This window comes from Chiroxiphia lanceolata, chromosome 2, assembly GCF_009829145.1.
Source record: "Chiroxiphia lanceolata isolate bChiLan1 chromosome 2, bChiLan1.pri, whole genome shotgun sequence".
In the NCBI taxonomy this organism is placed as follows: Eukaryota; Metazoa; Chordata; class Aves; order Passeriformes; family Pipridae; genus Chiroxiphia; species Chiroxiphia lanceolata.
In genome coordinates this window covers 50113774-50185862 of record NC_045638.1, presented here as the reverse complement: position 1 = coordinate 50185862, position 72089 = coordinate 50113774, and the positions used below count along the sequence as shown (strand labels likewise).

Here is a 72089-nt window from a genome sequence, read left to right as displayed (position 1 = left end):
TGCTTTGATTTATTTTTGTGAAAAAATCAATCTAGTCCCCTCTTTTTCCAGAACCACTTCTTGCATCTTCTTTATGAGGCAAGGAAAACCAATTATTCATCTTTCCAGGTAAAAATTTACATCTAGTTCATATTGTGATATTGAAAAGATTTGTCTGGCTGGTTTTCTTAATTCTTTTTCAATTCTTTTTCAATATGTTCTGTAAGCAAGTCGACATTTATTTTGCTTTTCTTTCTCTCACTGCCTAATGCCAGAAGTTTTCAACATCCAATAGGTCTTTTCTTGAGCAGGCATGGTTATTTCAGGTCCTGAGTCAGCAAGTTCAATAGATTTAATGCATATGCTCAGATTCACCCCATGCAGCAAAACCCTGAAACTTCCCAGGCCATCTGCTGTTGAATTAGAGCCACACATCTCCATGAGGCATATCAGAAGTTCAAATTATTCACATCAATGTACATAAGTTATATTTGTCAGCATAGAAACATACATGTTAAAAAAAAAATCAAAGAAAGAAATCCATTGTCTTTGTATCAAGATCCTAGAGACATTTGTTTAACAGAATAAATACTCCAATATTTCTCCTTTTGAAGTTGTATGGGAAAAATGAGGCATGAAAGGCATCTCTGCTGATACAAGTCTGCCCCTTCTTAAGTCCATGGTAAAATCTACACTGGCTTCAAGAGGAGTTACAGAAGCAATGCAAAATGTCTTTGAGAATTTTACCTGAAAGTACATATCTGCAAGGGATCTTAGTTAAATAGAGAGTCCTGAGTTATATGTCTGTTGCCTTACAGACTGTACAGAAAAGATGGAATCCACAAAGACATGCTAGGCAGGGAAGCACTTAGGAAATGTGGAGGTTAAGCATATGTCTTAAACCTTCTCTCTATTCTGCAGCTTACTTTTGAATTAGAGGAGCTGTTGTCTTCCACTTGGGATTCCATGATTCTAAAGTCCAGAGTTTTAGCATTTTACTCCCTAATGAAAGGGGTTTCCTCTTCTAGCTTTTGGATGATAAAGGGCCTAAGAAATGCACACTTAGTTTTCTTTGCCACATGGAACTACAATCTCCCAACTGCTAGAGGAGTGCTTGTTATCCCCAGCCATAGCTTTCCTGGATAATTAAGTAATCACTGCAATAGACAGAAAGTGAGTAGTGCTTGATAGTCAAACCCCCTCTCCATGAGAAAAAAGAAGCTGGGTTCCAGTTCATGAACCAGTGTATGTATTTAATACTAAGTAATCATTATAGCAGTGACTGGAATCCAGATCTCTCTTTTTCCCAGGTGACTGCCTTAAGTACCAGACTCTTTCTGTCTTCTGAGAAGCTTGTTCTTTCACTAGTGTAATGAATATTTAATAACTCTCTGTGAAGTGGAACATCACATCTTGCAAGGGGAGGCTGTGAGCAGCAAACCCCAGAAAATCTACCAGCCTGATACTTAGAACATTTTGGTGAGAGATGCAGTTTCAAATCTCTAGCAAAATAGAATGAATTGAATCAGAATTTTCTACCTTTAAGTGGAAACAAGTTCAGACTAAACTCAAAGCATATGCTCTATTCTACTTTTATGCAACAGCTCCTGAAGGGCTTGGCATTCACCATTCATCTACAGAGCCACATAACAGCAAGGTACATCAGGAGTTAAACCTATTCCTATCATATTGCATATACAATAAATGTGTTGGATAAAATAATGTAAAATCCAAAGATTGCATAGGCGTGTGTTACACATCTTGTGGATCAGGATTTAGGTGGTTATCAGATTGTCCAGAAGCAGATTTTCGACTCTTGGATAATTTTAATAATGAAATCCTGACTGCTTGAGCACAGATTCAAAGAGTTATGTCATCTCCTAATTCCCTTTTAGGAGATAGGAAAATTAAGAACATTAATTAGGCAGCCACAGACTGCCTAAATTGGGTGCTTAGGCTTCCTAATTGATTAGTGGAGAGAGCCAGGCACCAAAGAGCAGTCCAGAGAGTTTGCCTACTGGGAGCAGACTCACATAAAGATAGCTGTTATGAAACATTAGCCACAGAATTTGGCTATATCATTGCCTCCCTCTGAAGTTTAGACATTGGTATTAGGAGAGTCATTCAGTTGTCCATACACAGGCATCTAGAGTTGTACAGGTGTGTAAGGTAGCCCTCCAGCTTCCCTTTAGCTGACACTCCAGGTCTCAGTTCTTGTGTCATGTCCACCAGCTCTGCAGACAGATAAACCTAGGGTATTTGAAATAGCACTAGGGCCTTATTCATGGACAACAGAATCAAATCTCAGGTAAAAGATTCAACGCTAGGCTGTAGCAGTGCAAATGTGTGAATCTGTCTGTATGTGTGTACCAGTTAGGTGGCTGTGTAAGTGAATGGAGATTGTGGGTATGATCTCTATGTGAGACATGGGTGTAGCTCTGGATCTATGTCATATTCAAGACTCCCCATCTTGAATCAACTAGAGTATCTGAGATAGCACTTGGGGACAACAAGTGGAGAATTGAATCTAGCCTTCAGCCAATACAAACAGCAGAGTCCAGAGAACTAGTCATGTGACCAGTTAAGCAAGAATCCAGTGTGCTTAACTGAGGATAACTTCTTGAAAGAGCAGGCTTCATATGACAACTGCAATGAGCTACAATGGAGTAATACCTTACAACAAAGATTTGTTGGATCAGAGGATAGGCAGACCTAAGGAACTATGTATAGGTCAAGCCCAGTGGGTAGACTTCTCTACTGAAGGAAGGAGACTAAGAAAGCGAGCTAACCAATATTTTTTACAAAAATGTGTCTATTTTATTTTATATAATTATTAAGTACAATTTATGAATGCTGCCGAAAGAAGAGACCAGATTCTGAAACATTCCTGAAAGCAACCCACCTAGGCTAGCATTTTTTTGCACTCCTGGTGACTGTGACCAATGACTAATGAGTATCACACAGTTGTCCATTTCTAACAGGAGAGAACACAAGGCCTTTAATCCCTACTGACTTGACAGCGTAAAAATTGGATATGCCTTGAGATGTAGTAGGTGACATTCTGGTCATCTCAAGCTGCAACAAGTCCTGAGCCCAAATACTGAACAAGTATCCTAATGATAAGACTTTGTTAGAGAAAACAGCAGGATCAACTCCAATTGTGTTCAAATAGACATACCTAACATCTTTAAGCCATCAAGGTTCCTAGTTTAGAAGGTATGGCATTAATACCTTGTTGGCTTTGGAGCTGGAGATCTATTTATGGTCCTAAATACTAATTTAGTTACCCAGATTTTCTATGAAATTCAGAGGAAGAATAGGAGTTAGAAATGTAAATATTTAGTGGGCATCCCGAGATGAACTGGCAACTGAGCAGAAGACTGGAGCATTAGGTTTTCGACTTGGGTTTCAAAGGTAAAATAGAGCTCACCTAACTTTAGTTCTGCAGCGTAAATGCCTGTGATGAGTCACTCTAGATTCCCTTTATCATTGACAAAGACAACTTCAAGGGTGCTAGTTATCTGTCCATAAAATCGATGTCTGCTTAGGTGAGTGAGGAACTCCTTTTCCTAAATATAGCATCTAGTGCCATAAGATATCATGCTTGGCTTTGATGGGTCAAGTATGTAGGTCCTGGTTTGTATCTGCCAGTCCAACACAAAATATAGATATCTTGGTTACCTTATCACCTCTCCAATGGCACTTGGCACCTCAGTAAGAAACATAATCAAGCTCTTTGAGTCTTCTGATCCAATGAAAAGAATCACATGCTACTATTCTGTCTGAGATTTCCATATCATCACTTATGAAAGGCATTTGAAGGTCTGAAATAGAAGAATTTTTAGCAGTACCACTAAGTGTGACTGAGGAATAGACCATTTCTTTAAAAAATAAAGCCATCTGTATTTCATTGCAACCTGTTTTGCAGTTAAACATCTGAAATCTAAAATCTGCTTCTTTAGTAATTTTGAAATGTAACTATCCTAGAAAGCTCTTTTAAAAGGGAAACAAAATCATCTGTATACTCATTAAGTATTAATACTTAAATGTAAACCATAAAAACACACCTTAAGCCAACAATGTTGTACTTTTTTCATCTTTGTGTTAAATATACAACATTATTATGGATAAACAACTACTATAAATATTTTACCACAAACCAGTTATAAAACAATATCTTTTTAGGTGTATTATTTCTCATATCTTTAAAAACAGGTAGAAATAAAAATGTATTATACATAAAAGTGATACATAAAGGAACCTCAAGAATAACCAGCTCAAATTTAAGGTTTATATGTTGTATCTTTCTTGTTTAATATGAATGTTCATTATACAGGAAAAATAAAGAAAAATATTCCTTGTTACCCTTTTCCTTGTTTTTATGAGCATAGTGTTTGTGTGTGATGGGTAGGAACATGTTCTTGTTTTGAAACTTCAACTCCTTTTTAAAGTTTTTTTCTGAAGATATTTTCATTACTTTTGTTGTTAAAACTCTTTCTATTCATACATATTAAATATTTTTTTACAAATACTGTGATTCAACCAATAGCCATTATAACTCTTGTTTACAACAGTAGTCTGTCTGGGGTTAGTAAATACTCACCTATTACTACCACCCTCTCCAATCTGTCTGTTTTTCAGAAGTCTGAAAATGTAGTCTTCCCAGCTTCCAACAGGGCTAATGAACTGAAAATCTTCTCCAACAGAAGAGGCAGATTTTGCCTTTAAATTTTCTCCACTGAGGCTGTTTTGGTATTGTTACTCTCCCAAATTAACACATTTAAGACACTGTACTGCTTCCAGCTCCTAGAGCCATATGAATGCACATGTATGTGTATTGGTGTATGCATAAAACACGTTTGTGTTGTACAATATACCCTGGCCTACATTTTTTATGGCCAAATGACTATTGAAATCATATAAATATTTTACAGGAGGAAAAGGATTAATTCTGCCTAGTTGTAACCCTCTAAAAATGAAAAGAAATAGGTACCTCCAAGGAGTGATTCATCTATCAGACATGAGATGCTTCTTCGGAGGTGAACTGAATTCCCGTGAGGTGTTTATGTTTTTACACCGACTCCAAGAGACTTTGAACAAACAGTTCAGGTTCATTTTTTGAATGTCTAAAAGCTAGCTGAAGAGAACCTCACCCTAATTAATTGTTCTGTCCCAAAGGATGAAATCAATATAATTGCATCCACACAAAAACAATTGATGATATCCACGTAGATTGTATAGTGTAATGGAAGATTAACGGTGCTTTTACACCCACTCTCTGTTGTTGTTTCGTCACTACCTCTCTGTGGGAGCTATCTCAGCTACTCTTCCTTTCCTATATGTACCTGTGATAGGAAATCACCTCTAGCTCGCAGGCCCAATGGTACAGCACCATCCTCACCAGGACCAATGCCTTCACATTGGCAGCATGTGCACTGCCTTGCACTCCGACCTTCATCTTACCTAGGCCTTCTGCTGGCATCATGCAGCCTTAGGTCAAGTTCAGGGGTGAGAAGCAGGAGAGGAAAGGAAGGCAAACTGCATTTAAAATACCTGAAATAACATGAGGCATTCTTGCAGAAGTCATTTTTAAGAGTAGAAGTAAGTAAAAAAAATTAAAAAACCAACTAAAGATACATTAATACAAAATATATTTTGCTATTGACTTTATAGAATAGAGGTCGCTTCCTCTTTTTGTCCACTTTTTTCTCCTCTCCTCTTTGTCCTTCCCCTTAAAGCAAAGTAATCAAGCTGAATCTCTGAGAAGTCAATGAAAAATTCTAACTTAACCTACCAATCTGCTGTTGTTCCTTGCACGTGAATGACTATGAATCATTTTCATGTTCACACATCTGCAGCCAAAACTAATTCATGAATGCACAGATTCCCTATATTCCCATGCTCTTTAAGACACACCTGAAAGTCATGTAGACCTCAGCCACAAAGACTGAGGTAATGATGTACAGATCTCCAAGGCTGGTTAACCAGCTGAGGCTTTCTGTCTCTGCTAATGCCAGCGAAAAGGATAGGCACCTCTGGAGAGCTGTTCAGCTCAGCTATCTCAGTCAGTTGTCTTCAGGTGAAATAAATCTCCATTTGGAAATGCCTACCTCTCTATTCATGAACAGTAGCAGAAGTCTAACTGTTAGCTTAGGCAATTTGTCTCTTTTATGGTTAAAGTTAGGTGAGACGAATGTACAGCTCATTGTCCACGTTCTTTGGTCACAAGGTTCACTCTGCAATGACTGATAAATATAGAGCTGCCACCCAGCATGAGAGATGTGCATATGAAATCAAGTCAACACATGAATTCCAACAGATTCACATTTGGATCATTAATTGTAGCAGGTACCTTGGGGTCTGCCCCCTGCAGGTGCCTTAGTAGTGGTGGTAATCACATTTATTTGATAGTAAAAACCACTTTTTGAGTCATACAAAAAGTACAGTGCTGAGTAGTAGCAAACTGAAGGGACACACAACAAATTAAAGAAGAACAGTAAAAGATATAGATGATATCTGAGATGACAACAAACACAATGTTTCTTCTATAAAGAAGAGAGAAGTGGGATAGGAAGATTGAGTTATTGGGTTGATTATTGCCCATTAGAGATTGTGTGGAGACCATCACACTCATTTCACTTCAGATTATGGAATGAACTGAAAGGTGAAAAACTTGTTTTTCATCCACTATGCTAAAGAAGCAATATCTTTTTTTTTTTTTTACATTAAGCAACTGTGAAAGGAAAGATTGTACAACAACTAGAAGTATGATGTAAATATCAAGGTTACCAAAAGTCACAGAGCAACCTTTCCAATAATCTGAAGTGGTGATAGAAAGAGTAATACAGTAAATTTATATTGATGCAGCAACCATTAACCCTACACCCTTACTTTGATTTGCACTAAAGAAGCAGCTGACTGTATTTTTGTGTTCTGTTTTTTTATCCCACCAAAACTGTTTAGCAGGTTGGCAAGTTTACTGTCTATGAGTATATATGTGCATGTGTGTGTCCCCCTCTGTGTCTGCGAATGTGTTTGGGAACATATATAATACTCTAAGTTCCTTCTGTTACAAAATAGTGTGCATATATTATTCAAATATTTTAAACATGTACTATTAAAGACCACTTAGGGGGGCTCAATTACATGAATCCAGATTATGCTACTTTAGAAGGTGCTAAGGAACATTACTTTGGGCAGTGGTACCGAAATATTTAAGATTCTCAGGAAATGAGTTAGTCATGCAGAATCTGACCCGAACTGTTATTTCCACAGATCACTGTGAACAACTATTTATGTTCTTAGTTTTATACAGACTCTGTTGTCACTCCTGTCTCTCCTATATTCTGTGGCTTGTCTTATCCTTTGTAGAGGAGCCCTTGTAAAGCTAGAGATTGTTGGAATGCTTGAGTCACTTACCCACATGAACCAGTCACTACTCACATTATTTTTCAGTGACAAAGATTTGAAATCCTACAGTGGACAGGCAATTTTAACTGGAAAACCGGGAAAGGCTATTTAATACTGAAATAAGTAATCAGGAAGCAAGTATCAGTGAATCATTAGGGTGTTTAAGAAAAAATAAACAGAAAACAAGTAACTGAAAAAGCAAGGATAAAATTAAACAGTAATGATGATTTATAGTAAGATACTCTGAGACATGACAGAAGTCTCAGTACACCAAAAGGAAAATCTTGTTTGCTCAAATTATTTGTTTCTTCTGTCTAATGAATGTAATTCTAATATACAAGTGATAACACTGGCATTTCTTTGAAGTGTTGATTCAGTTTAATTATGAAAATCACCAAGGTATTTTCTGGCTGCTGCATCACTCCCTGTACTAAGATTAATCACATCAACATCATTCATTTAATCTTCAAAGAGTAAGCAGTTGTCCACAAAAGCCTTCAAATAGCTTCATTAGTGCAATTTTTCAGACTCAAACACTTATCTGGCAGCATATGATTGAGAGTAAGGAAGGTCATTATATTCATCTGTTTCCTAATCCAATTTATTTTTTTAATGTTTCTACATTTCGTTTGTGGATAATTTTAAGCTCCACATTCTTGCCCTTTATTATGGACAAACCATGTGCAGTTCAAACACAGATAAAATACTTGGTGGCTATCATGATTTACTCAGTTTGCAATGGGATGAATTTGAGCCAGAATGTGCTCCTCTTCAGAGCTCTGCACTGATTTAACATACAGATTGTTTCCGTCACCAGTCATGAGCACAAAAGACCTTAAGATGTATTTGCTCAAACATGCAGAGTTAAAAAGGTGAGACACAGAGCAATGTGCCTAATGTTTTCAATGCCAGACTGAGATCTATTAACAATGTTTTGAAATGAAAATAAATCTGGCCTCTCCCTATTACTAATATTTGATTGCATGCTAAAAGCATCATCCTCTTCAGCCTCCCATGGATGCTGAAAAGACCTTTCCTTGTTTTATATTACTTACAAACTTGTCTAGCACAACCCTGTGCATTGTCAAAGAATCATAATACCCAGTGACCAATTAGCTGAAATTGTGCCACAGTCTTTGATTAGTTTAATTTTTTTAAAAATATAGCATTGCAACCCAACATATTCACACTGAATGTGAGAGCTCACTAGCAAGATTGCAATGACAACCTGGTCAGACACAATTATCTTACCTGCATAGCAGTAAAATAGCCACTGATCAAGATGTACTTAGTTCTAGTATTGAGAACCAAAGCCTCCAAGTTTAGTTTTGAAGCTTTAAAAACCAAACACTTTATTAAAGTTTCTGCTAAGACATTTGCCTGCAGCTGTCAGTGGATTTTGTAAAAAATTTCATCAGTCAAAAAAGGGGAAGCCTTGAGATTTTGGGCAGTGAATGTATTTTTAAAAAAATATAGATTATTTAAATAATGATAAATTATAAAAAGAACTATTACAATGAATTAAAATTGTCCTCCTGTTTAATTTAAGGTTAGGGAAAAAAATCAATTTTACATTCAACAGAAAAACTTGGGCAGAAATTTACAAAAATGTATCTTAAGGCTCTGGTGAATTGCCACAGTTGCAAATATGCCAATCATTCAGAGGCTCCCCAAAAGGAGGCAAAGATGTGTTTGAACCACTAAGATATTTGTTTTATTTACTGGATATAGTTTAGAGAGAGGAGCTCAGGAAAGTTCTGTAGCTAGAAACCTGTGTATATGCTTCAGTTGTCCGTGTATCCCACATAGCTATTTTCATTCCTTTCCCTGGCGTATAAACACTCACGCCCCATCTTTGGTTTGCAGTGGTATCTAAAATCAATTGCTATATGAAGAAACAGCATAAAACACAGACTCCATGTGGCTCTCAATCTAACCACTCAAAGGTTAAATAGGTGAGGCTTTTGGAATCAAGGGTCCCCTGCACAAGCAAGGATTTTCTTTGTACTTAAAAAAAAAGAAAAAAAAAGAGAGAAAAATCAGTATTCTCAAAAGCAGATGGATAACCTAATACCTCACTTGCACCTTTTTGTAGATAAAACTGCTCCAGCTTCAGTGCAGAGTGGAAAATCATAATCTGGTGCAATATTTATTCATGGCGGAGAAGATTAAGGCATATCACAAGATGAGTTTACAATGCAGGCTTAAGTCCTTGAGCTGATTTATGAAATCCAGTAGACTGTTTTTCTCCTGGTGAGCTTTTTGGCTAGAGAAGAGTCATGCTGGGGGACTCCTCACTCCTGACAAGAGATTGAGTCATGGAAATCAATTTTGTTTAGAGGAGAGGTCAGGATGCAAGAAAGTCACGACAACTGTAATAGCTACCACAGCTGAAGTGACACAGAAGCCACAAGAGTGTGTCTCCATTTGTATTTATCAGGCATTTGTCATCTGGATATTTCAAGCTGTGTTGATATCCCATCCTTACTTTGAGGTGTTAGACTCCATATATATCTATTGCTGTTCCAATATATCAGAACTTTCCATGCAGGAACCAAGGGCCTATGTGGAGGATTTTTTTTTCTTTTGTTTTGTTTTGTTAAGAAAAACAGTAAGTTTGGGCTTGGAGAACTGTACTTTTTAAAACCTTTCCCTGAATTGCTTTCAGATCTTGTCCCAGGATCTTGGCAGTATGAGGCCACATCATTTCAAACTGTGAACAACAGAGGGAATGACCAGACTTATTCTGCAGTTTGTCCCACTTCACTGGAATACTTAGAAATTCTTATGCAAAGTAAGCTTATTTCTGCCTCTACTTTCCCTCTCCAGGATGTGGTGGAGTGAGGGCATAGCTACTCTATTGTGCACTTTTAAACAGGAATCTTTATGAAAAAGAGCTGCTGTATATCCCTGGAATCATTTCATCCAAAGAGTCATCTGCAGTCGTGGTTCAGTACTAAAATCAGTATGTTTCTAATAATTTAGCCTCAAAGGGCTATAATCCTTGGGTGACATTTAAGCTCTCCTTTTCACTTCTCCTTTTTATTCAGACAGTGTTATCCTCGGGAGTCCCAAAGCTTCTAGGTCTCAATCAGGCCTTAAAAGAAAGCAAATTCTTCAAACAGGTCTTGCTGTGACAAATGTAGGTATTATATGCTACTGTTCTTTATTGTTCTCCTCAAATCTCAGTTTCCCTAATTACACATTATGTCTCTGAAAACTACGAATTATATAAAGAGTCTAACCAAGACGTATGCTGCAAGTACTGCTTCAGTTATCAGGCAAAGATAGGAAAATAAAGCTAATCATTGGGAAAGCGTTTTCAATTAATCTGCCTCACTGTGTCCATTTACAAGGCATTCATTTATGGTGGTTGCTTTTAATTTTAACAGTAAATGAACTTTTGTTGCTAAAGTAGAAACAGATCCCTGAGTAAGTGCCAATACGCAGGACAAATAAACAATCAATTAAGGAAGTATTTATATCTGAAAAATAAGAGAGAAATAATCTGTAACCCTTGAAGATTACCATGAATACAAATGTATTTAGATCAGCCACTAAAAGTGAATTGGGATTCACCTCTCCAAGGGTCACGATCTGCCTTTTTTTTTTTGTATTATGGATACATGAGTTTTCAATCAAAACTGGTACCAAGTAAAAAACCTTCTTCATAGAGCATGAAGAAGTAGAGATTCACCTTTCTGACCACCTTCTTTCCTGTCTTCTATATATCCTCATAAAATATTTACTCTACTTCTGAATGACCACTCTGATTATCCTCAGACTCCTTTTCAGATTCCCTGATGATGTCATGGAAATGTTAAACCCATTATGCTAAGCTAGGACCTCCATCTACTGTGACCTCTTGGCACTAGCTTCTGAGGACAGCATGATACTTTTACATAAAAGTTAGTCTTCCTTTGGGTCATCAATAGATGGACTCAGCAGTTCAGTCAACACCAATAATACTTAAGCAAGGCCATTTAAAAAGTTCAAATCCATTCTGTGCTTACAATAAAGCAATTAAAATGTCTTTTAAAACATATAATTATTTTCTATTGGAAAATAAGCATTTATATTATTTCATGGATCCACTCCACAGGTAATACATGGCATTCCTTTTCATTAAGCTATAAAGGAAGTGATTACTGACTAGCACCCTGCTCTAATTATCTTTAATGTAATGTTTCAAACTGATCATGCATAATGCAATTAGAAATCATAATTAAATTAATTTATATTGATTTAAGCCTTTATAAGTTGTTAATAACCGTGACCCATTACATTAATTCCTACAAGCCAACATTAAAATTTCCAATATGCTGAAATATTTCCCTTTTCCCCCTTCCTTGTGTCGGGCACTGCTGCAGGAACTCACAGGGGATGCCGGTCGAGGCACGCTCCCGGGCAAGCGCTCCCGTGGCCGGCGGCTCTAGCCTGGCCCTTCGTGTTCCCGGCGCGAGAGGGTGCTGGGGAACGAATCGATGGCTGGCTTTAATGCGGGAATAATGACCGCTACCCGGGCTGACAGCCGCCCCTTAGATTTCCATGGAGACAGAAAGACCCCGGCAGCCGCCCAAGGGGAAAACTCGAGGGTTGGGAGTCAGAAAAGGGCGGGGGGGGGGGATGCCTGCTGAAGGAGAGAAGCCCTCTTCCCACCCCTTCCCAAAAGCCGCTAGTGCAGGAGCTCCCCTCTGACCGGGGCCTCTCCGCAGGGAGGGCCCCAGGGGTCTTTCCGAGGGGAGAGATGCAGCGGGACCCGCGGGGGGCCCGTGTGGGAACGCCCGGGCGGGGGGTGCAGGCAGAGCCGGCGGGGCGAGGGAACGCCGCGGCTCCCGGGGACATGTGCCCGTGGCTGGAGCCGGCCTCCGGTCCCACGGAAGGCTCCCAGACCTTCCCTCACCTGACACAGATCTTGTTCTGTCCCATCCTCCCGTCCCCGTTCCGCTCCCCCCAACCCAAAAGCTCTCGTGAAGGTTATTTCCCCCAACTCCAATTAAACTCGTACAACATGACCCCCTTTTCGGAAGAATTATGCATAAAACCAAGAAGTAAAACATCCAGCGTGGGATGTCACGGGCCAGGCAGTGCTCGCAAACGGGTGTACTTCCACCCTACCCCTGTCAGACACCTTTCATCAGACACGAACGCTCCAGGGTGAAAATAAGTTTTTCAGTGAAAAAGGTGCCCGGTTATAATAAAATCTTACAACGGGGGGTGTCACAAATCATTTAAGAAAACAATTTATGCTTAAATAATATTTCCTTTAAAATAAATTCGGGGTTTGCAAACCAGAATTTGATTTTAGAGGCATAAATTCTATTATATGTACAATTTAATCACGGGGTATTTAAAATAGACATTTCCATCTAAAATCCAATCAGAAATCAACACAGTACCTCGAGGCATTAAGATGATCATCTCCATTTTGCATTCGTAAACTGGTAGAAATAAATGTGACTTGTGGATACCAAGAGGTCAAGTACGGCTGCTCAAATATTTTTCTTACAAAATGACGGATTTATTAGACAAATAAGTGGCCCGGCTGATGCAAAACCCCCAGTGATTGAATTTTGACGTTAAGTCAACAACAACTCGAACTACATCAGTGCTCCAAGATTTAGTTATGATGGTAGAGATTACTGAACAAACAGGAGGCAGAAATGAATACAGATTTCCTAGGATCTGCCCCTGGCACCCTCTTCTTGACATTCGCCTCCATATGCTATCCCTATTCACAGTGTATTCTAATTAAAGGACTGGGCTATGTCTTCTAATTTTACAAGAACTTTTAAATAATTAGTCTGGTGTGTGTTAAAAGGGACAGCTTCAGACATAAGGGGATTTTAGTCCCTTTAGGATCTCTCCCCGGCTTTGCAGTTAACACAGTCCCTTCCATGAGGAAGGGTGGAAAACGCCTCTGATTTGATTGCAGAAAGATATGAACCCTGACCAAACTGCCGTATGCAAACACAGACGTCCTCGGTTCATTTCCATCCCATTCAAAGAGAATGGTTGGGGTGGGGGGGCGGACTGGCGGATGGGGAGGTGTGTTTGGGATTTTGGTGCAGGATTGGGGGTTTTTTTCCCCCTTCTCCATGTAAAAGATGTTGAGGATTCAGCATTCCTGCGAAAATCCCACGGATTCCAATCGCCTATGAAACAAGGTTGGACTGCAGCCTGCACAGCCTCGACAGCGGAACCTCTACCACGCTGAACCTGTTCCCTCCCTCCTTTTCCCCTCCTCTCTCCTTTCCCCCAGCCCCCCTCCCACCCTACAGGTGTGTGTATCTAAGCGAGTCCCCGGTCTGAGCGTTGTTAGCCGGCAGGGAGCAAGGCGTGTGCTGGAAAGCCTGCGTGAGCTGGGCGAAAGCGATGTTATCCTTGCTTCATTTCTTCAGCGCTTTGGAGCGTTACTTTTACTTGCTAATCACGAAGGGGCGCTTAAATAATTGAGAGTACGTTTAAGCATAAAGCAGTCAGTTTCTAATCTTTTCAGGGGAAAGGGACTAATCTGCACCTGCTGTGAGAGCCCTTTTTTTATTTATTCTGTATATTACTTCCACTCCAAGGTGGACCTGATGGCTCCAATTACAGTTGAGCCTTGCGGAATTCATACCCTCCCTTTTGCAGCCCCTTTCTCTGTTATAAACTTTTCCTTGGCAGAGGAAGCAGGGGGATCTTACCAGACACCATTTAGCTGAGATTATAATTTATTTATTTTTTTAAGAGAAGCTCTTCAGAATTCCCAAGATCTCCAAATTTGCCTTCTTTCTATTGCCTCCACTGTCTCATATGCATATTTGTAGAACAGAGAAGTATACACCGGCTGCCACAGCGATCTGGATTATTTTTTAATAGGACATAGTTCGAGAGGAGAGTTTTAATGTAGATTTTCTCCTATTTAGCATTTGGGAAGAAATTATATAGGAAGCCTTTCTTCTACTACCTATTTTCACTGCTGAGTTTTTACGTTGGATAGAGGCTTCCCAGAGTACTGCCACAGTTAATTCCAGATTTTTATTTCTGTAACCTATTTAGGATGCAAAAAGGAGAAAAAAAATCCCGTCAAATTAAAGTGAGTCCTCCTGTCTTGCCTGCTCCCAGCAAATAACTTGCAGCACCTAATAAATCCAGATGGAGTTCCTCATATAGCCCGGTGCAGAAATAATTATTGTCCTGGCTTGTTTCATGTCAGAGGCCTCTTTGGCTCATCTGTCATGAAACCAATTTCACTTTATTTACATCCATTTGCTAGTTTAATTACTGTGCTGATGAATAGCCTGAAGGAATTAAGTTACGAGTCTTTGGAAACCTAAAACGACAGATATATGGGTTACCTTTTAAATAGAGGAAGAAAATGATGGGTGGTGTGTGCACCAAAATTTAAAGGTAATAAGAGCCTTTCCCTAGCTAGGTGGAAATGCAGAATCAACTGTTACTCAGCCCGTGCATTTACCTCTGTCTTGATGTAAAGTATTGCTTAGGAAGGCATTCATATTTTTGCAGATTTAATGCAATCTGTACTAAAGCAAAGGTTCCAGAAGACGGGTGCCAGCTGTAGGTCTAAGCACAGATGCACTCATTATTTTTCCAGCCACCAAGAGGGGAAAAAAATGTTAAAAAGTAAGGCTGACTTCAACATAACCTATGCACTTTACCATATAATACATATCAATAGGGCTACTATCCTGTGTTTGCAATGACAGAAATTGTCTCAAGCTCTTCTTCCCTCTAACTTGCCTCTCTGTGATGTTCTGTACCAACAGAGGGAATTCCAACCAGCTACAGGATACTGTGCTTTTTGTGTAAGCCTGCCAAACCACAGTTTGTCCTCGTGTTAAGTGTCCCTGCTGTAGCCCATGTCCTTTTCCTTTCTTCGGGTGCTTTTTCACCATTTACAGCACATCCATGTGTGTCACTTGGCCTGGAGATCAGGCATAGGGACCAGCCCCATCCACTTCCACGATCTGCAGAATCCTAGCATACTGGAGTTAACCCATCCTCCCCTCCTCCACCGCTCAGTAACTTTCCTGAGCCGCTGTAGCATTTTATAGTAATCTAGTATTTCAAAACTTTATGTGGCGTGTACCTGAGCAAAAGGTCAGTCTATTTAATACTCTCCTTCATTCACTGTGAAAGATAAAATAATAATTAAAAAAAAAAATAAAAAATGGCAGCGGTCTCGGAATTGGGTTGGAAATGTCGATTGTATGAGTTGTGCCCCCGAGTGCCCCTGACGTGTCACCTACGGACTGGCCAAGAAGGTTCAGGAGGAGCCCATGTGAGCACGTTCATTCTAACCCTGAAGAGAAAGTCCCCTGAAAACCCTATCCTCCAAACAAAATTGAGAAACCAGACCTGAGAGCCCGTGCCTCTTCTTGGGCTCTGAGCCTTGACGTTAGATACATCAAGGCACCTTTATTTGCCTGAAACACAGTAGTTTAGGTGGTCCCGTTTTGAGGGCTGTATAAAAAATTTATGTACAAAAGGACTTTTACACCTCTCTCTTACGCAGGCTGCTTCTTCCCCTTCTCCCGGTAATATTGTGTATTCAATACTTTTGTGGATCTCACGTGGGACAAACCTTCCTTGAAGAAATGACGTGCAGCAATAGGTAATAGGGGAGATAAAAGTGGTGAGGACGGCCAGAGCTCTGGCTGTCTATAGGGGGGATGATGTTTGGCTCGCTAGAAAAAGGCTTCCCCTCAGAGACACCCTCCGCAAGGAGAAGGCTGAAGGGGCACACGGAGATCCGCTTTGTCACAGAAGTTGAGTAGCACTTTAAAACCAAATCCTTTGCCAGGCGAAACGTGACACATTTCCCCCTCCTGCCTCAAATCTCGCTACCGGCTGACCTGAGCTGGTTACACGAGGGTATAAAAGAGCAGATCAAAAGAGAATTACAGCTGCCTGTTCGAGGTACTCCGGGTCTTTATATCTGAGAGAAATGAAAGGAGAAAGTGTACAGCAACATACAGTGGGGTATGAAAAGCTCCCTTCCCCCCGCCGCCTCTCTCCTCTTCTCTCTCTCTCCCTTTGATTAATAGATCCATGTGGCTAACGGCCTGACATATGGTGTGCGAAGCAGCTTGAGATGGTACCTCAGGCATACCCTACGGCCATTAACATATTACAGGCTTCTGTGCAGCCACAGACGGACAGAGAGAGAGCCAGCCAGACAGACAGCCTTCCCTTGGACCGCGCCGCCCGCCGCGGCCCCGCCGGAGCTCTCCGCTGTGCTGAAGCGCCGCCGCTCCGCTCCGCCTGCGCGCAGCCCGCCCGCGGCGCCTCCGCCGTGACAGAGTTCAAAAAGCAGGCGTGCACGCACAGGCGGATTTGAAAGTCCTGCGCCGCTTTCAAAAGGAGAGGTGGAAAGCAACATCGACATTACCCCTTGTGCGTAATATAGGGATCTACCTCCCTCCGTTTTTTTATTAGTATTATTTTTTTTTTTTAATTCCAGGAAAAAAGGTATTGCTATATGTATAAATCCTTTACCACAGAGTACTCAAAAATTGCCTTGTGTAGAACTCGGTCGCATTTACAGTGCAGAAAAGACATTTTTGCAAATGACTCAAAAGTTTAGAAACTCGCATCCATTGCACCTGGCAGTGAGGAAGCGATCTGATATTTAGAGGGTGGAATTATATTAAACAAAAGAGTGGGTTTAGAATGCAGCAAAACCTAAGGTTTATTTAATCCATTTCAAGGATTCTGGTAGAAACATACATCACTCCCTGCATTTTGCCTTTTATTTTCCGGAAGATAACTGCCCCGACTCTTTGGAACTTTGTTCTGGCTGTTTTGTTGGGAAATAAATGCTAACACCAGATTAAACGTTTCAGGTAGCTTCATCTTCTGATTTCAGGAAAATAGTGTTAATAAGGAGCTTTGATGTTGTTTTACTTTCAGACTGTGTGCCTTAAGGCAGAAAAACGTATAAAGGTACCTGGGAAAGTAAATTGCCAGAAGCAAAGAGCACCTCCCTTTCAAAATAGTGTAAGTACTCCTCTCACCTACATCAAACCGATCCTATGCAGAGCAGCGCTAGCTGTTTTGAGGTTTGCTGGCTTTTGCAAATATCTCTCCTTTCAATGCACACACGACGACGTGTGCTCCTGAGTTTATGTGTGTGCACATTTCAGTATTATCAGTTGCTAATGAAACTGAAGATTTCAGGGGCAAATACGGAAGGCTCATTGCTGTAGCTACTTTTTTATTGTAATTCTTTTCTTTTTTCCTAATAAGACTATAAAACCCCGTGGGGAAAAGCCTCCTAGAGATGTGTGGTGAGGAGTAAAGCCGATGCAACGTAAGTAGAGAACTGTAGACCTCCACCACGCTGAAAAAACCCCAGAATAAAAGTTTCGCACGATGTATGTATATCTGGGGTTTTCCTAGCTATTCCGCCAGGAACCTCCTCTATTCTTTCGGGAGCCCAGAACATCAGCACCGCAGATTCCTCACACACAATCAATACATTTTGCATAACACGAGTCTCTCTCGCACGCTCTCTTCTTCTCTTCCTCCCTCTCTATTTTGCTTTGCCTTTCGTCGGTGGACGGGGTTTCTACACGGGGCTTTTCTTTTAAGAAATTAGCCCCGACGATAGAGTCTCATAAGTAAAACCTGCTTTCTCGCGTCAAAAATTTCACTGCAGCCCACCACAGCAACCTTTCAAGCATGCGGTTCGGTTTCAGACAGACACAGCTTGTCTTTCTCCAGTTTCTCCTCTCACCCCCTCCCTTTCTATTCCTCTTACAGCAGTGCTTTAATAAAGTCACATAAGTGATTGAAATTAACATAAATCATTATTAGTTATTAGGATTTGCTCTAAATTACTCTGTGAATATAACACCAAACCCCATCTGCCACTCCTGCTCTAGCAGCAATAGATTGCAGATAAAATAAATGTCCTTACCCCATTAGAATGTTCCTGTCTCTGTAGCCAAAAGCCAAACAAAAGCAATAAATACAGAGCTTTTTTCTCTCCACTATTCAGCTGTGACTGTTTTCATCAGCTCTTCCTCTAGAAAAGCTCAATAGCTGCCTGAAAATATTGCATTTTATATCACCAAAGGGCGATTAATATTGCATTAACTGTATTTAACATTTTTTAAGCGCGAGTAATCTGAAATGAGTAAGTTTCTGATACTAAATACAGGGGATGTCAGAGCTGGTGAAAACAGCTTAAAATATCTGTATAAACAGATTATTTGTTTCATACTTTGTATTTTTATAATGTTATGGTATAGTGTGCTCTGTTTGAAGTAGAAGAAGCCATGCTAATGGTCTGTTTAAAGTATTCTGACACTGTCTGGAGACATCCAAGTCTCTGCCTTCATTAAATGTTTATTGTCAACACTTCAGTGAAAAAAAAAGTCTTGTGTAAGTGAATTTCCACTGCTGGATGCTGTCAACACTTTGTTTTATTCTGATCCGCGTGTACAAAAGTTTGTATACATTATGCTGAAGTGAAGAGCGGTAGAGATTTAGTGAGCTATAATTAGTTACCAAACAAACTTTTGTTAGTAATTCCGTTAACATAATGACCATAATCAAGGGCTAAGTTATGTATATCGGCGCCTCGTCTTCTTTGTGCGCAGCCTGTAAGAAGATGTATTCATGTTAACATGCTGTCCTCTTGTCAAGGAACACCTTTTTTAAAATAGAGTAAAACAAACAAACAAACAAACAAACAAAAACAAAACCAAAAACGCCACACCCACAACTTTTACATCTTCTAGCTCTGGCTCACAATGTTAAATTGCTTTCTTCTACCCGGGCAAGGGATGAAAAACCGCCTCGGTCCTTCTCTGCACCCCGGTGTTTGCAGCACGAGCTGGTGTCTGCTCCCGCTGCTGGACCCGGGATTGGGGTGGTTTGTCCCCCCACCGAGGCGCGCCCCGTGCTAGAGCCCGTGCGAGCAGGAGGGACGGTTGGCATTCCTACCCAAGGAGGCATTCTGGAGACTTTTATGACTCACTTATGAAAATCAGTGGGAAGTTACAATTTGTCTTCAACGTACCAGGGCCGAATGTCTTTTTAAGAAAATATTAAATCAATTTTTATATAAAACCTTTTAAATACTTCAGTCTTTAGAGTGATTAACGTCTTACAACATATTTTTTTAATTCCCCCCACCCCCGACTTCCCGATAAATTTTAATTTTATATTAAAAAAAAAAAAAAAAGAGGTTTTTAAACACGCTTCCCCACAGAATTAGAGATGCTTTGGTATACTTCGGTAAGCAGGCTGAAGGAGTTAAAATGCAGTTCAAAGGAGGACTCCTGCTTTCCCAGAGGGGCTATGACTCCAATTTGGGAAGCAGATTTTGCATGCACAGCTGCCTCTGGACGACCAGCCACGGCGAGCTCCCGGGCAGGGCTTGGCTGGTGACACGGCCATAAATCCGCACCGGCGCAGGGACCGACATCCCTGGCCCCCTCTGCCCGCGGAAACATCGCGCTGAGCCCGCCTTAAAGTTGCATCTTAAACCAGCAGGCGGAGAGGGATCCCGCTGGGGAGGGCGAGCATCCCGCGGCGCTTCCGCTCCCCGCGGAGGCAGGAGGCGCGGTGGGGGCCCCGCACCGACTGCTGCTGCCATCGGTGGTGCGGAAGCAAAGCGGAAAGTGCGTTACTGTGCCCGCGGGCTCTCCCTGCCCCTGCCCACCCCCAGCCGCTGCCCGCCCTCCTGGCGGCGGTGCTGGGGCCCTTCGGTGCAGACAGGCTTTCTGGTACTGCTGCTTCTTCAAAGATTTATATGTGACATCTTAGTTTAAATTAACTTTTGAGCCCTGGGTTTCATTCATCCATCTACGCACCCACCCACTAGCCGCCTGTCTATCTATCTTTCTACTATACGAAGAGACTTGCTTGAAGTTTTACCACCTCGGTCTCATCTCTGGGACCTATATATTCAGCTGACCTATATATTCATCCACTGCTTTTATCCCAAACTGAGCCTCCTTCAGGTGCGAAGGGGTTGCAAAGGAGGAAAAAGAAAAATCTTTCCAAAAGGGGAAGGAGGGGAAGCGGCGGGGGGGGGGTGGGGGGGTGGGTGGCGGGGGTGTCGTGCAGCACGCCTCCCATCAAGCTGTCTTGACAACAATTACTAAAGTTTTTAATTAGCCTCTTGTTATAATTCATTTTATTAATTTTCTAAATCTCAGTCCATGAATTATTAACAGCGGCCCCGTAATTGTGTTTGCCGCGGCGCACGTGATGGCGGCGGCCCCGCCGCGCCGCTCTCCCCGCCTGGGTCCCCTCCGCGCCCCGGCTGGGGAAGGGGCCCGGGCGGCGCCGCGTCCCGCTATTTTATCAACTCTTAAATAACATAATTACCGATAATCACACCCTCGGCTGGCAGGTGGAAACAGGTTCCCAAGCGGATTAGAATTCTGCTGCTGATCTTTTAAAAATCAATTAGGCTTGTCTCCGCTTTGGAATCAGCAGGTAAATATAATAAAGCTTTAAAAAAAAAATAGCGCCGGCTGAAAAGCGAGATATAAATAACTGGAGGGATTTAAAATCGTTTGGGAAATGCCAGAATAACACAGGGCACCACTGGCGGTATCAAGCTTTATGTGCTCGAGTCCGTCAGAGTTAAAATAATTATCTTTCGACAAATCTATTTCTCTTCGGAGGAAAGGGGGAACACGGGGAGGTGGGGAGGGAGGCACATAAACCATAAAGTCAGTGCTGTAGGACACTTCATTCTCCTTCTGGGGAGCCTTTTTACTTGTTGAACCAGGACCGAATTAGTCTTAATATCACAGGAGAGTAAAAATCAATACGACCGTGGCGGTGGGTGTCTGTTACTCACTTATGATGGCCTAATCTAAGTTGAAAGCAAGCAGAGAGCAAGTGTTAGGCAGAAAATCCGGGAGCCAAACCGGGTCTCACGGATTTAGGACTGGAAAATCACACTAGGAAAGCGGCGAAATACCTCGGTTGGGGAGAAAAAGGCCATTTAAGGGCCGGCAGCACCGAGGTGTTCTCGGCAAGGGGAACAGGCTGGAGTGCAGGAGTCATTAGAGGCGTCGGCCCCTGGCACAAGGGGGATGGGGGCGGGGGGAATATCTGTATTTTTTTGGTCTCAAATTGCTCTTTTGTATGCAAGAGACTGCAAACTGTTGAGGAATAAATGCGAACGCATGTTCTGCCTCTTCGTCTTTTATCTTACTTTTTTCCTTGGATGCAAAAGTTTTAACAGTTCTTAGTTTAGACGTTATAAATACTCTTTTCTTTTCTTTTCTTTTCTTTTCTTTTCTTTTCTTTTCTTTTCTTTTCTTTTCTTTTCTTTTCTTTTCTTTTCTTTTCTTTTCTTTTCTTTTCTTTTCTTTTCTTTTCTTTTCTTTTCTTTTCTCTTTTCCTCTCTTCCTTTCACTATATTTTTTCTTTTGATATTTTTAATAAGGCATTTATTAAAAAGGCCTCACGACCATTTTGTGGTTTTATGAACTATTCAGATTCATCTGACAGAAAGCAGGACGTTCCGGTTTTGCACAGTTTCCTACCATGAAAAATAGGAAACCCTGCAAAGCTTTTATTTTCACCATCTGTTTTATTAACATATTATTTTTTTCTTTGTACTCGATAAGGATTGTACTTATTACAAAACAAACTCCTCAACTTTTCAATACATACATCGGTCATTACTGTATGATACAAATGTGGTATCGCTTGCAACATTTCAGTCGTTTGGGACTGATGAAAGAGAAAACCCAACATTTGTTATTATTTTTATTTGTTCATTCCTGACTCTCCAAAAAATGATACCCGGTAATACTTTTCTATAAAATAATATTTTTACAAATGCATTTATTAAAAATTCTGATGACATTTCAAGTCAATAACAACAGAAACAAGGTAATTTCCGGTGGATGAGATCTATGTTTTTTTAAAAATACCTTTAGTGCTTATTTTTTAACATCAACAGTTGTTTAAAATCACAGCTTTTTTGAACGTATTATTCTCTTCTGAACATCACGTGTCTTGATTCACAGATTTACCGGCAAAATTAAAAAAGATTTGGCTAAAATATGTCTACAGAAGAAATAATCCCAGCTATTAAGTAACTTTTTACATTTGGCATCTGATCTAGTCACAGGTCATCAGAAAATAGAAAGAGGTTCTTTGATCACTTGAAGCAGTAGGTGGCATCCTATACGTTCCTAATGAACAATTGCATTCACAACATAAGGAGAGATCAGTTTAGGATTTTCATATTTATTAACCCAAAACAAAAATAAAGTATCTTGTTACATAATTAAGTGCAATTAGGCCAGTCAGAATAACATATAAACCTGAAACCACCCAAGCTTTTCTTCTTTATACATATTTTGTAGGTGCATAATCCTTTCCAGCACACTGAAAAGAAATACTTCAGAAGTCCTTCTTAAAATTTTACTTTGATTTATATTCTGCAGTTATAGAATAAATTTCAAGAAACACACGCAGCTAATATATAGTTAATTTTATTCGGAGCACCGATTTTCACATAAGAGCTATCTCAAAGTAATGATTTCTGGATTTAAGCAGAAAAATACATCTCTCACTATTTTCTTTTTGGTAGAATTAGTCTTATCATCTAACGGCCATACCTTGAATTTACCAGCCGTGTCTCGGAAATATTTTTTTTTTTAAATGCACCCAATAATAATAGTAACTATTCTGTTTTCACGTTTGTTTTATTTGTAAGTATGCTGGGACGCATCTCCCTGTTGTATTTTGGCATACAGAAATATTTCTGATAGAAATAAAAGTAATAGAGTAAAGACACAACCAAGGAGAAAGCTCAGCAAACATACATGGACAGGTAGATTATTCAGTGAGACATTTTAGGATCCACACGTGGTTGCAGTTTGTAACCCTTTTATGTTGTTTTGTGCATTAAAGAAAATATTTACAATCGTCTTTCTTATCTTTTTTTTTTTCCCGTTTTTTTCTTCCTTTTTTTTTTCTTTCCTCTTTTAATTCTAAATACAAGAACGTGACAAGAACGTTTGTGTTTTCGGTGAAAACAGGCAGTTAAACTGTGAAATTACACCATCCACAAAAGATTCTACCAGAAGCTAGTCTATTTAGTGCTCAGTTTCAAAATGCATAGAATGTTTGCGCTGCAAACAATGATACACGAAATAATAATAATAATATTAATAATAAAATAAATAGATAAATAAATAAATAATATAGAGACTTTAACACGGATCTTTCTATGCCTTTTTTTCCTTTTTTCTTTTCCTTTTTCTTTTTTTTTTTTTATTTTAGGTCATGTCATGCATAATTTCAGTCTATTGTTTCTTTTGATTTAAACGGAATGGTATTTTCTTTGCAGAAATTCCTTGTTACTTGAAAGCCTTAGTAGTCTCTCTGCAAAAGCCAGAAGCAGCGATGGCTTCTGCACGTCGCTGCCCTTTTTACCTAACAAGCCCTGATACTTTTTTTGTTTGTTTTCAACTCGCGAGATATGTAACGCACTTTGATAGTTATTAGTACTACCAGCATCGTTTTTATGGTATAACATCATCGCTTCCAATCCAGGAGACTGTGATAGTGCAAATTGAACCCCACACACCCCTCCCAAAAGCCATCCTCTACATAACGTTTATTATTTACAATAAAAATCTTTAAGCCCAAATTTTTTTGTTGCGTATTTGTTCCCAACATGCAGACCCCTCAGAAACAAATGTTATTTCAAACCCATTTCAAACTGCTGATTTCTTTTGCCTACCGGGTGCAATAACCCTCAGCCCTCGGAAAAGACAAGGCAGGACCTTACCCTAAATCCTGCATATTTGGTGGGGATGCCGGGGGGTATAGGGTTGGGAGCAGCGGGGAGGGAGGGAGAGGAGAGGACATACTTAACCACGAGCATTAATGAGTGTGAACATAATCTTTTGCAGAGCATCCCCGCTCTGGCAGGTTTGGCATCTGCCTCCAGATGCATCTCTGCAGAAAGAGGGACCTGTCTTTGGACACAGCTGGAAACGCAAACCACGCAGGCGAGGGAGGAGGAACAAAGGGGCTGTGGAGTAACTTTTTTTTTTCTTGTTTTCCTTGAGCTAGCTAGGATTATTGAGGCAACAACGGAAAGAGACTGCTCCCGAGCTTTGGGAGGACCGGCTATCCCGTCGGGCTGCGGCGGCTCCCCCGGCTCCGGCCCCTGTCCCATTCGCACCGCTCCCCCGCTACAGACAAGACCCATCGCCAAAGCCTCGCGCAAAACCGCGTTTGAGGAAAAACAAACAAACAAACAAAAAAAACCAGAAAAAAATACCAAAGCAAACAAACAACAAAAAAAACCAAATCCAAGCCAACCAAAGAAAAAGTTTCCCACACCAAACCACCGCCGACCTCATTCATTATCAAGCCAAGGAAAAGAAAGAAAAGCATAAAGTAATGAAAAGAGACCCAAACCAAACGTAGCATCAGCATCACCGACAGTTTCGCCTTCCGGGTTTGTTGGTCGGTTTTGTTTTCCTTCGGAAAGTTGTGACTTAGGTTTCTCGGTTTGTGGTTGTTGCTGTCACGGTGTTTATTGGTGTGTGTCTGTGTGTGTTTACGCTTTAAGTTGCGCTTTCTCCCGCTTTCTGTCAGGGGGTGGGGGGTAGAGGGGGAATGGGCCCGCAGAAGTGACCCCCGTGGGTTTCCAGAGCGTTTTTACCTCCTCTCTCCTCTTTCTTCTCGTTGATGTCCCGGTGTCTTTTTTGTTTTAATAATTGATAGCGCACCCCCCTCACACACGCACACACACCCCCCCTCTCCCCGACTAGTTCGCCTTTAGTTTCTACATCGTCCCGTGGTCCCCAGGAGCCTCCCACGGCGTCTCAGGCGACGGTGGCGGTGCGTGGGCGTCCCCCGCGGCCCCGGCCCGGCCCCCCCCCCCCCGGTGCCCCCGATACTGGGGCCGCCCCTCCCGCCCGCCCCTAATAGGTGGCGGAAAATTTCATCCGTTTCTGCTTCTGTCTCTGGTTGCAAAACCAAACCCGCACCACGTTCTTTTTGAGGTCCAATTTCTCGGCGATGGCGGCGATCTTCTCGGAGGAGGGCCGGGGCTGGACGGCGAAGTACGCCTCCAGTGAGCGCTTCTCTGGGGCGGCGATGGAAGTCCGCTTGCGCTTCTTCTCGCCCCCGTTGAAGAGCTCGGGCTTGTTCATTTTTTCCCGCTGGGCGCCCTCGGCCTCCTCCAGCCAGGCCTGCAGGATGGGTTTGAGGGCGATCATATTGTTGTGGGAGAGGGTGAGGGACTCGAAGCGGCAGATGGTGCTCTGGCTGAGGGAGCCCACCCCCGGGATCTTCAGGTTGGCCAGAGCCGAGCCCACGTCGGCCTGGGTCACCCCCAGCTTGATGCGGCGCTGCTTGAAGCGCTCGGCGAAGGCCTCCAGCTCTCGTGGGTCCGTGTCCGAGTCGCAGATGGAGGCCAGGCCGGCTGCCCCCACCACCGCCGCCGCCGAGGCCACCTGCCCCGCGGCCCCGTGGTGCGCGGCCACCAGCCCGGGGTGCGGCAGCCCCGACGGCATGTTCATGGCGGCCGGGTGCGAGAGGTGGCCCAGACCGTGCATGTGCGAGTGCGGGTGGGCCGAGGTGGAGATGAGGCCGCCGCCGCCTCCGCCGCCGCCGCCGCCGCCCCCGCCGCTGCCGGCCCCGCCGCCGCCGCCGCCCGCCCCGTCGTGGCCGCCACCGCCGCCGCCTCCGCCGCCGCCGCCGCCGGGCATGAGAGCGAGGGACGGGGAGGTGATGTGGTCGAGGAGGTCGCCGGGCTCCAGCGCCTGGTGATGGTGGTGGTGGTGGTGATGGTGGTGTGCCAGGGGCACGGTGGAGGTGGAGGTGCAGGGCACACTGTTCATGGTGTGGTATGTGGCGTCGGGCTTGAACGGGTGGCTCTTGCCCTGCGAGACAGCGATGTCGACGGCGGCCAGAGCCTCGGCCCGCGCCAGCAGGGTCTCATCGAGGCTGGCGAAGATATTGCTCTGCAGCTGTAGGAGACACAAAACAGAGCGGGGTGCAGGGAGAGAAGGGCAAGGGGGCAGAGATGGGGCAAAGCACGGAGGGGGAAGGGGACGGGCGGGGGAGAGCGGGGGGTTGCGGGATCGCCGTGGGAAAGGAGGTGGAAAGTTGATGGAGGGGAGAGAGAGGTGGGCAAAGTTGGGGTGATCGTACGGACGGGGAGCCGACAGTAGGATGAGCGTGTAAAGGGGCACGGGGTGGTGGCGGTGGGGAGCCAAGAGGTTAGGGAAGCGTGGTATAGCAGGCGACAGCACGGGGAAGTGAGGAGAAACAGGGGATGGGGTACAACAATGGAGGGGGGAGTGCGGGGGGTGGGGGGAAAGCAGGGAGAGAGCAAAAGAGGAGAAGAAGAGGCGAAGAGTAGAAAGGGCAGGAAGCAAGGGGGAATCCGAAAAGGAGAGGAGGAGGGAGTGAAGGGAAAAAAATAATTGAAAGGAGAGAAATGGAACGAAAGGAGAAAAGAAAGGAGGAGAAGAAACGGATCTGTAACTCTCAGCTGGGGAATTGTGTCAAACACAAGAGCACATAAAACGCATTCCTTTTCAGAGGCCGAGTCATAAAAATTAATACAGAAAGTGGATGAAGTCGGAGACTCGTGTGAACACCGCTTTCAAAAAAGATCACAGGCGCTCAGATGATTGCAGAGGAAGACATGAAAAAAACATTAAGCGCCGCTTGTCAAAATGTGCCTCGCAGCGTTTTTTATTAATGCACATACACATACATGCAGTATACAGAAAAGAGAGAGAGAGAAAGAAAGAAAAGTGCGTGCGTGTGTAAAAGAGAGAGAAAGAAAGAAAGAAGAGAGCTGCAGCTATCTATCCCTTACCGGTGGAGTTGGTAGACATGCTCTTCTTATTGCTTCCGAGCTGGAGTGTAGAGTGGGGTATTTGTGCTCAGGTAGGGTGGGATGCATGGCAAAATGCGGCTGTTTGCTATTCATGGACATCATCTTGAAGGCTTGGCATGTAAATCCACAAACACTCCTAAAGTCGGGGGAAAAGTGCTCTCCGGGCTCTCTCCTCCCGCCGGGGGAAGCCGCTGACAGCGGTGACGGAGCCGGTGGTGGCGGCGGTGCCGCAGCGGACCCTGCCCCCGCCGCCGCTGCTGCCGCGGTGGCCGGGGCTGGGGTGGGTGGGCGAGCGGGCGGCGAGGCACCCTCCGGCCCCCGCCGTCTCCCTCACTCCCTCCCTCCCTCCCTCTCTCAGTCCTCTGCCTGCCGCTGCCCGGCGCCGGGCGCGCTGCGCTGCGCTCTGCCCGCACCTGAGCCCCGCATCCCGTGGCTACCGCCGGGCGGGCTCTCGCGAGAGCGCGGCTCCGGCTTTGACAGACATCAGCTGTCTCCCCCCCTTCTCCTTCCCCTTCTCCCTCCTCCTTTTCCTCCTCCTCCTCCTCCTCCTTCTTTTCCTCCCGCCGCCCCCGGTCCCTGCCTCCACGCGCCTTGTTGCATTTCCCGCAGCCCTCGCCCGTCTCGCCGGGGCGGCGGCGGCGGGGCCGCTCTTATAGAGAACGACACCGAGCACCGGCGGCTGCGGCACCTGTGGCTGCCACACGTGCGCGCTGCGCGGCCGCCGGCGCGGCCCGGGGCGCCCCGATGGGGCGGGGATGGGCGGGGTGCGGGGCAGGGCGCCCCTTCTCTGCCCTCGGAGCGGCGGGGGGAACCAGCCCGGCCCCCGGCACTGAAACACAAAGGTGCGCTGCCCCTCCGCTCTGCGGAGCCCCGTCACAGAAAGGGGCGTCCTCCGGCCGCTCCCCGCTCCTGCCGCGAAATGTACACCGGCTCCTGGAGAAGAACTGCGGTGGTAGACATTTGTTTGAACCGCTCAGAGACTATGGGTTTCCCTGTAATTTAATTTCCCCTCACCTCGTGTAGTTTTAGTGAACATACTGCTGTTCCAGCTGCCGCGGGTGACAGGCGCTGCGCCCACGCGGGGCGTGTGTGCGTGTGCGCTCTGCACGGGCAGCGCCGCTGAGGTGAGGCTGTGCATCTCCTCCTGCTGCCCAGCCCCAACTCCGCTCCGTGGGAAAACTCAAGTTTCACTGGCGTGGCCTGAAGCAGAAAACAATCACAAACAGAATCTTTCCTTCTTTTCTTTCTTTCTCTCTTCTTCTTTCTTTCTTTCTTTCTTTCTTTCTTCTTTCTTCTTTCTTTCTTCTTTCTTTCTTCTTCTTTCTTTATTTCTTTCTTTCTTTCTTTCTTTCTTTTCTTTCTTTCTTTCTTTCGTTCTTTCTTTCTTTCTTCTCTTTCTTTCTTCTTCTTCGTTCTCTCTTTCTTCTTTCTTCTTTCTTTCTTTCTTTCTTTCTTTCTTCTTTCTTTCTTTTTCTTTCTTTTCTTTTTCTTTCTTTCTCTCTTCTCTCTCTCTTTCTTCTTCTTTTTTTTTTTTTGTTTTCTTTTTTCCTTTCTCTCTTCCTTTCTCTCTCCCTTTCCCTCCGTTCCTCATATCTTTCTGTACATTTTTCTCTTCTCTCCTCTCCCACCCTTTCTGCGGTTTATTCTTTGAATACTCTTGCATTTGAACCAGTTAAGGATTCACACCAGGGTTAATAGTATTATGAGTGATTCGAAGGTTATGTTCCGTTTTAGAGTAGATTCAATTTTTTCTTAGGGTTGTTTATGGAGTTGGAGGTAAAACTGTGGAATCAGTGAGTCTGCTACTGTGCCTGCGAGATTAATGTGGATTCTTAGCGAACGGCCCAAGGTGAATCCTGGCCCCTGGGGCACGCTGGAGCCGTCCCTCGGTGACTGACCAGATGCTATATTGTTTGTTCCGGCAGGGCTGCGGGCAGGCAAGCCGCGGGGAGAGGCAGCAGGATATTTGGATCAGGGATGTGACAGCCTGGGAGTGCAACGGAATTGTTCTGTTTCTCCTGAACGCTTCTTATTTATGCGCATAAACACAGCCGAAATGGCACGCAGGCAAACGCGCACACAGGCACACACACGCACACACTCGAATGCATACACACACAGAGCACGCACCACAACCCCAGGTGAAGTCCACATCTGTCTTCATAAGCCCTTTCCTAGCTCCCCAGTCAGTCCAGGAGGAAGGGGACGACTGCCAATTACTTGTGCGAGGGGGAGCCAGGTCTCCATCCATTACTGCGTCCCCTGGGGTATCGGAATGCAACTTCATCTCTGAAGAGAGTGTAACTTGAAACTGGGCTTGGACTCCCCTTATTTATCGACATCATTGTATCAGAATCGACAAACCATACTTCATATGTATTTATTTCATTTTTTTTCTTTTTTAAAGCTGTATGACTTATTCTAGCTACTTCTAAGCGATCATGGCTTGTAAAGGAAAAGCCACCTGGAGAAGGGATGGGGAGCAGTAGGAAAGCGGGGGACATCACCGTTTTTCTCCAAAGTTGCTGAAAAGCGCCCAGAGGCAGGAGCAAGGCCCGAGCCGAGCAGCCTGTCGTTCCCACCCAGCGGCGAGATCAAGCCCGCGGCACGCGCCAGGGGGCTCCTGGGCAGACCCCGACGGGGAAGGGACACGGATAGTGGTGATCACGTCCTCGTCCCGTGGAGGAAGGCGTGGGATGCTGTTCCGCCTGGGATGCGTGGGTGTTTGTCAGTGCGTCTCTGCGCGTACCCCGCTCTCTAGGGTGCTGTCAGGCCAAGTACACCAGGTTTCCCTAAGGAAAACATTGAGAGGAGGGAAAATTGTGCAAGTGGTGGCAAAGGCTGCCGAGAGGAGGATTTCCAGGCTGAGCGGTGACTTTCTTTCATGCCCACATACACCGGGGACCTGCTTTGCGCTGCGGCCGTGTCTTTAACCTCTGGGCTGGCAGGGGTTGGGCCGAGGCAGCGAGGGCAGGCCGGGAGGGCAGGCAGCCACCAGCGGGATGGGGATGGGAGGCTCAGGCAGGCGCTGCTGGACGAGACTTTGTCCTTGGTTGGAGGAACTTCAACCCCACCAGTACTTTTAAAACGACCCCTTCTGTTCACAGGTTTTTTTTTTTCGGCCAGAAAGGCAGAGAATTCAGCCCTACTCACACCTCCACCCTAGCGCCAGCCGGAAGCTAAGGAGGTGAGGACCTTTAGAAGTTATAAGGGTCCTTTCCCACCTCTCCAATGTCTTCTGGCCGCGGGGTTGTGGGTGGGCACGCTGTTTCTGCAGCTTGCGATATGCGTCTGCTGGATACTCCTCGGGGATGAAGCAGTCCCACCCGGCTGGAGAGACACCCCTCTCAAAAGCTCCTCACTCCAGTCACAGAAAGTGCTCGGGCCTCTGTCACCGCGGCTGCCCGAAGGACGTGACTGGCAAAACCTCCGGACCCCGGGGAGGAGGCGGGCTGCTGGGGCCTCCTGGGGAGGCTGCCGCCGGCCTCCGCCCATTCCCTCCTGCTGCCCCGGAGGCAGAAGCCTCCGTATGGACTTGCAGCCAAGATTTCCCTCTGTCTAATCTTTCAGGAGAAGGGAGGAGCAGAACAAGAGGTTTTTTAGGGCACTGCTTGGTCTGTCACCTATCAAGTCCGGGAGGTAAAACTTCCCTTCGCGGTCCTTGGAAAAAAAATTTTTTTAATTTTTTTTTTAAGAGGTGAAGCACTAACTTCACGCTAACTTTTAAAGCAACGCTCAAAATTAGAGCCCGACCCTAACTCCCGCTCCAGCGTCGTAGCCCTTCTGCTCCTCTACACCGAGTGCAGGGGCTGCTGCCCGGGGGGATTCCCCTGGGCACGCCGGGGATCAGCCCCCCATGTCAGCAGCCCTCGGCGGCCCCTCCTCTCCCCACCACACACAGCCAGCTCCCCGAGCAGACGGCTTGAGCCAGGCTCAGAATCGCACGGGCCTGGTAATAGATTTTATCTTAATGTTCGCTCTTATTTCTATTCCTCGTGGGTACGTCCAGCCTCATGAATACTGATGGCAATAAACTCGCAGGCTTTGAGGAGCGAGTTCATTGGCGACACGACCATGCTGTAGCCCTACTTTTATGGCCCGAGATGCTCAGTAAAGCGAAAGAGGCATATATATATATAACGCATTTACATGTCTCCCGCAGTTTTATCCGGCTTCAAATGCAAGAAATAGGCAGATTTCCTTAATTGACTGAACAACCTATCTCGAGAAAGTAATAAAGTAACCCCTTATTCCCACAGTGAAACGATTTATAAATTAATTACTGTAACCCATTGTATTTGATTTCTCTTTTAGGATTCCCCAAAGATAAATATACTAAAGCTTATAATATTAAGTATTAACGTCTGATCATAGTTTGCTGTATATCTCGACTTTTAAAAAAATGTTAATGTGGATCTCATGACTCACTCTAAACCTTCTGGATATTTTTATTTCACCAAATGTTAGCTTTACATTTTGTAGTCGTAGTATTTGTCCTACCCCGAGTGTCAGTGGGAGCACTGAGAGAAAACCTACAGTACATGTGTTATTTGGTGAAGTTCACAGAAAGTCAATATCCTATCTAGTGTAAAAGTTATTTTCCATTTAGATGATAAAAATTAACCTTCAGAAGAAAAAAAAAAAGTAAAAAGAACCACAACAAAACCCAATCAACCCTTTGGGTGAATGCACAAAAAGTATTTCCTTGTCCTAATGAGGACCTTCCTTACATCAGCAAAGATCTGCTAATTACTGATGTACAAGCCGCAATAATTGCTTTTGCAGCCAAAGTGTAGAATGTTGTCATATTAAAAATTGAAACGCTTGATGGTGATTTAAGTCCCAAGGTAGTTCACAACGTCCCCTTTCGGGTAAGGAAGGAGACCGGAGGAGCCAGGCAGAGGTCCGGCGAAAAACACTGCAGGTCCTGTCGGTAGTAAAGTTTCTCGATCTTTCGTAAAAGTGATGCAGAGGAATTACAAGCTAAGCAAGATGCCCCTCCAGCAAAACACCTCCCAGACCCTGCTCGCTTTTCACACCCGCTCTGTGGGCAAACCAGTTGCTGGCCCGCGCTCTCGCTCTAAGGACGCCACATTTCGGTGGGTTAGCCTGAAAACGCAGCCTTCCTCTCCCCGGAAAGACACGGAGAGGGGTCGGAAGGGGCAGGGGTCGGTCGTCAGCCGCGTCTCACCGCGCTCCGGGGTCCGCTCGGCTGCTCAAACAGAGAGCAGAGCACTCGGCTTCCCCCCCCCGCGCGAATCAAAGTACCTTCCGAGGGGCTGGGAAGTAGGCCTTGTCATGTAACACATTGCCCTGATTTATTAAAATTTTAACGAAATCATGCATATTTTAACAGCCTTTAATCACTGCATGAAAATTTAATTCATGAACTGTAGCGCGTTTAAATAAATGAAGTGTTAATTCATTAGGATTAATTAATTTGTTAAAGGATTGTGTGCAAGGTTAAGGTGGAATAAAAACTCTTTGTTAGTTTCGAGTCTTAATCACCGGGTTTTGTTAACAATGAAGGTGGGAAAAAAAACCAAAACAAACCCGCGACGTGGGTTTGCGTGGGGCGGGGGAGCCGGGGGAGGGCAGCGCCATTACTTCTCTCCCCAAAATTTGGAGACAGCTCTAAGGCGGACAGGTAAAAAAAACCCCAAAAACTAAAACAAACCAAAAAACTCTGACATCATTTTCTGTGAGGTTCGGATGCCCATGTAGTCATCGAGCCCTGTGGCTGGTTCCCACTGCTTTCCCAGGCATGCACCAAGCGGAGAGTGATCTGGGAAAGGGACAGGGACCCTTCTCATCCGTACCTGGTCCTCGGGCTTCTCTGGCACATTCTGCTGGCTTGAAACTGGCAGCCGATGGCCCAACGAGGATCAGGTAGGAATGTCAGCTGCCCAGTAGGTAGCTTGACTGCTTGTCCACCTAGCTTCCCTGAAAACCAGCAGACCACACCCACACTGCCTCTAAGAGCACCCACTGCCTCTAAGAGCTTTAGAGAGGAGACTGCTTTCTATTGAGAAAAGCCAAAGAAACCAGAATACAGTTTCATCCTCTGCTGCTATCTCTCACTACATTCACAGCTGTAAAAGCACACACAAGCTTTCTCCTGTGCCAGCTGTGCTTTCCCCTCCATCCTTCAGCCAATGATGATGGCTTTTCCAGTTAGAGCTAAGGGACACTGAGGCAATAGCTCAACTTTGGACCACAAAGAGAAGACAGACAGGTCTTTAGACCAGGCCTGAAAAGTGGGTGGCTTGTCACAGCAGTAGACTTGTCACTGCTGCAAGGGACAAAGGCACAGGAAGGGCTGGACCTGGGTTACTAGCCAGCAGGGAAATCCTCGGAATAATCATGAACCTCTATAATGAGTTACCTTAGAGCTGCTCTTCCTCTCACCCAAACCTGGGAAGGAGGAAGTGGAAGCCTTAGTCTATGTACACAGGTCCTATGCCAAAAAGCAGCAAGGAAGGAGTGTCCCCAGTTTGCAAAACATTTATCATAACCACAGCACAGCAGAGGTGTGTAAAGACTGCATTTCAAGCCTGTGGTTGCTAGGAGTCAGAGGCATGACTTTGATGCTGTGCAAAAATTAGGATCAGACTCAGTTAAACTGCCTTTAAATGGCATTGCTGGGTGAGGGAAACAGTGAAATGAAGAATGTCGAAGGATGGGAGACCCAAGTTAACACACCTCGTATTGTGTGTACAAGCTATACATTGTCCCCTTTCCCCCTTTTAAAGGATACTTCACAAAGAGATAATAAAGCACATTTAAAAACAAACACAGCTCAAGTCACTCTCTGGTGCTGGTACACAGAGCTGTTCTGGCAGCCCTGACCCAAGAAAGCAATACCAAGCAGAACCGGGCTCCTACAAGGCCTTTAGGGAATCATGGAGAAGCAGGTCACTTGCTAGACTTCATGTAGGTGAAAAACTGCCAATAACAAAGTAAAAACCTGACCTTGGCATTCTTGCTCTTACCCAGCAGATTTCACTGGCAACAAACCTAGGCTGGTAGCAAACTCATTTTTCTGTGTTACCTATTGTCCTGGAGAGCATTCTTCCATGTTAAAATCTGCAAGTTGACTTGTATTTAGTATAGGAGGTATTATTAGAGGAAGTAAAAATTTTATGACCTATTAAATATCATTAGACATCATAGATCTCTTCTGTACATCCCTTTGAAACGTCTATTGTCAAAAATTAGCAGCAATGCACTCTAGTTTAGGCTGTTTTATTAAATGCAGAAAGAGATTAAGTAAGCCCAGCATTGACAGAATGCAACCTGGAGAACTGAAAGAAACCCCATGTACAGCTGACAAATTTATAAGTGAAGAAACCCTAGTCATTACATATAGTTGAAATTTTTGAGTTAATATCGCATTGATCACACTACCAATTTTAAGCCAAAAGGAATCTACACGAACCAAATAAGACAAGAATTCAGAACAGTTTCAGCTTTACAACTTGTGACACATAAAATGCTCCTACTTACAGCACTGGATGCAATCACAATCTGCTCACTATAGCTGTGGCTGAGATCTGAGAGTATGAGAGAGCTTGGAAATCAAGTAATTACAGATAATGATGATAGCTTTCTTGCAGCTATGTAGAAAGTTACCAGCCCAGAGTTGGGAGGCTGTACATGACAATATATGAGCTCCCACAACCATTCCAAGCAAAAAGCCAGCACTCAGCCTGATGGCCTTTTCCCTTTCCCATCTTGAGAGTAAGAAATTTACGACCTCAATTTTCAGCATTTAACCTTGGGCTTGGCTCTTCTATCCATTCAAGTTGCATGATATGTACAGTCAAAATACATGTATTGAAGAGCAAGCCTGTATGTGATGTTCCTGACCAAAAGACTACAAAGTAGCATAAAAAACCTCCACTGTTCTCCTTTATTTTAGTTTGATTTCAGGCATGACACCAGTTATATTCATATTTCCATAACTGAAAGTGAAAAATGAAAAAGCAGAGTCTAAAATGAAGTCCATCAATGCACCCCCCAATGCCAAAATGAAACAAACCCAAAACTATAGTACTTATTTACTGTGTATTTGTGACTGTTCTGTAACGCAAGGATGTTTTAAGAAAGTGTTTGTGGCAGTATTTTTTGATTTATTAGTAAAACTAGCCAAATTAAGTAACAGCTCATGTCTAGATGGTGTTGAAAGCTCCCTAATTTCTGAAAAAATATATTAAAATTGAACAACTAGATTTTTCTGTGAAGATTAAAATTCAAGTGGTATACTGAAAGCAGTACATGAAAGCACAATGCCATCCTGCCTGTCATCAGGAAAGAGTCTTTGCATGTATGGCTTGAACAATGATTTTTTGGTAAAGCTCAAAAAAGAAAAATCACAGTTTAGAATGAACACAATTACATAAATGCATGCCCACATTACAATGTGAAATGCAGTTCTCGTTCAAACAACTTACAGGACTTTACAAAAGATGAGCCAGTCTACTGAAAGTTTCCAAGTGGCTATCACTCTTTCCAAAGGGAGAAAGGGCAGTGTATGGATTTTTTATATCATAGGTATTGATGAAGTGAGGACGTCTGTTTCTAAGAAACACCATCAGAGGCCTATATAGAAAGAAAAAACCTGCATCTTGTAATTAAATATGCCCTTAAAAAAACCCACAATAATGCAAAGAAACCAATTTTGCTCTGCTGCTTAATTAGGTCTCCTGCCTGTGGCAGGCCATCACATTATGTTGACCTATGCAATACTTTATGGAAAAGTCACCTCCAGAGAGGCCGAAAGCCATTTCCATCAACTGTATCGATGCTGACACTAGAATGGTAGTATGTCTAAAAAGGAGGAGGAAGGGAGATTTTTTTTTTTATGAATAAGCTCACATTCATGCTTTACCAAACTTAAGATATCTATTTTCCAAATTAGGAAAAAAAAAGTTTCCCCCTTTTTCTTTTTTTCCTAATTCAATATTTGAGGCAACATCAAGGATTACAGTGCTTATAACATGTTTTATTCAATTCACATAGAAAAGCATGCAGTATTAATGTGAAATGGTACAGTATTAATGTAAGATGTTCAGTGCACATTAGGTAAACAAGTTATTAGCATACAAACCCATTTTTATTGTCTATACAGGCATACTAAACACACTTAGAATAACAATGCTTTTTGGGAACTAAATTAAAAATTGTGCTTAACTTCAAAAAAAAAAAACAAACCATGACTGCAGTGTTAAAGACGAGATGTTTTCTAACTGAAGTGCTGTAACCCTAAAAAGAAAGAGGCTGCTATCTTACACCCACCTAAAACAAGAGCTTCAGCACAGTACAGTGCTATGAAACAGTTTGAGCAGCAACATTTCCTCTGGGAGAAAAGTTTTATGGCAAAACTGACATTGTTTATAGCAACTTCATGAATCCATAGGATATATAGCCAGTAGCTGCCTTACACGCAAAAACCTGCAATCTTTAGGAACAGGAAATGTAACCTTTAATTATCACAGGAATGACTGATTTACTAAGTCCACTCAGAACTTCCTGTTGAAGGGAGCCATTAGCAGTACTCACAACTGGAAGAGCATGTAATCTGAAAACAAAAGAACATCCTCAAACTTCCAAGTACATAAAATGCCCAGTCAAAGAAAATAATCTGGAATGGTTCTTCCCTAGGAAATAGCTTGCAATGGGCAAGGGAATATTTGGTTTTCACATAGCTGAAAATGAGAGGATCAGATTGCATGGAAGTTATCAAAAATTCAGTTCACCTGTAAATATTAAACATTTGCAGATTCATCATGTTTGATTTCCAAGCAGAGTCAGTTTTTAGTGGTTTTTGATGGACTAGCACTGGAAAGGCTGCTTTGAATTTTCCTCTTGGTTGACTGACTGACATTTTTATTTTTTCTTTCAGCTGTAAAGGAAGACACCCAAGGAGGACTAAGCTGACTGTGCAGATCAGATGACATCTTTAAAAAACAGGAACCAAGCTTTTGTTCCTCAAACAACCTTTGTGAGTTACTGAACAGTACACTTGGGGAAAAGTCCCTTTGAAATAAAGAGTTTGGAGGTTTGCTACCACTAGCCACTGCATTTTGGCCTGTAAACAGTGGAAAGTGGTCATTCATATCTAGGTCAGATGGGGAGAGGTTGGAAAACATAACAGGTTTCCAGCCAGTTCTATCAGCTGCTAGATTGCTTGTCTCTGGACACTTCATTGTCTGTTCCTCATTCATTTCTTCCAGTTTCTTCTCAGATCCATTCAGAAGCTTAGGGCACTCTGTTGACTTTGAAGAATTATCAAGGTCAGAGGACTTGAAATTATAGCATGGACTCTTGCTGTTGTCCGACTCAGACATCATTGAGTCCAACTCAGAAATTTTATCGAGGTAGGCAGCATCCATAGATGCCTCACTGGAGGTTCTTGTGCGATTCATTTCTGAAGAGCAGAGAGTATGTAGCCTTTTAGGTAAGCAAGTACTTGTTTTATCACTGGACTTCACTGTTGTCTCATCTGACTGATCAGCTACTGAATTTTGCTCTGATTCATCAAAATCTAAGTTCTCAGCAAAATTTGTTGGGCAGGTGCCCCAAAACCCTGATTTTCCTGTAGTAAAACAGTTTAGCTTCTTTTGACTATTACAACTGCTTGTGCTGTGCTCAGGAGAAGCTTTGCTGCCACCATCTGAAGTCCCACGAAACTCTTCGAATTTCAGTTTTCTCAGGAATGTTGATGGTTTCCTTGCATTTTCTTTTCCATCAGGAGTGTTCAACTGAAGGCGACTGAGAGACAAAAAAGGTGTGCACGGTGGTGGAAGATCATAAAGTTCTTCATCCTTATATGGGGTACATTCCTCAATTTTACTCCACTGCTCTTCTAAGCAGGCATCCATATTTGTACTATTTTCATCCAGGACAACCCTGTGACATCCAGGAAATAGTTCTTTCTGTGTGGCACACTGGGTATTTGAGCTATTCAAACTATCTTGACTAGTAGAGATTAAACAAGTTCCACGACTTGCCAGCTGTTCAAGACTGTCAGGACTTTGACTGGTATTCAAAGCTTTTTTCTCCTCAACTTGGGTTTTCAAACAAGTTGCATCTTCACTGCTCTCACTTCCTTCAGCATCTGTGGAAAGTGCTCTCTCACTAACAGCACTCACTGTTTGGCTTCCTTTGCCTGCACTTTTCAGCTGTAAAAGCTGACATTCCATTTCTTCTATGTATTTATCACTTCTTTCCAGTGCCTTTTTCAGACGGTTCATTTCACGTTCACTTTGTTCCACTTTGGACTGAAGTGCAGCTACTGTAAACCTACCAAACCTGCAATAAGTAAAAAAGAAAGAAAATATTAAGCTGGAAAAAGACATTCTCATGATGCTTTGTAAGCTCATTTCAAGACAGAGCAAAGGTATTAAATACTGTGTTAATTTGAAAAGTCATATTCTAGTTATGAAAAAAAATACTAAAATCATCACAAATAACATACAGGTGGAGGTGATATGTAAAAGACAAAATTAAAAAATTAGTGGTGGCAAGGCAATAACAAGCAGATTAGCCTTCCAGGGGCTGGTTCTATCAATTCAACTCAAATATGCATGAAGAATTATCCCCTAAAACAATGGCAAAGATTTATGATAACATTTGAACAGTGGTCCACATCTTGAAATATTACATTCAATCATTTTCCTACAGTACAGCAGGTTTTACAACACATTTCTTTCACAATGTCACCTTGTCAAATACAAAATGCCAATATGAAACGTAGAAAATGCAGTAGTCCTTTGAGGTGGTTTAAATACTTATATAGACCATTTCAATTACGTTCCTGTTAGACATACAGCTTTTCCTTACCTGTTCTGCAGATGGTATATCCACTTACTTTAGAGTTACTTGTTTTTTGAGCTTTACAACCAGAACAATCTAATTTCTACCTTGACTACAATACAAAAACATGCCACTTGTGGTTTGTGAAAGTTATGTGCTTGTGGGGCTTCCAGCTTGAGCACATTTTCAACTGCCAAGATACGGACTTGCCTTCCCCCCATCCTCCATCAGCTTTCAAGACTGACCTTCCCCAGAGGGCAGGTGAAGGTTTCAGCTATATGCCCTGACTAATTCTAACCTGTCACTGACAGGTGAGCACCAGGGAATTCCCTGCTCCATCCAAGGCTTTCAATTTACAGAAAGAAAAAACAATTAAAGTTCTGGTATTATCAGAAAGGAGGGAAGGACCTGCAGCCACCCTACAACTCTGACAAATAAGGTTTTATATCACAAAGAAATGACAATTCTGTATGTGGGCTTAACTCTCCAGCTCCCATCTTGCAGCTCTGTGTTCAGCATAAGTTTATATTCAAGCTTCTTCCAGCACAGACACTGCCTGGAATTTCTACCTGTTTTCTTTGCCTGTCTGCCTGTCCCTCCCTCAGAGTCACAGTGAATTTAGATTCCATTTTCCCCATTCCATCCCTCATCTCTCACAAAATGCTCCCACTGCAACCCTTAGACCAGTGAAATCTGAAGGTGGTATATCTGTGGCCTGTAACTATGCTGGCAAAATATCCTGGATCCAGGCATGCATTTCCAGTAAACAATCAAACTGTATTCTATTTTTCTAATTCATGAGCCCAAAGCAGCAAGAAACTGTTGTATGCTGACAACTGCAATACAGTTAAGTGGGTAGTTAGGGAAAGGAATAACGGGTATACAAGAACCAGACAAATTGGGCACAAGTGACCAAGATCTACTGATATATTTCACCATTCAAACTGCTTCTGCATATTTGAAGAACTCTGAAGACTTTGGTGTAGATGGTTCAGTGGTGGGTAAGACTCACACAACAGTCTGTCACAGCACTGCTACTAGATGACTTTTTAAATCAGATCAGCCTAAGGTTCACACAGTTTTGCTATGTGCCACTCACTGCCTTGTTGACAAAAAATGCCAAGATAGAAGATTTATATTTAGTAAGATTTTTTTCCCCTACAAGAAGCTGGCTGGATTGGAACTCAGTCGAGGCAAGGATACCCCCCTCTCCACAGTAGTCTACTCAGTTTTCTTTGTCTTCATAAAAAGAAGACAGAACATTTTTCATTTGCTTACGCTGGACAACAAGTTTTCTCAATCGATTACAGCAGTTTCCCACTTCTAGCTGCACACAAGAGGGGAGTGGGAGAAAAGGCACAGACAACTTTCTGTCTCCCATATGAAACTAGATAAAAGCAGAATCACAGCTCAAGAATGTTTCCATTATATTGTCAGGTGAAGGAGGTTACATGAAATAAGCATTCTCCTATACAACACATTTTGGCTTATTTCCTCTTTAGTTAAAGGAACCAGATTTTGCTTTACGATACGGAAGGAGTCAGTGTAGCACAGCAGGGCGCAAGTAAGACCTTTCACACTTCCTAAGAGATCCAAAAGTATTTATTTTGCCCTTCTCTAACAGATCTGTTCACATAGTCTTACAGGTGCAAACTACACCGCTTAATAAAAGATAGATGACGCAAAAATACAATTTAGCTGAATAGCCAAGTGAGAGAAAGGGAAAAATGCTTCTGCAAAATAAGCAAGATTTTCTCGAGTCTGCCGTAACAGACACTCTGACATAAAAATTAAACATGTTTACATTTATATGCATACCTGGTAATTCCTTCTTAATGGAAGAATGGTGTAATATGTTTATTTAATGCAAATAGCATTAGTGACAGTCTGGGATTTGCTTATGAGGAAGAAGCACCGTATTCTCAAGTGTAACTTTTATAACAAGTGTCCTCAGGTTAAAAAAATACAGTATGTTGTTCAAAGGCAAATAGCATCACTAATATGTTAATTGTTGCAGAGGGATGTGTTTGGGAATTTTGGTTTTCAGAAATGGAACATATGACAAGCTGCCTACAAAGTTACTTCTGCAGTTAGGCAAAGAACAGTAATTGCTTTCTGTTCCTGCTTTGAGACTTGCCTGCATTTATTTCCCAAATTTTCAAGGACACAGATTTTTAAGACAGCCATATTACTATGTACATATTTAAGCCAATTACTCTAGACCAGAGCATGATACAGATGTTTTAGTGACTGACCTAGCAGGTCAGCAGAGGGCTTAAGCCATTAACATTTTGGCTGGAGAAGCCAGATTCCTGCTCATCTCCCCAAACCAAACCACTCATAAAAGATCTCCTCTTTTTCCCTTCAGATGTACAGTGAGCTGTGCTATAAATGAAAAAATTATGGTCTGATAATAACAGTAGAATGCAGTACAGTTACATGAAAATAAATTTTAAGTTTCACCTGACAATCTAGACAAATTTCCTAAAGTATTTGAACTATTTCACACTTAGTAACAAGTTGATGCATTCTTCACTAGAAGTTAATGTATTCAGTATACATGTGATAAAGAGCATACATATACTGAAGGAAAGCCACACCCTCACACATGGACAAAGACTTTTGAGCATTAGTGTCTTGTTCTGCAGTCACATCACTGAAACAATGACTTTGGATATCAACACGTGTTTTAAATGCATCCTTTCTATAGAAAACTGAAAGCCTGGAGAAACAAGTGGTCACTCATAAAGTGAACAGAAAGACATTTCAGGTGGGATTTGGATTCTTCAACATAGAAACTTAATGACATTTTAGATCACCTAAAATCTTTTACATGACTGCTGACCTCCAGCTATCACTTTGGAAGGATACACATATTCTATAGACCCTGTATTACAGCCACCAGCCCCCGGAAGGCGTCCTGGATATGTTTAGTGTCTGAGGGGATACTGATGTCTAGATGGAACACTTGAATCCAAAATTTCAGGATTTTCCTCAGTCAGAGTCCTTTTTCTTGACCTAGCATGATTCTAACTTGACAGAAAGCTACAGTCAGCTCTGAGCAAGAAGACCTAACATACAGGGAGCAGGAAGAACTAACACCGTTGGAGTAACTTTCCTGCACATTATCACACAACTGCTCCCTCAGTTATATTGAGTACTTCTATCCTGCTTTTGTTAGGGATACAGTTAATTCACTTCATAGTAGTTAGAATGGGCCTATGTTTGGATTGTGATGGAAACACTGCTTACAACATAGAGATGTTTTAGTTACTCCTGTATAGTTCTTACAACAGAGTCAAAGCTTTTTCTGTCTCTCAACCCATCAGTGAGGAGGCTGGGGGTGCACAAGAAGTTGGGAGGGGACACAGCTGGGACAGCTGACCTCAACTGACCACAGGGATATGCCACACCATAAGGCATTTTGCTCTGAATATAAAGCTGGGGGAAGAAGAAGGAAAGGTGTGATGGTGTTTGTTTTCTGAAGGTCACAGTACACGTGATGGAGCCCTGTTTCTGGAGATGGTTGAGACCTGTCTGCCTGTGAGAAGTGGTGAATGAATTCCTTGTTTGCTTAGCTTGTGCATGGCTTTTGCTTTCCCTATTCAACTGTCTTTAGCTCAACCCATGCGTTTTTTCACTTTTACTTCTCCACTCCTCTACCCTGGAGGGGATGAGTGAGTAGCTGTGCGGGGCTTAGTTGCTGCCTGGGGTTAAACCACAACAACTTCTGAAGAAGTCCACTTAGAAACTGTTTGGAAAGTCGAAAAACAAAGTTCTTCAGTTGTTTCTTCTTATCTATCAGTTCTGCAAATTCAGCTTTAGGGTTTTACTTTCACACATCAGCGACCACTAACACATCTATCCGGTTGAACCCTTAAGTGATACCAACTCAGTTTAAAACCACAGAGCCTCATACAAACATTTCCCTTTGTGGATAGTAAGTAGCTGCAACAAATTTTTCTTGTATAATACCACTTACTGAAGACTGGGGCTGCAAGGATGCTATGGAAATTTACTCTCCAGTTCTAATCACCTGATGGCCCAGGCTGGGGACCACCCTGCAGCTCAGGATGCAAGAGCATGATCCATACTCCAACGGAAACAAAGAGTGGTGAAAAGTGGAAAATGACAAGGTACAGTCAGGGCCTGTCACAGTTTGAGATAAGGGCAATGCCAGAGTGTACAACCAAACCCAGTTCTGTCATGTAGATACACATTTTCACATTTTCCTTGGGTTCTGCAGTTAGGTGGGAAGATAGAGGCAGGAAATCTAAGAACAAAGCAGCTGAAAGCCTTAGTAGCTTCTACAGTCCTTCTGTGATATCGTGTACCAGATGTAGCTGTACGAGAACAAGTTCTGCAATCCCCCTCTACATCACCTATGACAGGTGATCTCAAGTCTGCAGATCAGAGAATATCCCAGGTTTTATACAATTGCCTTAAAAGTATGTCATATTTGCACAGGCATGTTTAAGAAGAAAAAAACAGTTACTGTAAGACAGGGGCCTTTTCCTAGCAAGCAAAAAAAAAAAAAAAAGTCAAGACATATACTGTTTGTTGGATGACTGTAGAGCAGCAGGATTTGAACAGAACAGACAAGTCAGGCATGTTCTTTGAAATGAGCTTCTCCTTTTTAGGGAATTGGGTGAATTTAGACAAATATGCAAAATCTCTCCATGCATTTTAACATCTTTCAGTGAAGCAGCACTGGTTTTCCATATAAGAAAGGCAGATTATACCCAGGGTCAGCAAACAGCATAAACCAGAAATAATTACTTCAGAATTACTAAAAAAAAAAAAAATCCTACCAGAAACCCCACAAAACTGGAGTGTGATCTGAATGTCCTTACCCATCTGCTTAAGTTTTCAGACCTTCACGCCTGGAGTGGGCACTTCCTCAGGATTTAATGCTATGACTTAAGAACTAAGAGCTGTTTTGAAGGTTACTATATTCTCTGTTCCCTACTTACTTTTAAGGCCACACTGCTGCTGGTCTTTGAAAACGGTCACTCCTCTGGAATAGCAAACTTGTGGAGAGGTAAGAACAGAGTCCAGTTTTCTATCAAGGAAGACAGTAAAGTTCTTACCCTCCGCACCATGGACACAGGTTACTAGAAGCCTATTTGTAGGCTCAGTAAAATGAAGATTAAACTAAAAAGTCTGGCATAAGCAGAAGTATTTGACTTAGATAAAAATTCAGTGTAGTAACAAATGACCCAAAAAGTCAACAGCCTTAGATTTCTGCAAGTACTTGATGTTAAAATCTAGACAAGAGAAACAGTAAAACTGGAGATGGAGAACCTCTCCTCCTCCTCAAACTACAACAATAAAACAAATCAGAGAAAAGAGATAATGCAACAATTTTGTGCATTTTACAGATAGTTTTTCAGACTGGGATTTTAACTGGCAGAAGGAATTAAATATTTAGGGAAAAGGCTCCTAGGAAGCCTAGAAGTCTGGTTCAAACTAATTTGAATCTAACCATTCATAAAATACACTATACCCTAGAGTAGATGGACTTGCTAGTTATTTTCCTTCAGGTAAAAAGCAAACATCCTTTTGCCAAAAATGCTTTTAGATCCACTGTGCCTTGCCAATAGACGTAACAGTTTTCTATTTTAAGTAGAGCTGGAATTAATAGGGCTTTATCATCCTGCAAAACTTAAGTTTTAGAAGTTTTCTTGTTCCCCATTGGGAAAATGGAAGTTACTGAGAATTCATCAGGAGAAAGGGTAAACAATGAGCAAACAACAGCCACCAATCAGTCTGATTTGCCTGAGAAATGGGAGACAAGTGAATGTCTTTAGCAAGAATTAGAGCAAGAAACTTACCTCTATTTGCCTTTCAGACCTGTGTCCCAACTACATGATGTTATTGTATTCTGGTGAAGGTCTACTCTTAAAAATGTTTCAAAGAAAAAAAATAAAAAGCTAATCAATCAGCATCATCAGTTTAAAAATTGTGTAAAAATCCCTGAGATGGCTGAAATATCAATTTTATTGACATACATGACATTTTTCAGCAGGTTTTAATGGATACGAACAAAGAAAAAACAACTCAAGACTATGATAAAAGGAAAGTTTTTTATTGACCATTGAAGAAGGGTAATTATACTTTTCCTGTGATGTAAGAGGTAGAGTCTGTGTTACAAAGGGATCATTCACCTGCCATTAGTGTTTCCTCTGCTGTAAAGCAAAGTCCACTAAAACAATTTAGGTTTTGCTATTCAGCTCCACTGTCATTATGCACAAAATGAAATACACTTGGGATACAGGGACTGAATACCGACAAAACCTTTTAAAAAAAATTTGTTACAAATTTTATTTAGTTAATTTAGTCAGTTGTTTAAGCATGAATCCATACCTGAGACTCTGAAGCTAAGGAATACATGACAAATGAAACAATGGTTGTGACAGTAAATGACAAAGATCCAATTCAGTAGCCGTTTTAAATTGCATTAGAGACTCATCCAGAAACTTTTCCAAAAATTACCTTCTGAAAACTTCTGAATAAAGCACACTGGAACAACTGTATTGGCAAATCAATGTACCTGCACAGAAACTTTTCATTCTAGTGACATTGTTGGGCTCTGATGCTTATGCTTTCAATTCTGATTTCATAAGCAAGACATTTATTGCAAGCCCTGTTCAGTGTGTGAAGCCCAGCTGAAAGACCTGTTAGATATTACCAAAGTTTGCTATCAGAGCTGAAAGAACATTTAAAAAATGTCTTGATGTTAGGTCTGGTCTGGATATTGACCAGACTGATGACCACAAGGATGAAAGTTAATTTAAAAATTCTGCTAACAACACTAAGATGGGAGAGACTTCCCGCCACCTGAAAGATGTGTCTGGAATTTGAAAAAGTGAAGTTTGACACGCATCAAAACACCAACCTGAAGAAAGCCAGTAAATGGTTTAATTCCCGCACTTCGAAAGGAGACATAGCAGCACAAATGCAAAATGAGGTAGGAAGGTAGCTTTCTAAGTAGCTATTTGACAGAACTGGTACTGGCCATTTGTGCTAGAAGTGTCAGGTTAAAGGAAAGAACAAAAAAAGGTATTGTAAGATGTAAGATGTTGTAGAAGACACAAGACAGTTTTTCTGCTCTAGTTAGTGCTACTGAGACTTCACTTGTAATCTAGTACCCAGTTCTAAGCTTTATTGCTTCAGAAAACCATAGACACTGGAGACCCCTGAGTGCAGAGCAAAACCAAATAAACAGAACTTTACTTTTTCTCTCAAGCTACACTTATCTAACAGAACTGGATGAATTCAGTCTATAAGACATGACTAGGAATGAATGGGTACAGGCAGGGTGAAGTAAAACTGCTAAATTTAACGTGCTGAAGGGTTTCTTCCAGGACAAGTTTTTTGTTGCATATACTTAAATTCTTGTAGCACAACACTGGGCCCAGAGTAAAGCCAAAACTGAATATAGCAGAATCAGGGTACAGACATACAAACTCCTGAAGTGTTTGAACTCTTCCTAGCCCAAGTTAAGCCTGATTCAATTCATATCCTAAATCCTATGCACAGTTCTAGGTTAGTATGGGTCAAAGATAACTCCCAACAGGCAGGCAGGATGTGATACCTGTTCTGGAGACTAAAAAAATAATAAAAAAAATTAATAGCAGAGATGTAGACAGGCAAATCTAGCTGGCATATGGGTTGCAAGACAGATCTTGAAACTGTCTAATTTCTAATAATATTTGGCTACATCTGTGCTTCTAAAGAAGAAAATGACAGCCTATAGTTTTAGGCAACACTGGCAAAAGATGGAAAAATAACTGGCTTGCAGCAAAAACTAATTCTTCACACCCCTGCCCCTCAGACATCTAATTTTTTCTGACCATGGTAAAGCATGCACAAGCTAGAAGAAAGGGAAATTCTCTCCACTGAGGAGTTTACTTAGTATCAGTAAAGCAAAAATCAATTTATATTATCTGGTCTTTTCTAGCTCTTCTTTTCTAGGATTTATTTAGTTAAATTTATTTAGTTTTCCAGTTTGCCATACTTGCCAACTCACTCTTGAATCTTACGGGAAAAGATATTCCATGTCAATAAAAGCCATTGCCAAGACCTTAAACAGGGCTCTATCTTATTAGGGAACTTCAGGGCAGAATGTACTTTTATGTATTCACAGCCCAAGGACCATGCATCCTCTTTTCTGTTGTCTCAAATAAAAAGCAGTCTGGCAAGTAAGCTTTTCTGTAAGGATGAATTTTATCTTCCAGTAGGTGAGTTGTGAACTAGAACAAAATCCAGAGAGCTCTCTTCTTACATTACGCAGGTGCCTCCTAATCCCCTTCCTCAAAAGCTCTGTATAAACCTTTGGCCAATATTGGTATTAACTTTTTACTTTCTAAACCAATGACAGAAAAATGGTAGAAAGCTAATGAAAGAAAGGAACACAACTTTAAAAATATCAATATATTGCTTCACGAAGTACTCCCAAGGAAGGGTACCTTACAACACAGCCCTAAGCAATATGGCAAAGTTTCTGCTTTTTGAGGGCACTGTCGTTGGTGTTTTAACTGTTTATGACAGAGTATTAAACACAGGTGTCAGTTCTGGGAATGATGTTCTCATGCTGCAGAAGCTTGATTGCACATATGCTGCTGGACACAAAGCTATCAGGAACGTTCCTTGAGTAGGGAGCCTAACCCCACAAAACAAATCATGAAGGCACCAAAAGGAAGAACAAAACAAACCTAAACACAAGCAACCACAAAATCTGTACTTAGTAAGAGACCTTCTACTTTGACCATATACCAGATTCAGAAATTTCCAAATAACAAGTTAACTGTAGAATTCAACTAATGAATCCAGTTCTTCAATACTGGCCAGGTAACACAAGGAATACCAGTTGTAGTCAAGTCATATTCCTTCACTTGCTGCTATTCTCTAAGATGCATTTCTCACCCACTTGCTGCTATTCTCTAAGTTACATTTTTCACCCAAGTCCATGAGGATAAAAATTCCAAAGTCTACCTGGAGACACATATGCAACACTATGTACACCACCACAGTTTTAGGTTACAGTCCTACAACAGTTAAACAGTCTATAAATAAAATATGGTAGCTTTTAAAATATTCACATACTTTTGGGGTGATCTACTATCAACTTCAGCTTTTAGTCGCAAATTCTCTCTTAAAAGGTTATTGTTTTCCATGTCAGTTTCTTATTTGCCTAAGGAAAAGAAATAGAAAAAAATAAGTATACAGTAAAACAGAAATGACTTCTAATATTTATAGGACAAGCTGTTTCTCCTTTTTAAAGGGACAGAACTAGAAATGTGAAGGCAGGAAAGAGTCTTCAGACAGGGACACCACTTAAAAATCACCATGGGAAATGGTTTGCAAAACTGAATAGCGAACCATTTTTTATTTATATTCCCAAAATACATTGCAAGTGTCCTATCTAGGGAAATAAACACAGCAATGTTAGTTAGCACAGAAAGTCATTAAGGAGATGTACTAATGGCAATTCCATGTTTTTTTTTCCACATGACTAAATACGTTAAGTACATTAACATTACAAGTGCAGGTATCAGCAAAACTAATGTTGAACAGCTTCCCCCATTCCAAATTAGAGCAACATTACTTTGGGTTTTTGGCTTGTTTTGAAAGCATAGTTATCCTGTGGATGTAAATGCATTACGACAAGCTATTTGCAGTCTTTCTTCACTTTCTTCCAGGATGTTGTGATTAAGATTCCTGATCCACAACCCTTCTTACTCCTTGAATTGAGGTCAATTCCTTCTTCAGTTCAGCAGACATCCTTCTTAACAAGATGCTTCATATAAAGAGAAGTTTTCCTGCCACCATGTTTCAGAATAATGAATGCCACCATCCTAACAATCAGAATATACTCTTTGCACTTCATAGTCTGCTAATCTCTGTATGCTAAAAAAAAGCACCACCAGTCCAGGACTTGTAATTCACAACCTCAATTAGATAACACTTCCACTGCATAATAAAAGTATGATCTACAGTTAGATCTGAAGAAGAAGCTACGCAACTGGGCTCAGGAGTGAAATGTACTTTTTTAGAAGCATTGAACAGTGCAAGAAGAGAGGCAGAAAACTTTAAATGCTTAGACAAATATCCCTAGCAATCTTTCCAGGTAAGGAGTAGGGAGAATGGAGTGGAAAAAAGTAAACTAACGCCCTGCTTCCCCAACACCAAATATTCCTAAGGGCAAAAGAATAACTAGAGACCTTTGATAAAGAAGACAAGGGAAGGGTGAGCCCAGGGCTTAGATGTCCGAGTGTCAACTACTTGGTATTCAAAAAAAAAGCACAAAAAATTATCCTGAAAGCGATGAGTAAGAATTCAGGAAACCTCAGTTCCAAAGAAGCTCCATTTGACAACATGGCCAAGACCTTTCTCCATTTCCAGAGACAGTTCCCCCAGCCACGTAATCAAGTAAAAAATTTCATAACTTATGTAGCATTGGTAGGCAGGGCATCTACCTGGCACATGGTAAGGTAGGACTGAACCTCTTTGGTGTCCTTCCTCCAGAGAGTGCTTGACCCTCCAAGCCGGCAATCTGCAAGGGATCCCCACTTGCAGCATGATGTCTAGATTAATTAGCTCACATAACTGCATTTTTAATGAGTGCACTTTGTCCAGTATTTCTACTGTTGGGTTTGTTTCACCACTCCCATACTTGTTATGACTCCACTCAAAGCAATAATGCCTACTTTGGGCATTTCTACATTTGTCTGCTCTAGGACATTAAATGATAAAGGTGGTTGCTATTTCCTGACTCAGTCTGGTTTTGAAAAAGAAAGCGATGGCAAGCACATTTGCTGAGGGACCATGTCTCACTAGCAAGAGATGTACTGCTGAAACCCCTGGGTCAGGCACTTTCATGGATAAGAAGGTTTCTGGTTCCAGACTGTGTGTGTGTCTTGCTGTTCAGACTGAACTGTTCAGTGTATGCTTACAACTGAGACAAGGTCTAAAAGGAGAGCTTATGGAATTGAGCAGCTATTGAGGAGGGAACAGATGGGAAGAGTGTTGGACTTGACGATCTTAAATGTCTTTTCCAACCTAAATGATTCTAGGACAACAGTTTAATATTGTTCTCTAAAACGCATCTAAACCTCTAGCTGTTTCTAACCCTTAACCAAATTTAGAGATTCCATAAACTTAAATCCCTTTTCTTGTTAAGGCTGAAGTTACACTGAAAAAAACACCCAAACAAACTCTTCCCTCAGTTCCTGCGATATTCTTTTTTTACTTACCTAGGGAAAAAGTTAAAAAACTTAGTCATCAAAAAAAAAAAGTCAGTACAGTTTAACTTCATAAAAAAAGTACACAAAAAAAGGCAGACAAGAACTTTTGCTGTGAATCCCCTTTTGCCATCTACAAGTGATTCTGAAGCTCCTGGGGTCCTAGAAGTGTCCTTTTAACTACAGAATGGCAGAACAGTATAATGTGTGCCTCCGAGTCGGTAGCACAGAATAAGTGGGAACACTATTAATGTTTAAAAAGTTAAAAAAAGTCCTAAACACATCACACTTCATTTTTGCAGTGGCAACTCAGGATTGTTAATAGAAAAAAATAAAGGCAGCACTTTGAATAAATGCAAGTCCAGTTCTTTCTATCTTGTTTTCAAATTAATTTTGAAATTTCACTCTTATTCAGTGTTTGAGGTGATCCTTCTTGTGCCCACAGGTATATTTTGCAAGATATTTTTATTTACATGTATTTTCACACATCTATCTCCTGCATCCCCGCTTCTGCAGTATCAGATTTTTTTTTTATACAACAAGATGTATAAAAAGGCTGCAGGTTTCCAGTAAAGAATCTTCTGGTCATAAAATGCTGAAGCTTGTCTATTTTTGGTCAAAGGGTCAAGTTACCCTGTCTCAGCAAATTGCACCAAAAATATCGGCTAGCAGGGAGGGCAATAGTGCAAAATCTGCCTCAGCCAACTGTACTGTATTTGCCCACTGAATGTTGTAAAATAGATATATTATATAGATTATTGCAAGCCTGAAAAATCTGGTCATCAATACTGTTGACAAGTGCTACTATAATCCAATTATCCGGGCATAGAGTGACGGAGGAGTTGAAAAGCAGTCACGTACAGGACTCACTAGAACAAGCAATAACATTTGACACTTGCAAGGGCTATATGGAAATACTATGATACAACAACAGTCACTGGAATTCGATTTTTTTTCTTTCTTCTGGATCTATGAAGTACCCAGAGGTCATGCTAGCTCTGACTCCCGGTTAACTAACACGAAACAGTTACACTACAAGATAGCTGAAGAAATGTGTTTATTGCATTTATTACCTCCTTTAGCTTTTCCACATTATCCATCAGTTTTTCATACATATCATTGGCAGCTTTCAGCTTTTTGCTCCATTCCTCTGGTGTTTCTGGGCCACTGGTACTTGCTTCATTTGCTGACTGGCTAGTTTCCTCATTTTGGCAAGGCAAAGCTGATGCTGCAGGATCCAGAAGAGATTTCAGCTGTGTCTGTAAACTGAGATTTTTACCTCTCAGATCTTCTACTTCTTTTGCAAGGACTCTATTTCATCCTAAAGGTGTCAGAAATTCACAGGAATTAAAATAATTTGTGAGATTAATTGAATAATACTGACAAGTTCCCACATCACTTTGGAAACATGGGTTCTGGCAAGCCCAGATGCATGCCTTCACTTACACATATATCTAAGTATGCTTATGCATTGTGCTCTAGGCAGGATTTTAATCAACCTGCACACTCAGGTATAGTGAAAATTTTAGTAAAGGGAATCCCTTGACTACGTAAAGGACCCTGAACAAACTGGTGGGCAGACAAAAGCTTCAAAGCATTCAGCAACATGAATCTATTATTAGGGCACTCTGTTGGGAGGATTTCCTGTATCAGGAGTGTTCTTAAGGCTGTCCTCTGCTGACTCATTTGCTGTTTTATAAGAGTGTTTCTCATATCATTTGGAAACATTACATGTTCAGATGCTGAAAGCCTCAAAACTCAAAATGGACAGAACAATGCCTGAAAAAGGCTGCTCCAGCTACACCAAAGTAGCAACACCTTAGGAAAGACTCTCAAAATGCAAGGAACAGAGCTCTTAGCTGTAGCAGTCTGAAGCTACAAAGAAGCAAAAACCTTCAAAAGGTTTGTTAAAGGGATAAAAAATTTATCCTGAAAACATGTCTTCTACACTGTTCACCAACTTAAATACCTGAGTTGTTCATGGTCAGACTACTAAAGGTAGTATATATAGCATATACAGCATTGACAAAAATCCAAGGCATATTTTCATAAATAATAAAGCCTGCCTCTGCCCTTATCATGGGAACAGCCATTTTAAATTCAGGGTTTTTTAAGAGATTTGTGTTATCCTTCTGCCTGGCAAGGTTATGGAACAGATCATCCTAAGTGCAGTCACACAACCTACAGGATGGACAAGGGATCAGACCCAGCCAGCATGGATTTAGGAAGGGCAGGTCCTGTCTGACCAACCTGATCTCCTTTTATGATCAGGTGACCTGCCTGGTGGATCAGAGGAAGGCTGTGGATGTGGTCTTCCGCAAAGCCTTTGACACCGTCTCCCACAGCATACTCCTGAAAAAGCTGGCAGCCTGCAGCTTGGACAGGGGTAGTCTCTGCTGGATCAAGAATTGGCTGGATGGTCGGGCCCAGAGAGTGGTGGTGAATGGTGCTGCATCCAGTTGGCAGCCGGTCACTAGTGGTGTCCCCCAGGGATCAGTGTTGGGCTCAGTTCTGTTAAATATCTTTATTGATGATCTGGATGAGGAGATCAAGTGTACCATTAGCAAATTTGCAGATGACACTAAGCTAGGGGGAGTGTTGATCAGCTGGAAGGCAGGAGGGCTCTGCAGAGGGACGTGGACAAGCTGGAGAGATGGTCTGATTCCAACGGGATGAGGTTTAACAAGACCAAGTGCCGGGTCCTCCACTTTGGCCACAACAACCCCCTGCAGCACTACAGGCTGGGGACAGAGTGGCTGGAGAGCAGCCAGGCAGAAAGGGACCTGGGAGTTTGGATTGACAGGAAGCTGAACACGAGCCCAGGTGGCCCATGAGCCTCAGGAGGCTGAGCAGTGTGCCCAGGTGGCCAAGAAGGCCAATGGCATCCTGGCCTCTATCAGGAACAGTGTGGCCAGCAGGACCAGGGAAGTGATTCTTCCCCTGTACTCAGTGCTGATAAGGTCACAGCTCGAGTACTGTGTCCAGTTCTGGTCCCCTCAGTTCAGGAAGGATATTGAGGTGCTGGAGCAGGTCCAGAGAAGAGCAACAAGGCTGGTGAAGGGACTGGAGCACAAGTCCTGTGAGGAGAGGCTGAGGGAGCTGGGGTTGTTTAGCCTGGAGAAGAGGAGGATCAGGGGAGACCTCATCACTCTCTACAACTACCTGAAAGGAGGTTGGTAGGAAGAAATTTTTACAGAGAGAGTAATCAGCCATTGGAATGGGCTGCCCAGGGAGGTGGTGGATTCACTGTCCTGGAGGTTTCTACGATGAGACTGGATGTGGCACTTAGTGCCATGGTCTAGTAACCACAGCAGTGTTGGATCAAGGCTTGGACTCAATGACCTCAGAGGTCTTTTCCAACCTGGTTGATTCTATGATTCTATGCCTAGCTGTGTGAATTTGGAGTTGATTCAATAGAAAGGAAAGAAACCTTTTTCCTGACTCCTTCTCTCATACAGGACAAAGAACCTGAGCTATAGGCAAGCTTGTCATAAAAGATAGCTTTTACTTCCCCAGTGTTAAAGATATATAGAGTCCCTTTCCCTTCCCTCATTCTCTCCTCAAGACAGGTTTCCTTCAAAAATATGTGATGTCTTCACACTGCTGCCACTAAGGGAACAACAGCTGAGAAAAGAAACTAAGCATGTTCCTTATTAACAGCTTTTCATCTTCCCAAGAGAGTATTTTTCCAGCAGGAGAGTTAAGCATTCAAGCTCCACTTTGAAGCATTTACTCACTTTCAGAAAACAGTAAAACAATAACACTAAAAATTAACCTATGCCAGAAGGTTACAGTGGACAATATTCTTTAAGAAGGAATTTAATCTCCCTGAGCAAGAGGGAATTGCTTCAAAAAATGTTTGCATTTGTATTGAAGACAAAACAAAAGGCTCCCTACACCCAGAATGCATAAAGAAAACCCTTGTACCACCTGGGGGTAGAATTTCCACAAAACTAAAGAAGTGGCTGTATCGACATACCTGTAGCCTAGAAAGACTATTACCATGACTTCAGTGGGGCCACTTCAAGCACCAGCAAATGCTGTCCTGTAACCTGAGTCAAAAGGTGGGATTTTAATGTAGCTGAGTTTAACACAGATACAGTATAAACCTTTACTCAAATTAAAAACAGCAGGACTCACCATTTGTATGCAGCAATTTAACAGTTGCAGTTCATCTGGAAAGCCACAACACCCCCCTGTCCTTACCTCATATTCTTTGTGGAGCAATTCAAGCCTTGTTTTACGTAGGTGTTTCCTGACTGCCGGACTAAATAAAGGATCACTTTCACTTGTTCCTCCTAAAGCAACACAGGATGACAGAAGCACTGGTATTGTCTCTTCTTCAGTCAATTCAATACTAGTAATCCACCTTACAGCACTTTTCATATTATGAATGCAGCTAAGATTGGACCAATTGGCTACCATGGGAGATTTAAAGTCCTTTCACTTTCAGAACATGTTCAACTTGAGTATCTACTAGTGGCATTTAGAAGTCAAAATCCTGACTCACAGCAGGAAGAAAATTTTTAAATTTTTTAACTTTTTATTTCTGTTAACAGAATCCTGTCTTATTTAAGACAATACTTTTAAAATAGAGCTGAAGTGAGGAGGTGGGGTATCAAGCCTACATTTAACTAGTACAAGACAGTGTAAGTTTTTAAAGTGAGATTGTTCAGATATATTTTTCTCTCAGAATGAAATAGCAGAGCTGACATTTTATGTTAAATAAAGACTACAGTATTTCCTAGCTCTGGAAGTTCAGATCCTCATTCAGGTGCTGTAGCTTTGTCATATTTCTGTGCTAAGAGTAATTTTCTTAAAAATAAAGCAAAAGGGAGGAAGTGACGAACAAAACAAAACAAACAAAAAGTAAAAAATACCACATACTCATTCAAGATTCTGGATTGAAGTACACTATTTCTCAGCTAAATGGTGTTCTCTTAGGTCAGCAGATTGCACCTCATTGGTGGAGTACTTCAAGTGAGAATACATTGTTTCCAGTTACAGGACGTCCAATCAAGATTTAAAAAACAATCAATGGAGGCGTGGGGTACTGGTTACCATGAATAATCTAAGCACTAATATACACATGATCTTAGAAATGGAAAGATTTAAAGTTAATTGCTCCTTAGATGATGGTAAAAAACACACAGGTGAAAAGGTATCCAGACATCTTTCGACTCAAAGCAATTTCCTCCAGCAGTAAATACCAGAAGTTACTTCAAAGCCTAAAGTTGTCCTTACCTATAATTTCCTTGCAGGGGTTTTCAGGTGTGATGGGAATCCTGCAAGCTGGGCACTGATTATTGTTCTTCAGCCATACTTCAATACAAATGGAACAGAAGACATGGTTGTTCACACAGATAACTGGGTGACGGACCTTTTAGTATTAAGGGGGAGAAAAAAAACCAAACAGAAAAACACTATGAATACTTTAAAACTCTCCCAGGTAACAGAATATGAAAATACACAACTCCATCTCTCAATGCAAGTCTGGTCTTGCAGGAAAGTGACACTGTTGTTCCACAGGACTAGCTCAAACACCAAACTTCCCTATTATTGAAGGCACCGAATCAAGGTCCTTGGTTCCAAGAGCTCATTAACACATAATGTGGGAGCAGCACCTTTCCTTCACCCCACAACCTCCAAGAACTACAGCCAACTGCTCCTCTGAAATGTGTTCGCCTCCCAAGGCAGAAGGACACCAAAAGACCCACATGAACTGATTTTCAAAACTAAGGGAAGGAGGGATTTCTCCTGGCAACAACCAACCCTTTGCCTCAAAAGAGGTGTCATTGAAATGTACAGTGGTACAGATTAACTTTAGCCTGCACATAATCAGCTTCATGGAAATCAGCTTTAAAAAGGATCATGGCCAAAACCACAGAGCTGAAACGTGAACCAGCAATCACTAATTCAACCCTCCTGCTAGATATGCATTGCTACTAAATAAGTCATTACCCAGGAATGGGGCAGCTAACTGAAGGATTAAGTATTCCAATCAGACACAGATTCTTTCAAGAACCTTTCGCTCCCCTTCTGAAACAGCAGGGTAAACAAACTTTTAGAAAATATTAATGACAATGCATTATTCTCTCTTGTCATTTAACTATAAACCCTGTTTGAACAGTAAGTGTGCATAGAGGGACCAAATATGATGCGGAAGGAAAAGACTTTATGCCTTACTGCAGCTTCTGTTCCAGCTTACTGTAATACGCACTCTCAAAATCCCTTACGTGTTACACTAGTATCTGTGTTAGGGGTCTTAAAAATAATTATTTGTTTTTCCTCCACTTCCTCTTTGCCCAAGAAACACATTTTAAGATGCAGAAGCATCAGTATATATTATTTTAGATTCTACTGTACTGCACTTAAAACCCAAGTTCAAGAGAACCTTTTCAACTTTAAATGAAGTCCTCATCACCGCCAAAGATACTGCTCTTTCAAAATATTCCTCTTTTGTTTTATTAGTAAAGCAGTCAAACTAAAAATGAAACGCTGGCAGGGAGAAGCAAGGAACTGGAAATGACAGCCAACAATCACTTGGGCAATCAGACTAGATGTGCCCTGTTTTTTACCACTGAAATACACTGATATACACTGAAATACACATGGATATGAATTAAGGCCCAGATCTGTCAGCTTCTTCTCCAATTCACTACCTCTTACATGATTCACAATATTTTTAGGGTCTCCTATATTACAACCCTGGGAGCCATAGGAATTATCTATCCATAAACAGACACTCAAGTTACTGAAGGTCTGAACAGAGAGAAACTGAACTGTACCCCTAAGGAGAGGATTTTTATAATAATCAACACTTTTTTGTGATTATTGCATGCATTAGCATACCAATGCTTTGGAAATATTTAAATATTACAATTTCCATTATTTTTAAAAAATCTTGTTATTTACTGCTTTTCTTTAACAGAAAAAGAGCTTTCTCACCAGCAGCTAGCACAACCCCCCCACATACCCCTCCCCCAAAAAAACAAACCAAAAAAAACCCCACCCCAAACCAGAACTTTTTCTCTAGCCATACTTTTTTCTTACTCAAAAGCAGCCTGAGAATAGTTATATGCATGGTGATGATAAGATACAGAGCAGAATAACATAAAATAATCCAAACAGGAAAAGACATTTCAGGAGTGCAGGTCTTTCCCCTGGGGAGCAAGACACCCTCAGTTACCCCAAACCTGACACAGAAGCAGACTTCTTGCAAGTGAATGATTATATCTCTAGCAAAATAGTAAGTCACATTTATTACTCTCCAGGGTACAGTGCTTCTGATTTATACACCTTTACAAGTTTCATTCTGGGGCTGGGTTTTGTACTTTTGTTGGCTCAGGATCCACACAAAGCAATCCAAACAGAAGCCCTATTGATGTCACACAGTGGCTGGGGGTGCTGCTGCCCTTCATGCAGTTCCCCAGCCACTGACTGTGACAAGCCCACGGGGTGGGGGACCATGACATACCCAAAAAGCATTTTACTTGAATTACAGCCCAGTTTCAGTTCCTTAATTGACTATAATGTCACAAAGACTACAGCTCATTTGAGATGACTTGATCAGCTAGGTGATTTTGAGCAATTTCCTCATTTTTTCCCCTCCCACAAAATGCAATGCCTGTGCAGATCAAAATCAAATCCTGTACACATCTATGTCACTTTGAAGGCACTTCTGAACCTTCAAGTAGGATTAACAGAGGAGCAGGTACATGGAAAAGAAGGCACACTGATACCAGTGAATGAATTCCCAGACATCCTACACAGAACTGTGTGCTCGAGCCCAAGCAAACTGTCAACACCAAAACCAACAGGTCTGAGAGACCCTTCAGACATTCTGGGACAAGTAAACCTAACAGTCCAATGCAGATGGCTTCTGATATGGTTACTGATTATAATACGGATATATTAGAAGACAGCCCAGGCCTTGCTAAAGAATGTTCAAGTGACAAACATGAAGTTGATCCAAGCAATTAGCTCTTACTATAAATGGTTACTTACACATCTTGCCAATATACTTTTTGGACACTGCTCAAGTTAACAAAAGGGGTTTAACGTGTCCTTCCTGCCCAAGATTTCTGCTTTGTTAAAAACAATGTTATCGAATGAGTTTCTCTGCAGTATCTCTTTTTTTATCCCCTTACCATTACGCACAGTAGTTTCTATTTTGCAGACAGACCTTTGCAAATTTTTCAGGGATAGCAAGAAGTACATTCTGATTGCAGAGTGGGCCTTCTACTCGATTGAAGCCTATGCTACAAACCACAGAAGCATCAGATTATGTCAACTCTCCACAATACTCTCTGCTCCACCCTACAAGACAGGACAAAACTTACAAGACATTTTCCTTAATTTAAACTAAATAACTTTCTTACGCTAACCTCACTCCCAAGAGGAGGTTTTTTCTGATGAAATTTTTCAATGAAGTTCCAAGCTAGAGGCAAAGATGTGCATTGAAAAGAAAGGACGGTCAGAGCTGCCAACTTTGGCAAAATTTAAACAGTTTCACACATCTAAAACCAAAAGCATTCAAATACCTTTATTACAGGTAGCACCCATAGATTCACTGATATAACGTTAATGTATTATCTCAGTGCAATATAGCAAGAAAGAGTGTGGAAATCTCTTCCAGTACAAACTCAGGAACATCAATTCCTGACCAACTCTAGAAAAGAAGTGGAAATATGAAACAATGGCTTGAAATAACCCAGTGGTTTTATAGGAAGATATGAATGAATACCTAACCAATCTGCTACAGTTAGAAAGTAACTAGGATTGGATTCAAATTGAAAATACCTTGTTGGTTTGATTTTGCTCTCCTCTCTCCGTTACAGACACACTATGTTTGTGTTCTCCTCCATTTTCATTAAACAGATAAACAGAAAAGGAGAGGTAGCGGGACAACAGCCAGGAAGTCTTGCTTGGCTTCCACAGAAAAGCCAAGAAAAGAGTAAACATGATTGCTAAAAGTAACACTCTCTGTCAGAGTTAAGACTTGAGAAAAGGCCGACTACTTTCATTGTCAGTGCTACACCTACTTTAAACATCAAGCGCGCCTGTTCTTTTGTCATCACTCCAGCAGAGAAGGTCTGGGAGTAAAGACCAGGTGAGGTAGAAACAAACCAGCCAGTAAATGCCCTGAGTATAAACATAAAGGTTATTTCTTCCCTTGTAATTACTGTTGTGCTTTAAGAGGTTAGTTTTGTTTTTGAGAGCAAGAAAACAAGAAAAAAAAAAAGAGTAGTAATGAATGAGCAAAGAATTTGAGAAGCAATTAGTGACCACTACGAAATTAGGTCTGGGGCTTCTAGAGAGGAACAGACTAGTCAAGAGCCCTCTGCTTCCCGAGGGAGAAAGGAACTGAGAAAGGGTCTGAAAGAGGAAACTGGAAACTTTTTCTCCAGACTGCTGCAGTTTTGCTCAATACATTTTAAATCCACCTGGTTACGCATCCCCTCTTTGTTTCACTTGTTCTCCGCGACACCGCACCACGCTCAAATACAAATACAGGCTCACCGAGCTCACCCAGCATGCTACTGGGACCGGGAAAAAAAACCCCAAACCTCAAACCCTTCCCCTCGGGAGCTGCATACCCGCGTTTGGGCGGCCTCGGGCCCCGAGCCCCCAGTAACAGCCCCCGGGACGTTCCCGCCGGGGCGCGCGCGGTTCCCGACATCCCAAAGCTGCCAAGAAACCTCGGCCGCAGCCGGGAACGGCCCTCAGGTGAGAAGGGACCCCACACCCCAGCCTTCTTCCCCTTAAAAGAGGCAACTCCGGTGGGGGTCAGGGCGTCGGGCCACGGCGGGGTCCCTGAGCTCCACCGCCGGCCGGACCGCCCCGCTCCCCGCCTTCCGCTCCGCGCACCCAGGCCGGGGCCGCGGGGGCCCGGCGGCGGCGCCGCCGTTACCTTGCCCAGGCAGATGTGGCAGGTGATGGGCAGCGTGAGGGACAGCGTGACGCTCGGCCCGTGCTGTGCCATCGCGCCGGCCCAGCTCAGCTCAGCTCAGCCCAGCCCAGCCCAGCTCAGCTCAGCCCAGCTCAGCTCAGCCCAGCCCAGCTCAGCTCAGCCCAGCTCAGCTCAGCCCAGCCCAGCCCCACGAGCACGGAAGTCCCGCGGGCGGGCTGCGGCCCCCGGATCCCGCCAGCCCCGGTACGGCGAGCCGGCGGGGCCAAGCCGCCGCCCGGCGGAGGGAAGGCGCCGCGCGTTGTTGCAAGCGCTCTCCCCTGGGGTGCGGGCGGTAGCCACGGCCCCTCACGGCTGTGCCGGGCCGCTGCTGTCCCCCGTTGTGGGCCCGGGGACCCACGGAACTCTCGCCTCCGCGCGGCCTTCCTTTTGGGAAGCACAGCGCCATGGGGAACACTGGTGCAGTGCCTGCAGGAGGAGGCCGACGCGCTGACAAGGGTGATCTCCTTTACCCTAGTAAAACTTATCCTATGCTCACGTTTCATCTGCTGAATTGAATGAAACGGACTGTTTAATCCTGCTAATTTCCCTGAGTCATAGAATCATAAAATAGTTTGGGTTGGAAGAGACCTTAAAGATCATCTACTTCCAACCCCCCGCCATGGGCAGGGACACTTTCAGTAGACCAGGTTGCTCAGAGTGCCATCCAATCTGACTTTGAGCCCTTCCGGGGTGCGGCATCCAGAGCTTCTCTGGGCAATCTGTTCCGATGCCTCACCACTCTCTCAGTAAAAAATTTCTTCCTGATATCTAATGTAACCTACCCTCTTTCAATTTGAAACCCGTTCCTCCTTGCCCTGTTACTACATGCTTTTGTAAATAGTCTAGCCCCATCTTTCTTGTAAGTTCCTTCAGGTACTGGAAGGATGCAATTAGGTCACCCTGAAGCCTTTTGTAGGTTGAACAATCCCAATTCTGTTCACCTTTCCCCACAGGAGAGGTGTTCCATCCCTCAGGTCTATTTGGTGGCCTCCACTGGACTCACTTGAACAGGCCAGTGCCCTTCATGGGACATGGGAACATGCTGCCCTGGAACATGTTCTAGGGGAAACTCCCAGGGCATGAGCCTCTCCTTCCCATCACCTCCAGTCCATACCCGGCTGCAGTCTCGCCCCTGGCATTGTCTCTGGGTTCCTGCGCTGCCCTCCCACTGCGCAGGCAGCTTGGCCGAGCCCTCTTGCTTCCTGGCCCAAAGCTTTGCCTGTCCACTCAGGTGGGAAATTGCACAGCCCTTGCGGCTGCAGCTTGAGACCATCAAGAACATGAGGACTGCTAAGCCACCAAGCCCTACAAGGTGCTGGTGTGGTGATGCTTGCTTAATGATGTCTGATGGAAGATCCTGATCCATGGAAATTGAGGGGCCAAAGTTCACAGAGAAAATTTGTATCTGCCACCTGGCTTGTGCCAAGGACTCTCCAAACTGCAGAGCCTCTGTGTTGCTCTTTCTGGACTGATGAAGAGCAGCTGGAAGCAGTGCTGGTGGGACAGGAGGCTCCTAGGAGTCTGCTCACTTGACCCTCCATCCCAGGATTCCGTAGTTTCTTGTAAACGTGCCACAACATGCTGAAAATTATAGACTTGAGTGATTTAACATTGAGGCACATGATAAATGCTTAGGATGCTGAGCAGCTAATTCAAACAAGCATAAAGTTGTGGATGCAATGATTACCAAGGAAAGTATCTTAGGCTGACATAGCAGAGTTGCACGAAATGCGTTTCAATTTGATATAGGTAAGTCGCTGGAAATAAAGTGAGAAAACTAATCCATGGTGACATTCCAGTGTAGACAAGGCCTAGTGGATTTCGTGGTAATGTAATCCTTGGGTAGGAAAGGACAGGTTGAATAAGATGTGCTTGATAAAGATTGAGTGTTTACCATTACAACACCTTTCCTGTAAACTTCAGGAAAAATTATTTACTGTCAAATAAAAAACGAACCATTTGCCAACTAATGGACGTACCCTTAATTAATATAAACTGGAGTGAGTGGACATCCACTGCAAGGAGATGCTTTTAGGTCCTGGCATGACTGACCTGCCGCCTAGGTAGAAGGGTGCTCAGAGAATTTTTTTCAAGAGAAATGTAAAATTATTGAGTATTTTGAGCTTTAAAGAGAACCACTGGAGCCTGAAATTCATTGAGTGAGTTTATCATGCAGCCAGTAAGCTACACAGGAATGCAATGAATCCCTGTTATTTATCTTTCTTAGCTTTATTTTATATTGACTTTTACTGAAAAATGTGAATAGACAATACAAAGAGTAAAAGGCTAAATGCATGAAAGAGAAATCAAAAGCAGAGAAATGCATCTTACATTTGACATGTGAAGCTCTTTTAAATGAATCTGGAATGAAGCAGGAACCCTTTCAAAGGCATGACTTCCACTACTTCAAAAAAGTGTCTGTAACTGGAAAGTGACCTGTTGGAGAACAAGCTCTCTTGGTATGAATTTATTTTCTCTCAGCCAAAAATAACTTGTAAAGGAGTTTATTCTTCTGAATAAGCTGCTAAAAGGAACACGTTTTCTGTGTAAGGAGGTTAAACTTATTTGTTTAGTGGATTTCTGCTGAGGTTGTATGCCTAGTCAGGGAAGAAATACTTAAAAAATTATTTGTGATCTAGTAGCGCCTGAGGTTTTGTTGAAATTTATGGGTTGATGTTACCAACTCTTCAGGGGTACAGAAAATACTTAATTCTGTAGTGCTGAAAGAGAGATCTCAGAGAGCAAGGAGAAAGAAGCTGGAGGGCTAACAGTCTGCTGCAGCAAAGCAGCACTGAGAAATACCATGTAACTGCAAGAGATAAATGTTTAACAGGTCCAGGCTACCGAACGCCATAGTCCACATAGCGTGAAGGATACTTTTGCAGGAGGGCTGGAGCCAGGATGAAACACATAAAAATTTCGTGGGATGCTTGGCATGCATCTGCTGAAGGATCAAACTGGATCCTTTGATCCACTGGAGGATCAAACAAGCAGGCAATTTTCCAAAAATCTGGCCGCTGTTGTTGGTAAATCTACAGAGGAAGGACGGGTTGAAGGTCGAGAACACAACCATGAAAGATCTCCCAGGATTAGGGCTTCATTTGTGAAATGCTTCAGCCACTTCATTACCAGATCTTGAAATCTTAGAAACCTTGAGATGATTAGTAGTGAAAATATGAAAATAGCATCCATCACAAAAATTAAAAGTTCTTTGATGAGAGCTTGGAAAGAACCATTATAGGACAAGAGAAACTGATCAGAGTCCTAAAGTGAGCCAATTAAGTCTTTTCTGCTTGAGACATATATTGCTTGATTCATAAAAATGAATAAAGTTACTGTATTTTTGGCTTAAAATATGTAAAGTTCCTACATTTTGGGTCTGTGCATGTTTCCCAACATCATTGTGCAGAGAGAGAAACGAGCAGGGGAGCGTGTGAAGTGTGTGTCTTCTTGGCTGATTAGCCCAGCTGATAAGTGATAAATAATGCAACTGAATTGTTTCTAACAATTTGGATATATACAATATATTTGGATGTGGCACTTTATGCCTCGAAAACCTAATTTGAAGATAATTTTTTTGCACCTACACAAATAGATATAAACCACTAATATTTTAATTTTTTTTTTTTTTCGTTCTACCGTGCAGTGCCGAGCGAGGCTACCCACTCTCAGTGTCCACTTCTGCAACAGTGAAGTCTGGTCAGGTTGGCCTTGAAGAGTTTCCCTCCTCGAAAAACAAGATTGGGTGGATCTTTAGGTTTTAAAAATGGTTTCCCAGGTGGTTTTACATGATTTAGGGGAATATAAGTGAAATTTGCCTAAAAAAGAGTACAGAAGCATGGGATTCTAGGTGCCTAAAGTCAGACCTGTGATCATTAAAAGATACTACTTCCAGAAAAGGTGGAAACACGTTCCACCTGCTCAGGATTTTACTGTTGACAAGCCCTGCAGAGTGGCAGCCTCACTGGCTCCTGTTGTGAGACACCATCTCAGGGATTCACTGGCTGCCTAATCATTTCTTGATGGCATTCAGAGGTCATTCAGTGTAAGTATGTAGCTCTCAGATGCCCCCTGTCTATGATGTCTGAGCACTGTAGGTTGCTCTTCTAGTTGCTCTTTGGGAGTTACCATGTGGCTTGCCTTTTAAAATGTAAGCAAATTTTGTCTCTTCTTTAAAACAGTGTTTTGGATTTTGGCTGTGGAAAAAATTTGTGTTATCAGAAAGTAAATAAAAAAAATGATAGAGGCCCGAAGATTAATCTCTGGCTGTGGGGTAAGTGAACTGGGGCAGAGAAAGAGAATAACTTTGGTGATTTAATGGTGTTTGAGATTGACACTCTTTTGTAAGCTTGGTGCAGTTAGTCTTCTTCACAAGAAATAGTAAAAGATGACAAATCGCTTTTACAAATGCAGTTTTTGTTTTAAGTTTAACCGCTGTAATTTTATCTCCTCTTAAAGAAGAATATACCTGCCTTCAGGTTCCAGGATCCACAAAGGAATTCAAAGTGAGTAACTCGGGTTGTAGACATCTTGCTCCTAGGCATCCAAAGTTCAGTGAGAAAAACCCTGTTCTTCATGATCTCTTTTAGATTTTTGATCTTGGTCTTCTGATACTTTCCATTTTTCTTGACATGTGTCAGCAAGGAGCCAAATAAGTAAATAGATAATGCTGGGTTATACCTGAAGTCAGTGCAGCTTGCATACTTGGGACATTAGGCCATGCCCTTTTTTATTTTTGAGGGTCATGAAAAAGGTTCATTTCCCATTAGACTTTTTTTCAGATGGATTTTTTATCTAAACTGAATTGCATTAGAATGACGTCTGAGGACCAGAAAAAGCTCCAGAAGTATTGTGCTGTGCAGTCATTCTCTAACCCACCTGTAATGGTATGTCTCAACCTAAGAATGTCTCCACGAGCTTTTCAGGAGTCTGTATGTCTGAAGGCTGGTTGCAGTGAGCCACAGATGTACCAGGCAAGGTCCTGATCATCATCAACAAGTGGTATGGATAAACAGACCATGCTTTGCGTTCTGTGCTTATTTATTTGCTAGCATATATAGAGACTTGTGAAATAGGTAATATAACAATGAAGGGGGTGAATTTTAGCTACTTTTTATGCACAGATATCTCTCTCTAACCCCTCCATCTACGTAGGATTTAACTGATTTAGGAGACAGGGCTTCTTCAGGGAATATCTTCAAGTTTGGGCCATTAATCTGCAAGTTTTGGCTGCTGCTTGATCTCTGACATTACTTCTTACACCAGTGTTCGATGCAACAGGCCTTGATTTAAACTGTAATTATAAAAGCCTTTCTGTACACCTTGTGGTGCCTGCTACCATACCTGCTACCACCTGAGTATCTATCCTCTAGGGTGCAGCAAAGAAGGAGGCAAAACGCTGTAACACACCAGAAAAGTTTAATAAAGTTACAGACATTATAGAGATCCTGGTCCCCTCCCCTCCCCTCCCCTCCCCTTCCCAAATCTTCCCAAACCTTCCCAAACCTTCCCTTCCCAAACCTTCCCAAACCTTCCCTTCCCCTTTTTTTCCCCCTTTTCCCCTTTTTTTCCTCCTTTTTTTCCCCTTCCCCCCCCTTTTTCCCCCTTTTTCCCCCTTTTCCCCTTTTTTCCCCTTTTCCCCCCTTTTTTCCCCCTTTTTTCCCCTTTTCCCCCTTTTTTCCCCTTTCCCCCTTTCCCCCTTTCCCCCTTTCCCCCTTTTCCCCTTTCCTCTTTCCCCTTTTCCCTTTCCTCTTTCACCTTTTCCCCTTTCCTTTTCCTTTCTTTCGCAAGGGGAGGCTGGAATTAACAGTGTAAAATCTTAATGATTGGATTGTGCTAAGCAGTGTGGTTCACCTCCCTTTTTCTCCCAGTCTAAAATGTTTACCAGCCAATCAGAGTGTTCCTTAAAACCAGAGATTTATAATGAAAAGTCAGCCCTAATTGAATTTCTTCATTAAGAACTCCATCAAACAGATACAGAACACCTTACACCACCTTGTTTAAATTAGATTCATTTTTCTGATTAATTATTAAAAGCAAAGTTTAAAAAATCATAAAATCTTAAGTGCTATTAAAAATTGATTAGGAATGCATTTTTTCATTGACCTAGTTTGTATTTTTTTAAAATTTTTTTTGGTCAAAGCTAATACATTTGAGTAGCTGCCTCAGACAGAAGTTTGTAATCATTTGGTCATCAGTCAATTAATCACAACTTCATAAATATTGATCTCAGATTACATTTATTCTTCATTCTTGAAAGACGGTTTTTTATTAATTTAAGCTCACTCACATACATTGTGGTTTATGCTGAAATTATTTTTAAAAGTTCTGTTAAAATTTAATTTGAGCAGCCAGCCAACAGTGCAGCCACTGCACATTGTGCCACCTTTCGGCAGGTTTCTCACCTCCTCCTGAAAGGTCCCGAGTACTTACAGGTCATACTGTAGGGCTTGCTGACTGGCCTCTGTCACCCATAACCCTCTTCAGGTGGAAGCTGCACACCACTTGTCTGAGGCAGAGGGAGTAGTTTGTGAGTAAGTGTGGATTTTCCTGAGGGGAGAAAAGAGGGCTCTGATGTTTCTCTTCCCACCCTCAGTGGCCGTGTCCTGAATCCTGGTAATCTGTCACAGATAGTGGTGTCTTCCTGATGGTTGTACAGCACTTATCTGCTGCTTGACCTCTCCCAAACATCAGACAAGCCATGTGAGGGAGTGTGTTTGTGGGTACACGGCTTGAATGTCCCCAGCCCTGCTGTAGTCCCTGTCATGGAGGTCATATGTGAGGGTACCTGATAGTGCTCTTGCGGGGCCTGCTACTGTATCTCTTGTGCCTGGGAGTAAACCTAGTACTTACTTTAGCAGGAGTTGTGTTTTTAAACAAAAATTCTAAGGACTTTTAAAGTGAGATGCTGCAAGGAAAGGCCAGGGCTCTTTTATCCCAAGCATTTGGAGTGAACACAGTCCTTTTCATAGCATGTTCATCACACCTGAAGCAGTACTGAAGCAATGCAAGTAATGTTTATTAACATTCCTGGTCCAGCTGTAGGTAATAATCTCCATCCTGACAATTAAATATATTTCTGTTTTGTTTTGTTCTGTTTTGTTTTGTTTATGCTTGATGTTGTAGTTTAAGAGAGAGAGATATGGACATATCAGGTGTAAGAGCACGTACCCGAAGAGTGACCTGAAGCATTCACCAAGCAGAATGAATCTTTTCTACCCCATACTTTGTGTTTTACTTTGAATGCTGTACTTCATGCTAAGAACAACAAATTTCTTGATATGGCTTCTGCAGTACATTCGGGTTCTCTAACTTATGCTCTGGTAAAAAAGCATATATTAAAGGCAACATTCCCTAAAATCTTACTTGACTGAGGACTTTGGAGCAGTGGGATCATGTAGCAACCGCTGTCTTTTACAGCTCTGAAAAATCCTATGATTCATATTTAATGTCTGAAATCATAACTTGTTGCCCATTGTTGTCACTCCAAATCTGTATTTATTTTGGCACAGCTCTCCTGAGAGGCTCTGAAATACAGTTTCAAATCATGAGCAACAAAGCATCCTGGTGTGCTCCTCAGCATCAGTATGGAGTCATGCAGATCTCTGTTAACATTCCTTATTTTTGCTGACAGTGGATTTGTTGTATTATGGAGAATGGATCACTTTTGTGACTGACCATTTATCTAAGGTTGAAAAAAGCTGATGTAATTTCCAGAATCCTATTCCCCAATCAAATATACTACTCACCACGTATTTGGCATACCCACAGCACTATTTTTCCCTTAAAAGATGAAATTACACTAGAGCCAGTTCTCAGACCCTTTCCTTTAAATATCAATCACACACAGTGCTTTTCTGCACTTTCAGAAAAGTGATCCTGGAAGGATCCTATCAGAAACAATATGCACAGAGGGCATTCAGGTATACTACTCCTGGTTCTCCTTATCTGACGGCTGCAAAGTCAAACTCGTTCTTCACTTTCGTTGTCCATGGGCTATCAACCTGCTGGACATAATTTGTTTGTTTTGCATTATGGCAAATCAAGAAGGGTATTGTCTGCTATGGCACAGTCATTTCCAGCAGAGAAATTCTAGCAAGTGTATGTAATAGGGGATGTGTTAAGTTACTCCAGCTGTAACCTTAAAAAAATGTATGTTGTGTTATCAGAAGTGGATTCTGAGTCCAGTTGCAGCTGGCATCTTCAAATAGGAGAAATGCTAAGGACATCTAATAAATATGTCACCCTCTGACCAGTTCTTTGCAATAGTGGGGTGGTAGCAACCAGCTGTCTGTTGATCCAGTAATTTCACAGATGCTGCTGTAAATGTGAGCAGTGTGTTAAGTTGTACCGAGCTCAGTAATCCTGGACAGTCTTTCTTGGCAGAAAAGAAGAAAAGAAAAGCTGCAAAGCAATAGAGAGAGATGACTGTAACAGTGCCTCAACTCTTCCTGGCTTTTTGCTGCAGACACCTGCAAAATGGCCCAATTGGAGTTTTCCCACTGAAGTATTGTGCCGCTAATTCACTGCTCAACAACTTCAGCACTTCTGAGAATGAACCTGGTAGTTTATGGAAATGCATCTTCTTTTTTTTTTTTTTTTTAATTCAATCTCTTCTTCAACATGCAGAGTTCTTTTAGTCCAGAATATACAAAGCTGTGTTTAATGAAATTGTTTGAACTTCGTAATAACGTAAGAGAAAAACAATGTATCTCCTGCGAGTATATGCAATAGACATCTTTAAATTTTTTGCATTAATTGGTATTGAATTGATTAAATTCAGCTGCACTTTGAAAGCCTTTCTTGTTAAAAATGTAAAAAAGTGTAATTTTGCATTTTGTTAACATATGTGGTTATCCTTGGCTCAAAATCAGAGACCTCTGGAGTGCAGTGGCAACCAGGACATTGTATATGGCTCCTTGCAGGATCAGGCATTTGCCAGCAAGATATGTAAGATGCTGTAGATCCAAATCAGTCACAGGTCTTTCCTTTTTGAGTTACCTCTGAAGTCTATACTCCCAGTTTCTCCATCTCTTCGTTACAAGACTGTTTAGCAAAGATATTCAATATTCAAGTAATTTTTCTTGTTGTCTATCATGGTAATGTTACTGGATTAAAACAGAAACCTCTCACCCCATTTTTGATAGTTGATGACAGCTTGTCAGACATGACTTCAGAGACTTCAGAGTGCTCCTGGGACACTGCAGTTCAGGTAAATGTAGACTTAGCCTTTGAGGCTAGTTTCAGGAAAAACACAGTTAAGAAACAGACTGCTGTACAGACCTTAAATTGACAAGAGAGGAAGGAAGGGGAGGATGTAACATATATCCAGAAACTGCTGGAATTTTATAAGCTTTGTGTTATGTTTTTTTAAATCTATCCAGGGAGGTTATGTTGGGAGGGAAATGGAGAAACAGAGGAGCAAAGAGAGAAGCAATTGGAATGAACAACCAATAAGCAGAGGGAGAGGCCAATGAGGAAACTGCAGAGCTACTGTGATGATGTTATCAATATCCATCAATTCCGGCTTGAATGGTGACTGCAGCTGTTCTTGCCAGCTTTGCTCCTTGGCAAGCTCATCTCTGCAGCTCCCCCCACCCCTCTGTGCCCACGGGGGTGGAGAAGGAGAAGGGTTCCCGGTGGCCATGAAAGGGGGCTCTCCCAGTTTGCATGCTCTCTTCAAGGAACCGATAAAAAGCCCTTTGAAGGGCGTTCAGAGTACACAAATTCCATCTTGGGTGACTGAAAAATGAGTAGAGAAATTTTTTTTAGATTCCTCAAAAAGAAGTAGGTGTCTACGTATGAGCAGATCTCACCAACCACATCTGGGAGTCACTGCAGAGAAACAGAACTTTCTAGGATATGATGCATCATATCTTGAGATAAATAGTCTAAATACATTTGAGGAATTGTATTCTACAGCTGCCTAGTTTTAATCCAGTGCCTATAAAGGGACGATAGGATGAATTGGCCAGACACTATACATATGTCTTAAGGCTGATGAGGTGGATCCCGCACTTTTTATTAGAAAGCTGGGTGAAGAAACATCTGTGTTTCAATTCAATATGATTGATAAAAAAAGGGAAGTCTGACCAGTAACTAAACATCTTGATTGCAGTGACATTTCTGTAATCATATCCCAAGTGCAGTGGCTTTTAGATCCAGCTGTTTATTTTCTGGGGGGACACTAAAGCAAACTTGCTTACAATTCTGTTTTCCTGAAAGCAACACGATTCTTGCTTACTGGCAAATCTATAAGTGAACCATTTTTCCAGATATGCTGCACCAAAGATTTTCTTGTGAGTCTTGCTTGTTACAAAACATCCTCTGAAAAAGATTGCACTCTGGCAATAAAATTTGTCTTTTGGAACTTTTTTTCTACATAGTTTATTAATAATTTTTTAAAAAATTTTGTTGAGTATTTTCTATTATTCAGAGAAAGAGTTTTGGTAACTTTAAAGAGGATAATAACATTAGTTGATGAATACATATATTTGTTGATAGTGCTTGTATGAAAGCTGGACTGCTATATCATCTGTGCTGAAATACATGGGTAATTAATTCACTATGTGCAATCAGGAAAAATCAAGGACTATTTATATCTGGCCTTGGTTTTGATTTACGTGTTAAGGTTCATTGTAGAAAGTCAAGTAAGATCTTTGATCTTATAATGTTCTCCTGAAAAATCCCAAATTTCACTGGAATCGAAGACTGAGGAGGCAGCCTGCGGTGTCTGTGCCTGAAGATCCCTCTGCTCAAAGCTTCTACTGACTTCAGAGGGCATTTTGTGTGAGTACAAAGAGACGAACACAAACCAAGAGAACAAGCAGAGGCAATGATGCAGTTTCATCTAAAAATGAAGCTTATAAGTGCTATAAAAAGTTGTAGGTTTATTTTTTTTCTTGGTTGGTTGAGTTTTATTTTGTTTCTTATTTTTTTTTTAACTGTAATAGGCTACAGGTATTTTAGATTCAGATTGTACACCTTTAGGCTGGAAGGAGAACTGTTCTTAATAACTGATAACTTAATAGCACATCTAAATGTCTTTTAAAAGACTTCAATTTACCTATTAAGACCAAATAGACTGTCTGTTAATTTGACAGAATATCCACGTTCCCTGAACTTAGGGCTATAAAAATTGTTCATCTGCTCAGTCACAGGCCATTTAATTTTGGATGCATCATTGCCAGTTGGTTACAGTAATTAGCATTCTCTGTATTGTAGCAGCTTCCCTGAAGCTATGCTAAGTAGGGTTACACTTCTGTATGGAAACATAAGCAGCCTTGTGCAAATGAGCCTGGCCACCCATCTTAGAGACAGAAGCCCTAGCTACAGCTTCTTGGCTCAGGGTGCCCTATATGCCCACCTGCAGATCTTATTTACTGGTTATTAATGACGTGAAGTGTAGGCAGCTGTGAAAGGCACAGCAGGGCAGCTTAAAGCCTCCGCTCCAAACTATTCTCTCAGCCTTGTCATTTCTTTGAGTGACACTTAATTTCCCTCTTTTTTTTTTTTTTAATCTTCTCCTTTATACTCTTTTTTAATGAAGTTATGGAACAGAAATGAATTCTCTGGATGTAAATTGTGTATATCTGTATATACATATATATATATGAAACCTGTGAATTGAGGCATAGCATTTGCTAATGCAGTTACTTTCCACTTAAAACATGGGTTCTCAAATAAAAATGTTTTAATAAACCCTTCATTATTATGAACATATGCTGCAGATACTTTGGTTCGGTATGTTTTTCCATATCTCCTAATGCCTAAAGTAGTGTTTTTATTGTATTTTTAATAGAGACACCAACTGCCAGTACCG

General features: G+C 42.1%; 2 protein-coding genes across 2 annotated transcripts; both read right to left on the bottom strand.

The window, feature by feature from the left end:
• Positions 1 to 25322: 25322 nt before the first annotated feature.
• Positions 25323 to 27469, bottom strand: POU4F1 (POU class 4 homeobox 1). Its single transcript, XM_032679733.1, has 2 exons — positions 27233 to 27469; positions 25323 to 26372 (listed from the first exon to the last, which is right to left on the bottom strand). Exons 1-2 carry the CDS (start codon positions 27353 to 27355, stop codon positions 25323 to 25325), a joined length of 1173 nt encoding a protein of 390 aa, XP_032535624.1. The 5' UTR covers positions 27356 to 27469.
• Positions 27470 to 36217: 8748 nt separating this feature from the next.
• OBI1 (ORC ubiquitin ligase 1) lies at positions 36218 to 60356 on the bottom strand. Its single transcript, XM_032680030.1, is given in 8 exon segments — positions 36218 to 38566; positions 48179 to 48251; positions 48254 to 48266; positions 51390 to 51625; positions 51628 to 51637; positions 54523 to 54614; positions 55561 to 55696; positions 60230 to 60356. Coding segments are annotated over 8 exon segments (2136 nt in total). The 5' UTR covers positions 60302 to 60356; the 3' UTR covers positions 36218 to 37062.
• Between the last annotated feature and the right edge of the window lie 11733 nt (positions 60357 to 72089).

Coding starts and splice junctions, on each gene's coding strand:
- POU4F1 (XM_032679733.1), bottom strand. CDS start 27,355: ATGATGTCCATGAATAGCAAACAGCCGCATTTTGCCATGCATCCCACC. Junction 26,373..27,232: donor CATGTCTACCAACTCCACCG/GTAAGGGATAGA, acceptor TGTCTCCTACAG/CTGCAGAGCAATATCTTCGC.